At 38.7% G+C, this 60,948-nt stretch overlaps 1 protein-coding gene and 2 long non-coding RNA genes across 4 annotated transcripts; all 3 read right to left on the bottom strand.

Annotated features, from left to right (window-relative positions):
• Positions 1 to 1,907: 1,907 nt before the first annotated feature.
• LOC133242288 (dedicator of cytokinesis protein 11-like) lies at positions 1,908 to 27,172 on the bottom strand. Its single transcript, XM_061408383.1, has 6 exons — positions 27,040 to 27,172; positions 19,108 to 19,318; positions 18,564 to 18,740; positions 18,024 to 18,124; positions 16,357 to 16,495; positions 1,908 to 2,362 (listed from the first exon to the last, which is right to left on the bottom strand). Exons 3-6 carry the CDS (start codon positions 18,606 to 18,608, stop codon positions 2,240 to 2,242), a joined length of 408 nt encoding a protein of 135 aa, XP_061264367.1. The 5' UTR covers positions 18,609 to 18,740; positions 19,108 to 19,318; positions 27,040 to 27,172; the 3' UTR covers positions 1,908 to 2,239.
• A 374-nt stretch (positions 27,173 to 27,546) lies between these two features.
• Positions 27,547 to 33,377, bottom strand: LOC133243063 (uncharacterized). The gene is made up of 3 exons (XR_009734961.1): positions 32,437 to 33,377; positions 30,585 to 30,707; positions 27,547 to 27,838 (listed from the first exon to the last, which is right to left on the bottom strand). It is a non-coding gene; the product is annotated as an uncharacterized LOC133243063 (long non-coding RNA).
• A 5,438-nt stretch (positions 33,378 to 38,815) lies between these two features.
• Positions 38,816 to 56,805, bottom strand: LOC133242269 (uncharacterized). Of its 2 annotated transcripts, none has more exons than XR_009734823.1 (3): positions 56,366 to 56,805; positions 49,138 to 49,193; positions 38,816 to 39,030 (listed from the first exon to the last, which is right to left on the bottom strand). It is a non-coding gene; the product is annotated as an uncharacterized LOC133242269 (long non-coding RNA). The 2 variants fall into 2 exon arrangements; XR_009734824.1 differs by lacking the exon at positions 56,366 to 56,805 and adding an exon at positions 51,819 to 51,927.
• Between the last annotated feature and the right edge of the window lie 4,143 nt (positions 56,806 to 60,948).

Below are 60,948 nucleotides of genomic sequence, written 5' to 3'. Positions count from 1 at the left end.
TTTTTTCTCCTTGGCCATCAATGAATCATGTCCAATTTTTCCACATAGTATCTCTTGCACTTGTCCTTTCTTCTCCATTCTTGTTCACATCTATGGGCTTATGGACTCATAATTAGATTACTACAATAATTATCTAATTGGTTTCCATATTTCCATCTCTCTTGGACTCAAAAGCTTCTGGCAGCAATATAAAAGATTACATTCATAAAAGTAATGTTTAGTCAAGTAATATCTCCATTCAAAAACCTGGACTGGTTTCCTTCTGTTTCTTGAGTAAACTCCAAATGCGGTTATCCTGGTATTAGAGGCCTTCCAAAATTCAGGTGTGAATTTTCTTTCTAGATTCAGAATCCATTACTCCCTTGAACAAAACTGGCCTCTTCACCATCCCCTGAACTTTTACAGATTATTTCTGCACCTTTGCTTGTGACAGTCCTCCTGCCTAGAATAGCTTCTCATCTTTGAAAGCCTGTTCAAGGCTTTCTTTTCTCCATGAAGTCATCCCTGAACATTAAAACGCACAGAAGCCTCTCATCCCTTGAATATGATATGAGTTATGGATAGCATCATTCATTTGGCAGTTCTCATAGACAACTTATCCTGTCTTATATTGTTAATTCTTGTATTATTTATTTTTGTGTCTATCTTGCCTCCTCAACTAGACTGCAACTTCCTTGAGGGCAGGGGTCATTTGTTATACGTTTTAAAATGACCCACAAGGCACAATGCCATGCTGGGGGATAAGATAAAGACTGGTCATTGACAAAAGATTACTCAAGTTTCCCTAAGATGCCTCATTCTCAGGAGGCAGCACTCTCTCTGGGTGATGATTTTTTACACATATGTGCTAAATATAATAGTTTTAAAGGTGAAACTAGCTCTTCACATTACTCCAAGATATTAAGGAATTACAGACTGCTTCTGGAATTTCTGAATTCCTTATTGAAATACAAAATTAACCTTTCATAAGTAATTTAATGTTCCCCTGAAAGCTTAAAAATGACATGTAAAGAAAAATGGCCAAGCCAGGTGCATAATAAGCTCTAAGATTTACTTAATCACAGAGTATTTAAAAAGCCAAAGCTCCATGCAATCCACTTGTATTTCAGTGTCTGTTTTTTCCTTTTTTGTCTATAAAATAGGCTAAACTACATATGAAAAATAAATCTAGGACTTAATGTTTACATGAAAGGCAGCCAAAATTTTATGGATAGTTCAAGGTAAAAATGTTCACATTTGTGAAACCAAGTTCATATCTTGGTTTCTCCTGAATTATTTAGTTAATCTGAGGTTTCTTCATAGTTAGAGATGCAATCCTTAGCCAGCAGCTGCTAAATACGTGGTGGTTATGGATACTGACCCAAGAAATGCTGTGATCATCAAGTTCTATCAAAATCCTTATTAACCTTGTAAACTGAAGAAAGTCATCATTACAAAATCCCTACCCTCAGATTCTGCTGCTAAAACTTGGAAGTAACTGCAAATCTCAGAGATGTGTGTTTAGCTTTATGGACAGCCTCAGCTGATGAAACTTAGGCAACAAAGGCTGCTTGCTAGGCAAACACAGGCCCCAAAGGAATCCCTTGCCTCGTATGTAAAGAGACCACTGACTGGAATACCTAGCATCATTGGATCAAAACTTGAAGGACTGGTAAGCCTGGTATTTCTATATATGTCCTTTCTTTGTGAAAATTTCTTTGTTTATATAATGCTTTTGTTTTCTTTAGCCCAGTCTAGACCACTGGAAGGCAAGGTTTCAAATTATCTCCTCAGTTGGAAGTATCCATGTTTCGTGAAAAATTTATCAGTTTTTTTCTCCAACGTCTAGTATAATAATGAATTTAGCTTCCTGTCAAGAAAAACACTAAATTCAAAGTATTATTTCCTTCACTTCTAATTACAAAGAAGTTTTACCTTTTGAGTGCCATTATACCATTTTACACAGTGCCATTAATATTTTAAGTAACAAGTAAGCAAATCGGATTAAAGTTTTTGAACTCTACTTCTCAGTATATTGATTTATCTTAAAAAGTACAAACTAAGCACAGTGGTGCAATTTTCCAGGCACTTTCAAGTTGCTTAAATATTTACAAATATGTAAGCACCCTGTATGAAAGCATGAAAGTTTTGGTGTCAGGAAGAAACACTCTGTGTATAACAAATCTTTAAATTTTTAACACTTGCACAGCTCCAAATATTCCTGAGAAAGTTCAGTCTTGTTGTCCCTTGACACATGTCCTCATATTTCAGCAGTGTATCTTGGGGAACCATAACTTCGGTCACTCGATGTACCACTAATTGCACAAAATACATGTAATGTGTTGCTCATCCAGGGAGAATGCATTGGGTCTTCTTGTATTATCTAAAACGAAAGAAATGGCATGTTTATCACTAAGCAAAATAGCCATGGCCAAAAAAGGTATGTGTATACGAAATCACAGGCATATTCCAATTTATCACTGACACTTAGCTATTTAAAATGATGTAAAGCAGAAAGAGCAAAGAAAAACATTACTGACTCAAGTCTTCAAAGCTGTATTACAAAGGCAGCGTATCAAAAAAGCAGAAAAGATCTGGTTACTCATTAAGAAAAACAAAAGGTTGTAAAATGCAAAATTCAAAAGAAAGTGAGAGGTAATAAAATGTTTAAAATTTTTTTTTAATAGACGGTCAGAAAAGAGCCTCAACAGTGAACTATTTGATATGAGTTTATAGATCATCTTCTAAGAGTGGTTCTCAAGTTCACTTGGGGGCTATTCAATATGCAGATACCCATGCCCCTTTCCTGGAGACTTGGGAAATAATTTTAAGTGAAGAGAAAATAAGTCAATATTTCCAAATATACACCATAATTATGTAAACTCATTGATGCAAAAAAAAAATTAATGAAGAACTTCATAAATGTATTAATAATTTTATAACCTATAAGCATAAACCATATATATTCATAATAGTATAGACATTTTAAAAATTATCCATTTTGTGTGATCAAAGGCAACAGATATCTCATGCATGGATTAGATGAAAGAATAGCATACCAACCTCTTTACTGAACAATACCAACTTAGCTTTCGAGCTTTCAAGACTAGGTTCTCAAGTTAGCTTTGAAACTTCAGTAGGAAGCCTGAAAATGGCTTCTGGTGGCAGTAATGGGTCATATCATTTGTGTTGCTACAAATCACATCTTTATTATAAAGTCCATAATACAAGATTTTCCTCTTACAAAAGCTTGAAGAAGTTATAAAAGGACTTCATATTTTGATATAGTGTAACAGATAACACTGAAAAGGGCCGAGGAATATCCAGGCCATATCTTTTTGTCAAGTCATCATTTACGGAGCTAAACAGATAACTGACATTTCAATGCACAGCTATATTTTATCTTATTTTATATTATTATATTTACCTTTGGGAAATAACAAATCTCAAATTTTGTGACTAAAAATAGTTACTTTATATGGGACTGTAATTGGAAATATTGATTTATAAAACTTCAGTAAAAACTCAACATTTGCCTAAACTAAGGTACATCTAAATATGATACATCATGACCGGACAGCTTTCATAAATATAAACCAATAGAAAGCAAGATTTTCTTGGTTAGCTATAAATATATTATATATAATATATAAGATAGAAGAATGCATAACATATAATGTATAATATATAATATCAAGGGTCTAAAATGTGGTCTCTAGAACTAAATATAATAGCCATGGTTTATAGAAATTAAATGAGAAAGACAGGTGGGAAATATGACAGCAGATTCATAAAACCCACATTTTGGGGTGTTAAAAAAGAGACAAGGAACTTCCCTGGTGGTCCAGAGGATGGGACTCTATGCTCAGTAGGGTGGTGGGATCAGCCCCTGCTCGGGGAGCTGGATCCCACATGCCACAGCTAAGACGTGGTGCAGCCAAATAAATTTTTAAAAAGAGAGAGAGAGAGAGAAGAGGCCCAAAATGGAGTCACTTGTGCTAAACCCACATCACCTGAGTTATAATATATGGCCTACTTGTAGTTTTAGCCTTTTCCAGGCATCATGAGAAACACTGGGCTGGAAGAAGCACAAGCTGGAATCAAGATTGCCAGGAGAAATATCAACAACCTCAGATATGCAGATGACACCACCCTTATGGCAAAAAGTCAAGAGGAACTCAAAAGCCTCTTGATGAAGGTGAAAGAGGAGAGTGAAAAAGTTGGCTTAAAACTCAACATTCAGAAAACGAAGATCATGGCATCTGGTCCCATCACTTCACGGGAAATAGATGGGGAAACAGTGGAAACAGTGTCAGACTTTATTTTTCTGGGCTCCAAAATCACTGCAGATGGTGACTGCAGCCATGAAATTAAAAGACTCTTACTCCTTGGAAGGAAAGTTATGACCAATCTAGATAGCATATTCAAAAGCAGAGACATTACTTTGCCAACAAAGGTCTGTCTAGTCAAGGCTATGGTTTTTCCTTTGGTCATGTATGGCTGTGAGAGCTGGACTGTGAAGAAAGCTGAGCACCAAAGAATTGATGCTTTTGAACTGTGGTGTTGGAGAAGACTCTTGAGAGTCCCTTGGACTGCAAGGAGATCCAACCAGTCCATTCTGAAGGAGATCAGCCCTGGGATTTCTTTGGAAGGAATGATGCTGAAGCTGAAACTCCAGTACTTTGGCCACCTCATGTGAAGAGTTGACTCATTGGAAAAGACTCTGATGCTGGGAGGGATTGGGGGCAGGAGGAGAAGGGGACGACAGAGGATGAGATGGCTGGATGGCATCACTGACTTGATGGACGTGAGTCTGAGTGAACTCCGGGAGTTGGTGATGGACAGGGAGGCCTGGCGTGCTGCGATTCATGGGGTTGCAAAGAGTCGGACACAACTGAGAGACTGAACTGAACTGAATCTTAACTAGTCAAAAAAGTACATATATTACTTTCAAGTTTGGAATTTCCTGGTCAGCACTAGTGAGGTAATCCAACTGACAGACCCTTGCTGTGCTCCAGAGGAAGGTGAGCTTGCTGGAAACAATCAGGTCTCTTTTAGAATAACTTCCTTGACCTGACTCCTTGTACCTGTAAAAGGCTTCCGTTTTCTATGGCTCTTCAGAGCTTCTTTCAGTCTGCTACATGGGATCCTGCTGGACTTGTGAATCACTGAATAAAGCCAAAATCTTTAAAACTGACTCACCTGACTCTGAATAAAAAGCAGAGACATTACTTTGCTGACAAAGGTCCATATAGTCAAAGCTATGGTTTTTCCAGAGTTGGACCATAAAAAAGGCTAAGTGCCCAAGAATGGACACTTTCAAACTGTGGTGTCGGAGAAGACCCTTGAGAGTCTCTCAGACTGCAAGGAGATCCAACCAGCCCATCCTAAAGGAAATCAGTCCTGAATATTCATTGGAAGGACTGATTCTGAAGCTGAAACTCCAATATTTTGGCCATCTGATGCAAAGAACTGACTCACTGGAAAAAGCCCTGATGCTGGGAAAGATTGAAGGCAAGAGGAGAAGGGGATGACAGAGGATGAAATGGTTGGATAGCATCACTGAATAAATGGGCATGTGTTTGAGCAAACTCCAGGAGGTGGTGAACGACTGGGAAGCCTGGTGTGTTGCAGTCCATGGGGTTGCAAAGAGTTGGACATGACTGAGCAACTGAACAACCACAGTTGAATTTTGTTTTTTCACAAGGAAAAAAGAACCATATAGAATGCTCTAAATAACTTGATCATCGTAATAGCAGTAAATTGAATAATTTGCTTTCAATTTGAATAATTTAGAGTTCAAGGCTAGGTCATACAGTTGCATGCAAATTCTACAACTGTAATATATATTGCCTTAAAATGCTATAATTGTTTTATATTTTTGTAAAGGAGGAGTTTTGCTGTTTTTTCCTATGGACAATGGAGAAGAGAACCCCGTAAACTAGACAGTTTCTAGGAACAAATTGTGTAGTCTATTTGATTAAAGTATTCCCAGATGGCTCAGATGGTAAAGAATTCACCTACAATGCAGGAGACCCGAGTTTGATCCCTGGGTTCAGAAGATCCCCTGGAGAAGGAACTGGCAACCCACTCCAGTATTCTTGCCTGGAGAATTCCACAGACAAAAGAGCCTGGTGAGCTACAGTCCATGGGGTCACAAAGAGTTGGACATGACTGAGTGACTAACACTTCAACATAACCCAGAAGGGTGAGGGTGAAGAGAGGCATATCCCCACCATACTCAGGGGCTGAACCTGAGACACAGACAATAAAGGAAGCGGAATGATTCCCTGCCTGCCTAGTCCTGATCACTGGACTGCTTTAGGAAGGAGACAAAAAAGGACCTCGGAAAACTGAGCAGCAAAGATATGCCTTGGGATGGTTTACACTCACTCTTAAGTGGGTTAACAGAAGTCAAGATGACAAAAAGAGGAAACAGATCACTGAGTCCAGACTCCTCAGGCCGGCGAGATTCCCTGCCATGAGAATAGGAGAGCAGGAGACTGGGATGACTCATCTCATTGAAAGATGGATGATGAAAGTCTGGCTGCCTGGCTTCTCCATACTGAGAAGATGACCATGGTTAGAAAATTGGACTCCTGGTCATGCAGTACAACTTTGGACTAATTATAACAAATTTCCCAAAGTCCTTTCTAACAGGAGTTAGATACCACAAGAAAGGTAGAGCTTGGAGTCAACTAGCTCCTGTTTTCTTTGAAATCTTTCTTCTCCCCCTCCCCATCATTATACTGCAGTGCTTTGGCACTAACCATGGTCAGTCTATTTGTAAGGACACCCTCCATGTGATGGTCTCACGCAGGGGAGTGTCTTCAGGCAAGCAGTGAAATGCTCATATCAGGACAGAGGAGGTTCTCCTTCCTGGAACCAGCAATAAGAATGTGTTCTCTCAAGGGCTGTAGTTATCCTTGTTTCTTTTAAGGGGTCTTAATTTCATAAAAAATTGAGAGTCTGAAGAGTTTCTGAAGCAAATATTGATCTTATTGGCTGTTTTCCTTCTTAAGGAAAGCAAAGAGACATTATGTAAGCTCAATAGGGCTCAGGCACTGAGGACCAGACCATCAGGCCATGACTTTTACATCTGTGGTGAAGACGTTAAAATAGCTGAGTGACAATCCATGTATAGAGTAGTTGTAAACACAGATTTCAGGAGCCTAATATAGGAATGACATTTACCAGGATAATTCAGGAGTACTCTGGTTTTAAGGTAAGTAGATCTATAAAAGTCTTAACTACTTAATTATGACAGAATTTGGCTGTCAGTGGTGAGCAGATCTTTGCTTCTATATGTTTCAGGTTGTGAACTATATAACTAAGCTAGTTATAACTGACATTAACAGTCAGTCAAACATTAGAATGCTAGGTATTATGAAATGAGAGTTTTGCAGGCTGTATGGGTATTAACACAATTCCTGAATTTTGGGATTCACTCAGGATCTCACCTAAATGATCATACAGTTGTCCCTCAGTATCCCCAGATGATTAGTTCCAGGGCCACTGTCCCCCTTCCCCCATGGATATTAAACTCTGAAGATGCTCAAGTTCCTTATATAAAATCACACACTATTTGCATATAACTTATGCATATCCTCTCCTGTACTTTAAAATCATCTCTAGATAATGTATAACAGCTAATACAATGTAAATGTTATGTAAATAGCTGCCTACATGCAGGAAATTCAAGTTTGGCTTTTTTGGAACTTTCTGGAAATTTTTTTCAAATATTTTCGATCTTCAGTAGGTTGAATCCCTGGATGCGGAAGCTGCGAATATGGAGGGCCAACTGTAACTAGTTTCTTACAGCTAAAACAGGGATAGTCATTTAGGGATCTGGCTGCTGAGCCAATCATTTCACTTCTCTAGGACCCTTCTTGAGAGACTCTTAGCCATGCTCACAGTAGATTAACTAGACTTGCACAGCTACTCACTTCTAATGGCACAGTGGTGCACAGAACAAAATAGTTTACTACATGAACAACTGCTGAAGCAACTGCCAGTAATTGCTTCAAATCTGATTTGCGGTATAGAACAAGGTGGCAGAGGAGTGGACATGGAGTGCATCTCTCTCCATGGATACATCAGGACTACACATTCAGACACAGAAGTGCTTGCAGAACAGCAGCTGAGAGCAGACGGGAGTACCCGACCACTGGAAAAGAGTATATAGAAGCATGCAAACACTCGGTAGGACAAAGGAACTAGGGGGAAAAACAGGAGTGTTACTAGGGCTGGACCTGCCCTCAGTGGGTGCTGAAACCGAAGGTGGGGTCCAATCCCCACACTGGGGCAATCATCTGGGTCAGAGGAGAAATATTTAAGGTTGAGAATGAAACAGCTGATCTGTGGTAGCCTAAATGGAATGAGAATAAGACAGTCCTTGCCACAGCCATACATACCCCGGACAGGGAAGCAGGTCCCCTGCAAGGCACAGCAGCTGGAAGCTGGAGCGCTGGGATTGTGGAGCAATTCCAGGGTGAGGGCTGCTGTTGACTGTGGCAAGACTGACCTAGGAGATGTGAGGGAGGAAATTGTGGTGGAAAGTGCCTGTGGTGGAAAGCTAGGCAGCCACGGAAGCAAGACGATACTGCTGGAGCCATCACCATAGCCTCTCTCTCCCCACATGCCAGCACTGGCAGCTGAACAATAGAGAGGCTGACCCATCAAACCCCTGACTGCACTGAACTACAGAGCAGGACCCCATCCAGGGTGTTCCTCGAAGTGACTGATGCGCTGAACTACAGAGTAGGACCCCTACCTACCGGGGCCTCTCTATGTGCCTGACATGCTGAACAACAGTGAAGGACCCCAGGCAAGGGAGATCGCTAAGTGCCTAAATGTGCGGAGCTACAGAGAAACACTAGCCAAAGAGGTCTTCTGATCGCCAGCTACCAGAGGCTCAAAAAAGATTCTGATAGGGCAATAACTCCTACAGCAGAGGCAGTCCGTATCCCTGAACACTTGGTGCTGCCATGATCCCTGAAGGCGGCTGCGCCACCTTCATGCTCAACCCTCACTGGGGCAGAGCTGCCACAGGCAAAAAAAAATCTTGCATCTACGCACATGGGGTTGCTTTGGTTGTGTCCAACTCTGTGACCCTGTGGACTGTGGACTGCCAGGCTTCTCTGTCAGGGGGTTCTCCAGGCAAGAATATTGGAGTGTATTGGCCAATATTGGTTGCCATAACCTTCTAGAGCACTGTGTTTATTGCTGCCCTAGCCTCCAACCATCCTGAGTACTTGGTGCTGCCTGAAACCTGTGACCCAAGCAACTGCACCACCTCCGTAGCTGGCCCTCACTGGGGCAGACCCAAGTCCTCCAGGGCAGCCTCAGGAACAAACCCAAGTGGACGACCCATGTGCAAAGGTGGAAATAAACCACAATTGAAACCCAGGGGCAGTGTGGCTAAGAAAGAAGACCCAAAACCTTCCCACCAGCTGTACAAGCCGCAGATTAAATCCACACGATCAACTAGGCAGACTCTGTGTCTATGGGATATATAAAAGGACACTGAGAGCTCCCACCAAAGAAAACGCAATATTTCTTATAGCTGTGTACATTGGAGAAAATTTTTGAAAAGTTTATACTTGATAATTTCCACAACATGGATAAGGAAATGGTCAATCAAGTCCAGGAGTTGCAAAAAAAACAAAAGGAAGAAAGAGTTTAACCTTGAAGCCTGGGAAAAGGAGACCTCAAACACAGTAAGTTTAAAAAATCATTGAAAAGGCAGAGAAATACTACACAAATGAAGGAACAAACTAGAAACACAGAAGTCCAAATAAATGAAGAAGAAATAGGCAAACTACCTGAAAAAGAATTCAGAATAATGATAGTAAAGATGATCAAAACCTTGAAAACAGAATGGAGAAAATGTAAGAATCAATTAACAATGACCTAGAAGAATTAAAGAATAAATATACAGGGACAAACAATACAATTACTGAAATTAAAAATACTCTAGAAGGAATCAATAGCAGAATACCTGAAGCAGAAGAATGGATGAGTGAGCTGGAAGATAAAATGGTGTCAGATCAGATCAGATCAGATCAGTCACTCAGTTGTGTCCGACTCCTTTCGACCCCATGAATTGCAGCACACCAGGCCTCCCTGCCCATCTCCAACTCCCCAGAGTTCACTGAGACTCACGTCCATCAAGTCAGTGATGCCATCCAGCCATCTCATCCTCTGTTGTCCCCTTCTCCTCTTACCCCCAATCCCGCCCAGCACCAGAGTCTTTTCCAATGAGTCAACTCTTCACATGAGGTGGCCAAAGTACTGGAGTTTCAGCTTCAGCATCATTCCTTCCAAAGAAATCCCAGGGCTGATCTCCTTCAGAATGGACTGGTTGGATCTCCTTGCAGTCCAAGGGACTCTCAAGAGTCTTCTCCAACACCACAGTTCAAAAGCATCAATTCTTCGGTGCTCAGCCTTCTTCATAGTCCAACTCTCACATCCATACATGACCAAAGGAAAAACCATAGCCTTGACTAGACGGACCTTTGTTGGCAAAGTAATGTCTCTGCTTTTGAACATGCTATCTAGTTTGGTCATAACTTTCCTTCCAAGGAGTAAGAGTCTTTTAATTTCATGGCTGCAGTCACCATCTGCAGTGATTTTGGAGCCCAGAAAAATAAAGTCTGACACTGTTTCCACTGTTTCCCCATCTATTTGCCATGAAGTGATGGGACCAGATGCCATGATCTTCGTTTTCTGAATGTTGAGTTTTAAGCCAACTTTTTCACTCTCCTCTTTCACCTTCATCAAGAGGCTTTTGAGTTCCTCTTGACTTTTTGCCATAAGGGTGGTGTCATCTGCATATCTGAGGTTATTGATATTTCTCCCGGCAATCTTGATTCCAGTTTGTGTTTCTTCCAGGCCAGCGTTTCTCATGATGTGCTCTGCATATAAGTTAAATAAACAGGGTGACAATATACAGCCTTGACGAACTCCTTTTCCTATTTGGAACCAGTCTGTTGTTCCACATCCAGTTCTAACTGTTGCTTCCTTACCTGCATACAGATTTCTCAAGAGGCAGATCAGGTGGTCTGGTATTCCCATCTCTTTCAGAATTTTCCACAGTTTATTGTGATCTACACAGTCAAAGGCTTTGGCATAGTCAATAAAGCAGAAAGAGATGTTTTTCTGGAACTCTCTTGCTTTTTCTATGATCCAGAGGATGTTGGCAATTTGATCTCTGGTTCCTCTGCCTTTTCTAAAACCAGCTTGAACATCAGGAAGTTCACGATTCACATATTGCTGAAGCCTGGCTTGGAGAATTTTGAGCATTACTTTACTAGCGTGTGAGATGAGTGCAACTGTGTGGTAGTTTGAGCATTCTTTGGCATTGCCTTTCTTTGGGATTGGAATGAAAACTGACCTTTTCCAGTCCTGTGGGCACTGCTGAGTTTTCCAAATTTGTTGGCATATTGAGTGCAGCACTTTCACAGCATCATCTTTCAGGATTTGGAATAGCTCAACTGGAATTCCATCACCTCCACTAGCTTTGTTCGTAGTGATGCTTTTTAAGGCCCACTTGACTTCACATTCCAGGATGTCTGGCTCTAGGTCAACTGCTAAAAGCAGAATAAAGTAAAAAGAATGAAACGAACTGAGGATAGTCTCAGAGACCTCTGTGACAATATTAAACACACCAATATTAGAATTATAGGGGCCCTAGAAGAAGAAGAGAAAAAGAAGGGGTATAAGAAAATTTTTGAAGATATTATACTTGATAATTTCCGCAACATGGATAAGGAAATGGTCAATCAAGTCCAAGAGTGGTAGAGTCCCATAAAGCATAAACCCAAGGAGAAACACACCAAGACACATACTAATCAAACTAACAAAGACTAAACACAAAGAAAGAATATTAAAAGCATCTAGGGAAAAGCAAGGAGTAACATACAGGGAAACCCCATATGTTTAACAGCTGATCTTTCAGCAGAAACTCTGAAGGCCAGAAGAGACTGGCAGGATATATTTAAAGAACTGAAATGGAAAAATCTACAACCAAGATTACTCTACCTGGCAAGGATCTCATTCAAATTTGATGGAGAAATCAAAAACTTTTCAAACAAGCAAAAGTTAAGAGAATTCAGTACCATCAAACCAGCTTTACAAGAAATGTTACAGGGACTCTATAGTCAGGAAATACAAGAGAAGAAAAAGTTCTACAGAAAAAAACCCCAAACAATTAAGACAATGGCATTAGGAATATATCAATAATTACTTTAAGTGCAAATCGATTAATTGCTCCAACCAAAAGACACAGACTGGCTAAATGGATACAAAAACAAGACCCATGTATATGCTGTCTACAAGAAACCCACTTCACACCTAAAGACACATATAGACTGAAAGTGAGAGGATGGAAAATTGTATTCGATGCACATGGAAAGCAAAAGAAAGCTGGGGTAGCAGTCCTCATACCAGACAAAGTAGACCTTAAAATAAAGAATATTATAAGAGATAAGGAAGGACTCTACATAAAGATCAAGGGATCAATCCAAGAGAAAGACATAACAATTGTAAATATCTATGCACCCAACATAGGAGCACCTCAATACATAAGACAAGCACTAGCAGACATAAAAGGAGAAATTGACAGTAACAAAATAAGTAGGAGACTTTAACACCCCACTCGCACCAATGGAAAGATCATCAAAACAGAAAATTAATAATGAAATACAAGTCTTAAATGATTCATTAGATGAGATGGATCTCATTGACATCTTCAGGACATTCCAGCCACATGCAGAAGGATACACCTTCTTCTCAAGTACCCATGGAACATTCTCCAGGATAGACCACATCTTTGGTCACAAATGAAGCCTCAGTAAATTTAATAAAATTGAAATCATATCAAGCATCTTTTCCAACCACAACGCTATAAGACTAGATATCAAGTATGATGAAAAAAATCTAAAAAGTACAAACACATGGAGATTAAAGAGTACATTTTAAAATAACAAGCAGATTACTGAAGAAATAAAAAGGGATATCAAAAAATTCCTAGAAACAAGTGACAATGAAAACACGGCAACTCAAAACCTATGGGATGCAGCAAATGCAGTTCTAAGAGGTAAGTTCATAGTAATACAATCCTATCTCAAGAAACAAGAAAAACATCAGTATGGGGAGGGAGGAGGGAGGAGGGTTCAGGATGGGGAACACATGAGAAATAAAGGAATAAAAATTAAAAAAAAAAAAAAGAAAAACATCAAATAGACAACCTAACTTTAAACCTAAAATGTAAAAAAAAGAGCAAAAAAACCAAGATTAGTAGAAAGAAACAAATCATCAAGATCTGAAAAAGAAATGAAAAAAATGAAATGAAAAAGAAATGAAAGAAACAATAGTAAAGATTAATAAAATGAAAAGCTGGTTCTTTGAGAAGATAAAATGGACAAACCATTAGGCAGACTCATCAAGAAAAAAAGAGAGAAGAATCAAATCAACAAAGTTAGAAATAAAAAAGGAGAGGTTACAACAGACAATGCAGAAATACAAAGGATTATAAGAGAGTATTATGAACAATTATATAGCAAGAAAATGGATAACCTGGAAGAAATGGACAGATTCTTAGAAAAGTTTAGTCTTCAAAGAGTGAATAAGGAATAAATAGAAATTATGAACAACCCAATTACAAGCACTGAAATTGAAGCTGTGATCAAATTTCTCCCAAAAAACAAGAGCCCAGGACCAGATGGCTTCACAGGAGAATTCTATCAAACATTTAGAGAAGAGCTAATGGCTATCCTTCTAAAACTCTTTCAAAAACTGCAAAGGAAGAAAAACTTCGAAACACATTCTATGAGACCACCATCACCCTGATACCAAAACCAGATACAGACAACACAAAAAAAGAAAACTACAGGTCAATATCACTGATGAACATAGATGCAAATATCCTCACAAAATTTTAGCAAACAGAATTCAACAAAACATTAAAAAGCTCATACACCGTGATCAAGTTGAGTTTATTCCAGGGATGCAAGGATTCATCAATATATACAAATCAATCAATGTGATACACCATATTAACAAATTGAAAGATAAAAAAGCACATGATAATCTCAATAGGTGCAGAAAAATCATTTGACAAAATCCAGCACCCATTTATGATTAAAACTCTTCAAAAAATGTAATCAATACTGTGAAAATGACTATACTACCAAATGCAATCTACAGATTCAATGTGATCCCTGTCACAATTACCAATGGGATTTTTCACAGAACTAAAACAAAAAATTTCACAATTCATATGGAAACACAAAAGACCCCAAAGACCCCAAATAGCCAAAGCAGTCTTGAGAAAGAAGATTGGAGCTGGAGAAATTGACTTTCCTGATTTTAGATTATACTACAAAGCTACAGTCATCAAGATAGTATGGTACTGGCACAAAAACAGAAATATTCACCTATGGAACAAGATAGAAAGCCCAGAGATAAAGTCACGCACCTATGGGTACCTTAGTTTTGACAAAGGAGGCAAAAGTATACAATGGGGCAAAGAGAATCTCTTCAATAAATGGTGCTGGGAAAACTGGACAGCTACATGTAAAAGAATGAAATTAGAACACTGCCTAACACCATACACAGATAAACTCAAAATGGAGTAAAGATCTAAATATAAGACCAGAAACTATAAAACTTTTAGAGGAAAATATAGGCAGAACACTCAATGACATAAATCAAAGCAACATCCTCTATGACCCACCTCCTAGAGCAACAGAAATTAAAACAAAAGTAAACAAGTGGGACCTGATTAAACTTCATAGCTTTATCACACCAAAGGAGACTGTAAGCAAGGTGAAAAGACAATCCTCAGAATGGGAGGAAACAATAGGAAATGAAACAACTGACAAGGGATTAATTTCCAAACTTTACAAGTAGCTCATACAACTCAATACCAGGAAAATCAAACAACCCAATCAAAAGGTGGCAAAAAGACCTAAACAGACATTTCTCCAAAGAAGACATACAGATGGCTAACAAACACATGAAAATGAGCTCAACATCACTCATTATTAGAGAAATGCAAATCAAAGCTACAATGCGGTATCATCTCACTCCAGTCAGAATGGCCACTGTCAAAAAGTCTACAAACAATAAATGCTGGAGAGGGTGTGGAAAAAAGGGAACGCTCTTGCACTGTTGGTGGCAATGTAAATTGATACAGCCACTCTGGAAGATGGTTCCTTAAAAACCTAGGAATAAAACCACCATATTACCCAGCAATCCCACTCTTAGGCATATACCCTGAGGAAACCAAAATTGAAAAAGACACATGTATCCCACTGTTCATTGCAGCACTGTTTACAATAGCTAGAACATGGAAGCAACCTGGATGTCCATCGACAGATGAATGGATAAAGAAGTTGTCATACATATACACAGCCAAAAAGGAACATATTTGAGTCAGTTCTGATGAGGTGGATGAACCTAGAGCCTATTATACAGAGTGAAGTCAGTCAGAAAGAGAAAGTTAAATATTGTATACTGATGCATATATACCGAATCTAAAAGTTGGTACTGAAGAATTTATTTGCAAGGCAGCAATGGAGAAACAGACATAAAGAAAAGACTTATGGACATGGGGAGAGGGGAGGAGAGGGGAGATGTATGGAGAGAGTAACATGGAAACTTACATTACCACATGTAAAATAGATAGCCAACTAAATTTGCTATATCTCTCTCAAGAAACTCAAACAGGGGCTCTGTATCAACCTAGAGGGACAGAATGGGGAGGGAGATCGGAGGGAGGTTCAACAGGGAGGAATATATGTATAGCTATGGTTGATTCCAGAGAAGGCGATGGCACCCCACTCCAGTATTCTTGCCTGGAAAATCCCATGGATGGAGGAGCCTGGTAGGCTGCAGTCCATGGGGTCGCTAAGAGTTGGACACGACTGAGCGACTTCACTTTCACTTTTCACTTTCATGCATTGGAGAAGGAAATGGCAACCCACTCCAGTGTTCTTGCCTGGAGAATCCTGGGGATGGGGGAGCCTGGTGGGCTGCTGTTTGTGGGGTCGCATAAAGTCGGACACGACTGAAGCGACTTAGCAGCAGCAGCAGCAGCAGCAGCAGCAGCAGCAGCAGCAGCATGGCTGACGTATTTTGATGTTTGACAGAAATAAACAAAATTCTGTAAAGCAATTATCTTTAAATTAAAAAATAAATAAATTTTAAAAACTCTAATTTTCATTACATTATTTAATGGTTAAAGAATATACAAACAAATTTTAAAATAACAGACTTGATTTCATTGTAACACCATTTCAAACTAATTGGTTTGCTAAGTAACACTTTAGGGACCCAGATCATGTTTTCCTTTTCAATCACTCTAATACTTGCCTGTTCATGAATAATGTCAGACAATTCTTTCGCCATGTCTCTGAAATTTGACGTGAGCTCTTCATGGTATTCAATCTGATCCTCTTTCATTAACCACTCATTTAGTTCCAGTGCAATGCTGCATGCTTGGATGAACTTCCTGTAGATGAAGATCAAAGGTAAAGTTTTTGTTACTTATTACGCAAAAGTCTCACTGACCATTTAATATTTACTTTAACCATGGTTTGCCTAGAAGGAAGAATAGAATCCCATATTTTCTCACTGTGGTTTTGTTAATGCCATCTCCTAATCTGAAATATCTTTTCTTTTCCATCTTTGCTTCTGGTTTCTTATCTCTTTCAAAACCTAGCTCAAAATATTTAACCCTCTAGGAAGCCAACCTGCTCAGTCATTTACTCGATATGGTATCAGCTATGCTTGTGCTCACAGTAATTTATATCTGTAGATAATGTCATTTATTCAAAAACAGCTAATTTGGGGCTATGTACCCAGTACAGTGCTGGGTGTTATAGGTATGAAGTATCTGCCCTGGGTTGGTAAGAGTGGTGACAGGGAGTTGATGACTTATCATAAAAATATCTTTCCATTATTTCATATGTATATGTTTAATGTGCATAATTAGAATGCAAAACTTAGGGGACAAAGTACCTCACTGACCATTTGTTCTGTATCCCTATGATAGCAACTAGTAGAATCTTTTTTTACATGCCAGGCATTAATACGGAGAAGGCAATGGCACCCCACTCCAGTGCTCTTGCCTGGAAAATCCCCTGGATGGAGGAGCCTGGTGGGCTGAAGTCCACGGGGTCGCTAAGAGTCAAACACGGCTGAGTGACTTCACTTTCACTTTTCACTTTCATGCACTGGAGAAGGAAATGGCAACTCACTTCAGTGTTCCTGCCTAGAGAATCCCAGGGATGGGGGAGCCTGGTGGGCTGCCGTCTATGGGGTTGCACAGAGTCAGACATGACTGAAGCAACTTAGCAGCAGCAGCAGGCATTAATAAATATTGAATGAATGACTACTGGTTACTATGTAACCTGAAATAGCTGATAATACAGAGATAGGAAAAATAAATGAAGTAAGTTGGGAGCAAATGAGTGGAAGTTCTCCTTCTACTCAGTCTGCTTTACTCATCTCTCCCTCTTATTCTGAATGTAAACTCTTTTATACACAAAACAGATTTTTTCTACTGCGTGATCATTCAAACATGCCTTGCCTTAGAGGGACTCTCAGACCAGAGATGATATCATATGCCCTAGCCTGGCAGAATCCAAGTGGAACTAAGGATACAGGATAGAAGTAAGCCTATCCAACCCTTCCTACCCTAAATGATCTGGAAAAGCTGTGACATGAGGTCAATCAGGCAAAGGAGGAAATCACGTAATGAATGTAGGCTTCTGTTTGTGTCACAATATCCAGAGCAATGAAGTGGTTGCCATATTTAATGCCTTGGGTCACTAGGAGATTGTTACAGTTCGGCAGCAAGAAAGAGATCACACATTTCCTCACTACCTAAAATACCATTAGAAGGTAACTTAAACTTTATAAAAGGGAATCGATAATTTTTTAGAGGGACATAATTTGGTGAATATTTTGGTTTCACTTAAGAAGACAATGGAGTAAAAAAAAATAGTGGTCTGATCTGAAAACTACAAAGCACTTACCTAAACATGTCTTTCAACTCATTTACTTTTTTGGGTGGATACTTGCTATCTTGACTGTCATTTAAGACAGCCCTTGCATATGCCAATGGACCTGCATTTACCTAAATTACAAAAGGAGAAAAATGAGAGTTGTCAGAATGTAATTAAAAAGTCATTTTTGCATTTCTCTTTTTAAAAAGAATACTATATTAAAGATCCATACCTGAGAAACATATTTACTATCTTATTATAAATTTACTTAAAAAAGATTAACTAAAGCAAATCATCTGCCAAAATTATACTCTAACAAGTTACTTAACAATTTCTCCTATCTAAATATAGGGCTTGGCTATAGTCAGAGGGATTTATGTTAAAGCTATCTGACATAACAAAAAATTTACAGAAACTGAACATAATGTCTTTATTAAATTAATAAATAATGTAGAGATTTTTGCACCCAGTCAGAGTATAAGACAATTACAATTAGTGTTTGTTCTGTGCCCTTATGAAAGTGAGAGGAACAACAAGAAACGTTTAATACATGGTTAGCAACCAACATACCTGCACTGAAACACAGCCCTGCAATTTAAGTAAGAGCTGAATCATGTCCACGTCAGCAGAAGAGCAAAGCTCTGCAGCTTTATTTTATTTTATCCGTGGCAACATCAATTGTCTTTAAATGAATCTGCTGTTCATAGTTTATAGAAATCCTCTTCACATATGGAAACGAGTTTGAAGCTATTAAAGATTAAGATTGACAGATGAGTTTTTAAGATAGTAAATCAGCCAAATTTAAAAAAAATCTATTGTGCTTAATTCTCCCCATATTTTCTCTGGAAAATCCCTTAGAGACCAAATAGGTGCCTTATTACTTCAGGACTGAAGGAGAAATTCTCTCTGAGACGACTCAGACTAAGCATGAATTACATACTTACATATGGGAAAGGAATGGTTTATAACATAGCATGTTTGTGTAAGTGAGTGACTGAACAGCAGAACAATAAATGATTAAAATTTCAATTACATTTTCCTGCTGACCAGCTGCTACTTGTATGTATCAAAAAAGATCATGTCAAACAAAGAAGTTATGCCAAGTCCTACTTACTAGTCAAGATTGTACGGCGTTTGCACTGTTCCTCTATACAGCCTTGCTTTTTGCCTGACAATGTATAAGGAGCCTCAAAAACAAACCTGTTGATATTATGGTTTCTTTCAAACTCAGTTTTTCTTTCTGTGAGTTCTTTATCATCAAAGTAGGGCTTCACATAAGTGACTTGGATATGAGCATATTTGGGATCAAGCTCTTTGACATTTACCTGGAAAGTAAGAAAGTTTTGTGTTTTATTAAACAGGAGGGAAAATGGGGTACAGGTAAGCTACTAACCCCTCTGAGATCAACTGTGGAACAGTGTCATTGAATACACTGCGAGATGAATACACAGTTGGAAGAGATCTTTGCTCTTTCTTCAAGGATTGTCTCCTTCTGATTATTAAGAAGTTACAGAAGCTATTTGGAGATTACAGAAATGTAGACAGAAAAAACTGCAATGCTACCACTCAGCAATGACCATCATTTACATTCTCATATATTTCCTTGTAATCTTTTTTTCTATGCATATATATTTATTTACAAACTGGAGATCATGCTGAGCATTGCTTTATCATTTGCTTTTTTTAAAAATTTACTTTTATTTGCTTTTATGTTACATTCAATTTCTTTTTTAAAATTTTTACTTATTTTTATTTTTTAATTTTTATAATATAAATTTGTTTATTTTAATTGGAGGCTAAGTACTTTACAATACTGTACTGGTTTTGCCATACATTGACTTGAATCCACCACTGTTGTACATGTGTTCCCCATATATTAAAATGGCTAACTGCACATTTGAAAGTGACAGTGAAATCGCTCAGTCGTGTCCGACTCTTTGCGACCCCATGGACTGTAGCCTATCAGGCTCCTCCGTCCATGGGATTTTCCAGGCAAGGGTGCTGGAGTGGATTGCCATTTCCTTCTCCAGGGGATCTTCCCAACCCAGGAACCGAATCCGGGTCTCCCACATTGTGAGCAGACGCTTTACCATCTGAATTCCACCTCAAAAAATACTTATTACAGAGAGGATTCTCAGAAGATGGCAGAGCACCAGACGTCTATCTTCTTATAGAGACAATAGTTACACCGTCATTACCTATCTGATGAAACAATTTTGGATCTCTGGAATCTGTTGAAGACTTGCAACTTCCACGGGAAGACTTGGACAGAAAATTGCCTTAAATTTGATTTTGTTCAATTTTAACTCTGGGCACAATGGCAGCCACCCATACCTCATCCCTCAAGTACTATGGCAGATAGCTGTGTGCATATTCCTAGAGCAGCTTGTAGGAGCCAGGATGAACAAAGACCCTGTCTTCCAAATATTGTGAATCTGTGCTATGACTGCTGATTGCTGCTTCTGGTCACAGGGGGACAGTCAAAGAGGCTGTGGCCATTTTTATACCACCTCTTCCCTTTGTTGCAATGCCCTCCCCCTCTGCCTAAAGTGACTTTCAGGGGATTTAACAGACCAGTACCTTTCCTCTCTCTTTCATTTTCCTCTCCATCCCCTCTTAGGAGCTGGACATCCAATACTAGACTGTTCTAAGGTAACTGCATAAATGAGGGTGACTAGAAAGTCACTGCGCATGCTCAGGGGAAGGCACAGGCTCAGAAAAGACTTGAGAAGATCCCAAATTTACACCTCAGGCGGATTCTTGGGACAGACATAGCTTACAGCAATTAAAAACAACAACAAAACACAGGAAACTCTGCGACAGGGAGAGAATCTGATTTCCAGAGAGATCACAATATTACATTCAAATATCCAGTTTTGAACAACAAAAAAATTGCAAGGCATACAAAGAAATAGGATAGTATGGCCCATTCAAAACAGAAAAATAAACCAATAGACATTATCACTGAAAAAAAAGTGATAGCAGATCTGCTAGAGAAAGACATTAAAACAACAGTATTCATGATCAAAGAACTAAAGGAAGTTGTGGAAAATGTCAAGGAAATTATGTATCAACAAAATACCGATATCAATAAAGAGCTAGAAAATCTAAAAGGAAACCAAAACCTTTTTTGTCAGAGCTGAAAAATACAACAACTGAAATGAAACATCACCAGAGGGATTCAAAGACACATTTCAGCAGGTATAGCCAATTTGAGGATAAGACGATGTCAATGATGGATCAGAGGAACACAAAGGAAAAAAACTGAAGAGAGACAGAGGCTATGGAACATGAGGAATATCATCCAGCAGGTGAACATGCACACTATGGGAGTCTTTGAAGGATAAAAGAGAGAGAAAGGGACAGGGAGACTATCTGAAGAAATAATGGGTGAACACTCAAATCTTACGAGAGACACAAAACTCAACAAACTCCAAGCAGGGTAACTCAAACAGATCCATGCTGAGACATACTAAAATCAAATGTCAAAAGTCAAAGCCAAAGAGAGAATTTTTTTCTTTTTTAAAAATTATTTTTTTTAATGAATGCTAATTATTTTACTATGGCAAAGAGAGAATTTTGCAAGAAGCAAGAGACAAAGACTTGTCACATATAAGGGATCCTGAGTAAGATGGTCAGATTTCTCATCAGAAATGTTGATGGTCAGAAGGCAGTGGACTTTAAACAAAAAACATATCTATTAATCAAGAATTCTATATCTTGCAAAGCTGTGCTTAATAGTGAGGGAGAAACTAAGACATTCCCAGGTAAAGAATAGCTGAAGGAGTTCATTACCACTCAGTTCACTTCAATTACTCAGTCGTGTCCTACTCCTTGCGACCCCATGGGCTGCACCATGCCAGGCTTTCCTGTTCCTCACCAACTCCTGGAGCTTGCTCAAACTCATGTCCATTGAGTCGGTGATGCCATCCAACCATCTCATCCTTTGTCATCCCCTTCTCCCCCTGCCTTCAATCTTTCCCAGCATCAGGGCCTTTTCCAATGAGTCTGTTCTTCGCATCAGGTGGCCAAAGTACTGGAGTTTCAGCTTTAGCATCAGTCCTTCCAGTGAACACCCAGGGTTGATTTCCTTTAGGATGGACTGGTTGGATCTCCTTGCAGTCCAAGGGACTCTCAAGAGTCTTCTCCAGCACCACAGTTCAAAAGCATCAACTGTTCCATGCTCAGCTTTCTTTATAGTCCAACTCTCACATCCATACATGACTAAAGGAAAAACCTTAGCTTTGACTAGATAGACCTTTGTCAGCAAAGTAATGTCCGCTTTTTAATATGCTGTCTAGGTTGGTCATAGCTTTTCTTCCAGTAAACAAGCATCTTTTAATTTCATGGCTGCAGTCACCATCTGCAGTGATTTTGGAGCCCAAGAAAATAAAGCCTGTCACTGTTTCCATTGTTTCCCCATCAATTTGCCATGAAGATCCAACCACTCCATGCTGAAGATCAGCCCTGGGATTTCTTTGGAAGGAATGATGCTAAAGCTGAAACTCCAGTACTTTGGCCACCTCATATGAAGAGTTGACTCATTGGAAAAGACTCTGATGCTGGGAGGGATTGGGGGCAGGAGGAGAAGGGGATGACAGAGGATGAGATGGCTGGATGGCATCACTGACCCGATGGACGTGAGTCTGAGTGAACTCCTGGAGTTGGTGATGGACAGGGAGGCCTGGCGTGCTGTGATTCATGGGGTCGCAAAGAGTCGGACATGACTGAGCGACTGAACTGAACTGAACTGAACTGAGTGGGATGGGATGCCATGATCTTCATTTTTTGAATGTTGAGTTTTAAGCCAGCTTTTACACCACTAGGCTTGCCCCATATGAAACACCAAAGGGAGTCCTGCTGGTCACAATGAAAGAACATCAGACAGTAATTCAAACCTGTATAAAGGTCTTGGTAATTATAAAATCTAGTATTATCATAACAATAGCAACATATTTCTGTTTTTTGATTGCTGCATGATTTAAGAGACTTTACATTAAGATATCATTAGTCTACAGGAAAGTCCACTTGTTAAGAATCCTCCATCCATTGCAGGGGATGTGGGTTCAATCCCCAGTAGGGGAACTAAGATCTCGCTGCAAGATGACTAAGCCAGGGCACCACAACTAAAAAAGCCCCTGTACCACAGCTACTGAACCCATGTACTCTAGAGCCCATGCTCTGCAACAAAAGAAGCAATATACTGCATTAACATAATGAAGAAAAAAAAAAAGAACATGATCATCTCAATCAATGCAGAAAATGCATTTGACAAAATTAACACCTGTTCATAATGAAAACACTCAACAAACTAGGAATGGAAGGAAATGACTACAATCTGACCAAGGGCCACTGTGGAAAACCCATAGCAAACACTGTATTCAATTCTGTGACAAGGGATAGAAATTTTCTTAGTAGTTCTTAAAACTTCTCCAAAAAGCCTACATTCAAAAATTCTTTATTTTCTTTCCAATTAAATATCTAGATTTCTCCAGTGAAACCTAAGGAAATAGTTGAAGTTAATTATCTGGCCTAGACAAAACATAGAAAAGAAATAAAAAAGAGGTCAAGACTGATTTTAACCTCATAAAAATAAAGTATATGGTAAAACATTCAAGAAGTACATGAGGGTACACTTGAAAATAAATGTTTTTCTTCTCCATAAGACTCTAGTCTATCTCTTTAGGGATAACTATTACTACTTTTGTATCATTCCATCTATGGCTGATTCATACTGATGTATAGCAAAAAACCCCACAATATTGTAAAGTAATTATCCTCCAATTAAAGTAAGTAAATTAAAAACCAACTTTGTATCATTCCAGAAATTTCCTAAGCATACACAAGTGAGTGTCTGAAAGTATCAGTTTTCACAAATGTAATCATCCTGCCCATAATGTCTGCATCTCACATTTTTCTCTCAAGAATATATCTTGGTTGGTTCATTTAAATACTTATAAATTTTTAAAGTAGTTTAGCTATATCCATTACGAGGGTAGTACCATTTCCTTAACTGTATGGACACAGATTGTTTCCAGGTTTTTGTTACATAAACTTTATAGCAATAAACATCTTAAACGTATATCTTTGTGTACATATACAAGATAAAATCTTAAACGTGAAATTATTGGGTCCAGGAAACGTACATTTAAAATACTGGAAAATATTGCCCACTGTTCTTTAAATTGTTTGTGCCCTTAAGCAGATTTTATTCTTTGGCAAGTAAAAGAGTGTTTCAAATTTTCAACTTCACACATTAAGAAAGAAGAAGGATTTTAAAAGTAGCAACTGCTTCTTTTATCTGTTGCCTATGAAGAGTGACTAAAATATTGTGTTTACAAAGAGGGTCAGGAGTCCAGCTGCCTGATGGTGGTTTGTCATTAGTGCCTGTTGGCCAGGTTTTCAGAGGCAGCATAAAGCAGAAAACTGCATGTTTTTCTGCAAGCCTGGCTTTCTAATAACTTTCCATTTATAGTATCAGTAGTGTGGTAGCAAGCCTAAAACTTGCTGGCTACAAAAGAGAAAATTTTCTGTTGTCTTAATTCAATAAAACAACACAGAAGACTGAGACTGATAAGAAGCAGAGAGGTTTTGCCAAATATTAATGAATTCTGGACCTGTCAGTATACATTTTAAATATCTAAGATATTCAAGATAAAATCATCTCCATAAGATACAGCTAAATTTACAAAGTGAAGAGATCATTTTCATGGGGGAAAATGAAGTGTCTTTACCATCGCCAAGGGCCTTTCACTCTGGCAATGCTGCCTGTTAGCTATCAAGTGTTTTGCAGAGCACCATGCACATCACAGTCACTCGGTACGTATTTCTGGGGCCTGCAGATCTTGCACTGTATTAAAGGGCTTTCCTACCTTAAAAATCAGCTCTCATCCTAAACATGCCCATGGTGACTAAGGACAATCAGTCATTCCCATTGTGCTCTTCTGCAATTCTGTCTATAAGGAACTATGCGTTTCTAAGAAACAGCCTCTCTTGCTGGAACCTTTCTCATCCTTGCCTTGGCAGGGTCTAGTGGGATGGATCATCTTTAGATCAAGGCATCTCTCCTAAACCTACATCACTGCAAATATAGCTACTGAACTAAGGCTATCTTAAGAGTGAAATGTGTGTCGTAAGATGATTTTTCCTTTAAAAATCTCATTTATTTATGTTCATGTTTGGCTGCATTTGATCCTCCTTGCTGCGGTGTGTGGGCTTTCTCTAGTTGTGGTGAGCTGTGAGTACTCTCTAGTTGTGGTGCCGGGATCAGAGTGCAGGCACAGTAGCTGTGGCGCACAGGTTTAGTTTCCCCACAACATGTGGAATCCTCCTGGACTAGGGATCAAACCTGTGTCTCCTTCACTGGCAGGCAAACTCCTGCCCACTGGACCACCAGAGAAGTCCCACCTAAGATGATTTTAATCATAAAGTATGCAATTGACAATCATGAGGCACAACAACATTAACAATAATGGCTAACTTCTATTGAGCATGCTAGTTTCTATGTTATTATCAAATGCCTTCTTATATATCAGGAACTCTAATCACTTTCCATACATTGAATAATTTAATCCCTACAACTATCAAGGATGTATATTGTCACCCTGCTTATTTGACTTATATGCAGAGTACATCGTGCAAAATGTCAGACTGGATGAAGCACAAGCTAGAATGAAGATTGCCAGGAGAAATATCAAAAACCTCAGATATGCAGATGACACCACCCTTATGACAGACAGTGAAGAGGAACTAAAGAGCTCTTGATGAACGTGAAAGAGTAGAGTGAAAAATTTGGCTTAAAACTCAATATTCAAAAAATGAAGATCATGGCATCCCATCCCAGTACTTCATGGCAAATTGATGGGAAAACAATGGGGACAGTGACAAGCTTTATTTTCTTGGGCTCCAAAATCACTGCAGATGGTGACTGCAGCCATGAAATTAAAAGATGCTTGCTCACTGGAAGACAAGCTATGATCAACCTGCTGCTGCTGCTGCTAAGTCGCTTCAGTCCTGTCCAACTCTGTGCGAACCCATAGATGGCAGCCCACCAGGCTCCGCTGTCCCTGGGATTCTCCAGGCAAGAACACTGGAGTGGGTTGCCATTTCCTTCTCCAATGCATGAAAGTGTAAAGTGAAAGTGAAGTCACTCAGTCATGTCTAACTCTTCGCGCCCTGATGGACTGTAGCCTACCAGGCTCCTACGTCTATAGGATTTCCCAGGCAAGAGTACTGGAGTGAGGTGCCATTGATCAACCTAGACAGCATATTAAAAAGCAGAGACATTACTTTGCTGACAAAGGTCCATGGAGTCAAAGCTATGGTTTTTCCAGTAGTCATGTATGGATGTGAGAGTTGGACTATAAAGAAAGCTGAGCACGGAACAGTTGATGCTTTTGAACTGTGGTGCTGGAGAAGACTCTTGAGAGTCCCTTGGACTGCAAGGAGATCCAACTAGTCCATTCTAAAGGAAATCAGTCCTGAATATTCATTGGAAGGACTGATGCTGAAGCTGAAACTCCAATACTTTGGCCACCTGATGCGAAGAACTGACTCATTGGAAAAGGCCCTGATGCTCGGAAAGACTGAGGCAAGAGGAGAAGGGGATGACAAAGGATGAGATGGTTGGATGGCATCACCGACTCAATGGACATGAGTTTGAGCAAGCTCCGGGAGTTGGTGAGGAACAGGGAAGCCTGGCATGGTGCAGTCCATGCGGTCGCTAAGAGTAGGTCACAACTGAGCTGAACTGAATTCATGCAACAACTCTATGAGGAAGGCACTATTATTAAGTTCATTTACTAACAAGAAAAATGAGGCCCAGAGAGGTTAAGTATATTCCCCATGGTCACACAGCTAGTAAGTGGCAGAGAATGGAGATCTTATTCCTTCTCTCTGATTCCAAAGCCCCTGTCCTTTCTTTCGGGATCTGGAAAGACTCTATTTCCCATGTCTCTCCTCCACCAGCTAAAAAAGGAAAAAATCAGAAGCAATGTGCTACATCTGGTACTAATAAATAATGATTTCAAAATGCAGGGCATGTTACCTTGTCTGAATCCTGAATTATTTTGACATTCTCTGTACCAAATTTTTCACCATAAAGTTTAACAAGTCTCAGGGAAATCTCTGAGAGGCCAGTGAGCTTTGGCTCTTTATAGATGTACTCCTTTTCATCCTCTTCTTCAAGAAAAAAGACTATTATAAAGTTAAACACACAATACTTTATAAGCATTATGAGCAAATGCAGCATTTAGAGAACATCTACTAAGTAATCAGAAATAATGTAGTTGAGATAGATTTTAAATAATAGTTCTAAAAGCCACATGTATATATTGTAGCTGAATAAATGAGAACGTTCAAACTCACAGTCATATGAGCATATCATTGGCCTGAAGGTTTTTACACTCAATTTTTCATCACTTGTATACTTCCCTGATTTTTATTTGAGAACTTTCAGTACTCAATTCAGTACTTAAATTAACATTTAAGAAGCCTGACTGAAAATGAAACTGAAGGAAACGGTCAAATCTTATATGCTGTCCTCTGACCTAGTGGATTTAGATCTGGAGACCAAAGTGAACATTACACTGAGAAAGTGTCACACCTGCTCTTGTGACAGGTGCTTTATCTAGACAGAATCCTAGGGCCAGTAACTGCTGCTATGGTAATCTAATAACTCAAAGGTGAATGTTTAAAAAGGAAAACAACTTGATGAACTAAAGAATACTTACTTGGCCATAAAAGGCAACTCTGAAGAAAGTGCCTAAAAGTCTTTTCTTTGTGTGCATAACCTCCAAAATTTTTGTGTAAGCTCCATGAAGAGTTCTGTAAACTTGAGTAAGCTTCTGAAAATATGAGAATAAACAAATTAGCTTTATCTTTTGGTTAGTTATGAAATGTCTACAATAAATGCATAAGGGGAAAAAATCAATACTATTTCCTTTCCAAAATGGTTTTGGTGGGGTCATTCGCACTCCCTTCTCCCATGGTCACAGAAAAAATGCCTTAACAACTTTAGGTGAGAGGGTAGAGCTTAAAATGGTCAAATAACACTGTAATTCTAAATATCATGCTTCATGTCATTCATATCTCAATAGTAGTATATACATTAAAAGTACTGTGTTATTGACTACTTTTTTCCTTATGTCTGAATTATTGTAACTGAAAAAGAAGCAAAATGCTTTGCTTGAGCCCTAAGGTGGAAAGATGGGAATAAACGATCATGCAAACACTTTAGGAGAGGAAAGTAAAATGCAGACATAAAAATAACAGTAAAAGCCTGAGTGGGGAATGCTTTTATAACAAGTTCACAGACACTTCCAAAAAATATATTCTTCTACACACTCAGAAAAAGCGAACGTACTATGCAAAGAACATTATCTAGAATGTGAAAAGACACCATACAGAACAGGAGAAAATATTTGCAAGTCACATATCTGATGTTTTCTTATCCAAAAAATATAAGGAACTCTCATGGTTAAACAACAAAATGAAAAACAACCCAATTTAAAAGTGAGCAAAGCACTTGAATAGACATCTCTCCAGAGACTATATAAAAACGGCCAACAAAGACATGAAAAGCTGTTCAAAACTGTAGTCATTAAGGAAACAGAAAGCCAAAATCAATGTGACACCACTTCACATTCACTAGGTTCTAATGAGAACCCCAGAACACAAGTGCCAATCAGAAGTGCTGGTGGGAAGGTAAAAGGGACAACAATTTGGTGGTTCCTCAGAAGTTATAAATGGAATTACTATGTAACCCAGCAATTCCCCTCTTAGGTATCTATCCAACATAAACAAAAACATGCCCACACAGAGACTTACTCATAACTGTTTACAACAGCACTCTTTATAATAGCCAAAATGTGGAAACAACCCAAACATACAAACAAATTTTGGCGTAGCCATACCATGGAATATCATTCAGCCATGAAAAAGGAATGAAGTTCTGATATAGGTTACAACTTGAATGAACCTCTAAATATTATGCTAAGTAAAAGAAGCCACACACAACAGGTCACATCTTGTATTCATCTTTTTCATGACACATCCAGAACAGGCAAATCCATAGACGGAAAGCAGATTAGTGGTCACCAGTGGGGTGCGGGAGGGGGTGAAGAGTGATTCCTTGAAGGAGATGGAGTTTTTCCTGGGATGAGAAAAACGTTTTGAACATAGAGAGAGGTGGTGGGAGCAAAATACGAAGAATGCGCTAAATGCCACTGAACTGCAAACTAGAAAACGGTTCACTGTATGCTGGTGAATTTCATTTCAAAGCTAAAAGGGGAGCCTGGAAGCAGACGTTCTTTCTTTCACATTCTTTCCATACTATTTTCTGCAGTTGAAGTCAATTTGAAGGAAATTTTCCTCCCTTAATGGCTGCTCTGGCTGACACTTTTCAGCCCATCCCATAAAGAACATTGAAAAATTACTTCATCCCATGCAGGATGCTTCAGAATCTATTCAGACCCTTGCCTCTCTACAAGGAAATAGGAGTAGTTCCCCAGTAGAACCTATTGTTTCCTTTAATGTGTAGGGAATATATATTTTTCTTTTTTCCCTATTAGTCAATTCAGTAGCAAAATGTTCTCTGGGTTTCTAATAACCTGGTCTTCAACTCAAGAGTAAGAGAGTAGGTACTTTGGAACTTTTACAAAGGTTCTTAGGATGCAATGCTTTGACAGAAAGAGCAACGCCAATTCTTGTCTCATAAGTTATTCTTTGTCATCAGTATGACATAGATTTAATTACTTAACTCTCACTTTTTAATATAATCACTTGAGCTGCACTATGATTTTTAAGGCATGTCCCCATTTACACGAAAAGAAGGGCAAAGAGTAGGAAGACCCAGAACCCAGGAAGAAAAAGTAAGTTTGATAAGAGACAATTTGGAGAAGAGATTAGAACACTACACAGATGACATTAAATGTATTTTTTCAGTCTTGGACACTTCAACAACGAAAGACTACTTGCTACATATATTTAAGGATAAATTCCTATGCTTTTAAAAATGGCTTGGGTCTTAAATCACCCCTTGCCAGCATAGCAGGGGTAGAAAATTATGATATGGACTCAGATTCTTGAACATAAAAAGTCCTGTTGAGTGCTGGTGGCAACAGCTCTACTACTATTCTTTAGTAGTTCCCCTTGATCAAAGATCTATGTGGCAGACAAAACTGGAAAAGCTCCTCAGAAAAGGGTAATTACTAGTAACTTATTATCCCCCCACTATCATCTGTTAGCAACTTCAGCCTCACCATCAGATTGCAAAGCCTAGAATTACACCTATGTCTTTTCCCAGACAACATGGAAATCCAGTGACTTTTTGTTTGTAGCGAGGACAACATGGATTATTCTCTGCCATGAGTGGAGAAGGGGAGATTGCTAGTAAAAATGCTGTAGGAACAACTGGCATAATGTTCATTCCAATACAGATTTTAAACACTGCATCCTTAATTCCATTTGGAAAATTTAAATGAATATAAGGTAGGACTGTAATTTTAGGACTTTTCAGCATTTTTTAAGGATAGCAACTTCATACCAAAATAAAATATATAGGTGAATGATGCAAACATATCAGTTTCTTACCTCAAACTCTCGACGATTCTCATAAATTGGAATGATCAACTTGGAAATTTCAGAAATTACTTCATAATGCTCTGCTTTCCTTAAGCCATCCACACAATGTTCCAGCAACTCCAGCAAAACTTCCTGCATTGAGGAAAAAATGTAATGAGGAATTAGAGATACTTTTAGAGCTCTGGGCAAATGCAGTTTGAACTATTTCAAATGAATAAAAAACAGAATGTACTACATTTAAGGAAATGTACAGAAGGAGTATAGTTGTGTGACTATATTTTCTAAATGACATACTTGAAATATTTGGTATTGAAACCACATTCTTGAAAGTATGAAATGAATATTGACAATAGTAAACTACTATTTACTTTGTTTTGCGTATCATCAAGATGTTAACCGTAGTTACAAATGGTAACATGTTGAGAAGTATTTTCCAAACTGAGGATATTAAATGCCACTAAGTAAATTCCACTAAGCCTATAAATGTCTAAGATTTTTGCTTTCTACTAAAATTATATTTACACACAGTTAATAGACTCTTAAGGTAATTTCACAGTTTTCAAGCTGCTGCATCAGTGACATCAGTGTTCATTAAAATGATGTGATTTTGGTCAACAATGCTTCCTTCCTAACTATTGGTTCTAAAACTAGTGAGAATGATAATATAATACCTCAAAATAGAGATCTCTTTGCCATAATAACAGCTTCTATAAAACAACCATCATCTCATGTTCTCAACAATGAAAAGATGATGCCAATTACTCATACTATCCATAAGTCTTAACAGTTTGTTTCTTTTTTTTTTTAGGTTTTTTTTTTTTAATTTTATTTTATTTTTAAACTTTACAATATTGTATTAGTTTTGCCAAATATCGAAATGAATCCGCCACAGGTATACCTGTGTTCCCCAACCTGAACCCTCCTCCCTCCCCCCTCCCCATACCCTCCCTCTGGGTCGTCCCAGTGCACCAGCCCCAAGCATCCAGTATCGTGCATCGAACCTGGACTGGCGACTCGTTTCATACATGATATTATACATGTTTCAGTGCTATTCTCCCAAATCTCCCCACCCTCTCCCTGTCCCACAGAGTCCATAAGACTTAATTTAAGTTTATTTTTTAACTTTACAATATTGTATTGGTTTTGTCATATATCAACATGAATCCGCCACAGGTATACCCGTGTTCCCCATCCTGAACCCTCCTCCCTCTTCCCTCCCCGTACCCTCCCTCTGGGTCGTCCCAGTGCACCAGCCCCAAGCATCCAGTATCGTGCATCGAACCTGGACTGCTGACTCGTTTCATATATGATATTATACATGTTTCAATGCCATTCTCCCAAATCATCCCACCCTCTCCCTCTCCCACAGAGTCCAAAAGACAGTTCTATACATCAGTGTCTCTTTTGCTGTCTCGTACACAGGGTTATTGTTACCATCTTTGTAAATTCCATATATATGCGTTAGTATACTGCATTGGTGTTTTTCCTTCTGGCTTACTTCACTCTGTGTAATAGGCTCCAGTTTCATCCACCTCATTAGAAGAGATGACTTTCAGACCTATAGAAGTGACTGCTACAATGGCTCTTAAAGTACATCCTATAGTCAATTCTGAATTCATCTTTTTTCTAAACTAGCTCTTTCCCTTTCATTTCCTACCTTGCCAGGAGTCATATCCTATAGACTCTGAACTAGAAAACTAAAAGCAATTTTGACTTTACTCTTTGTTGTAAGTTGAACTGTGTCCCTCACCAAGATACGCTGAAGCCCTAACTCCCACTGCCTCAGAATGTAACCGTATTTGGAAATAGGGTCACTGGAGATAATGATGAGTGAAGTTGATGTCATACTTGAGTGACTTACTTACAGGAGTGATTTACTGGGTGAGCCTTACTCCAAACAGGGAGAACACCATGTGACTACAGAGGCAGTGACTGGAGTAATGTAGCTACGAGCCAAGGAAATCCAAGACCAACAGCCACCATCAGAGCTAGGAGGAGGCAAGGAAGGCTGCTACCCAGAGTCTCAGAGGGAACAGGGCCCTGGTGACACCTTGATTTCCAACCTCTGGACTCTAGAACTGTGAGACAATAAAGTTCTATTATTTTAAATCACCCAGTTTGTGTACGTTGTTATGGCAACTCTAGGAAACTAATACCCTCTCAGTCTTGACTCATCCTCTAATTAGTTCATGGTCAAGTTCTGCCACTTTTACTTCCTAAATATTTCTCAACTCTGACCCTTCCTCTCCATTTCTACTCTCATTGCTAAGATTCAGGACATCATTATTGTTTTCTAACAGATCGTCCTGCCTCCAGCCTTGGCACTTTCAAATCTATCCTCCACAAATCTGCCAGAGGGTTTCGATTAAAATACAAACCAGACTACATCCCTCTTCCCTTGTAATCTCATGGCTCCCCATCATTTACAGAACTAAGGACAAATTCCTTCATTTGGCACACAAGGTTTGCAGTGATCTGGCTGATATTTCATAAAATCATCGCTCCTCAAGCGAGCCTGGTACCTAATACCCCAGCAGTGATGAACTACTATTAGTTTCTCTGAAGCCCCACGGTGTTCGCTTAACTTTGTGCCTTTGTCCATTCTGTGCCCTCGTGTCCTTTAATCCCTTTCACGTAGTTAACCCTGTAAGAAAAGTTAGATTTCACCTCTTCCAGGATCCTTCTCCTGATTAACACAGAGTAGCGACACGAGGCCTATTTTTCTTACTGTGATACCACATTGGGTGGATATTTATCACTATACTTGCCCGTTATATATGTATCTGACTTTACAAGTAGGCTGTGACTCTTTAAGTGTAGGGACAGCACATTTATTATATTGTTTTTTTCAGTCACTAGCAGGGTGGTAGTAAATAGATGTTCATTAAATGTTGCTATTTGAACATTCATTGTTCATTAACTGTTGCTACTTGAATAATCTATATATTAACATTTAATAGTTAAATTTTCTATCAACAGTAGAAAGGAGGAACTTTGGGGAAATTTAAAAAAATCTATTAAAGACTAGTAATGTTTGTCCCAGGAATGTAAAGTTGGTTTACAATTAGGAAAAAATCCAATGTAAACAGAAAGAGCCATGTATACAGAATAAGAGAAAAAACGTGATGTCTAGCAATAGTTGCAGAAAAAGACTTTGAAAAAATTCAATATCCTTTCACAATGTTAAAAAACAATCCACCCAGAACAGGGAATCGAAGAGATTGTTCTCAATCTGATAAAGAGCATTTATTAAAAACCTGCAGGCTGAACACTCTTCTCCTCAATTTGGGAACAAGTCAAACTGTCTGCTCTTATCATTTCCATTCAACATTATGCTAAAGGTGCTAGCCAGTGTAATAAGGCAGGAGAGAAAGAAAGAGAGAAGGGAAAGAGATGAGGAAATGTGACACTATCTTTCTGTGCAGATGACATGATGGTGTATGTAGAAAATCCTAAGGAATATACAAACTACTAAAACAAGTAAGAAGATTTAGGAAGGTTGCAGATCATAAGAGCAACATATAGAATCACTGTATTTATGTAGAGTAGCAACAACAAATTGAAAAATAAGATTAAAAAACCAAACAATACTATTTCCAGTAGCATCAGAACATCCATTATCTAACAAAATTTCCAGGAAAGGGCTTCTACTCTGAAAAAGCACAAAATATTGCTGGGTGAAATTAAAAACCTAAACAAGACTTGATTGAAAGAGTCAGTATTGTTCAAGCTATCCATTCTCCACGTAGAGATACATAAATGTAACAAAATCTCAACAAAGCTTCCAGCAGGCTATTTTGAGGAAAGAGAAAAGATGATCTGAAATTCTATATGGAAATCAAAGGATACAGAATAGCCAAAATTACTTTGAAAAAGAACAAAGTTGAAGGACTAAGACTATATTATTCCATAATTTACAAACTTACAGCAATCAAGACAGTGTGATATTGGTATCAACATGGTCAAATAGATCAGTGGCACAAAACAGAGTCGAGAAATAGATCACAAACATATAAAGAACTGAAATTTAGCTAAGGTGCCAAAGCAATTCAGCAGGGGTGAAAGAAGTTTTATTTCTCCCCAAATGGTGTGGACTATGCAAAATACCTGTCTACAAAAAATGAATCTTGACTTCTATCTCATTATATGCTCAAAAATGAATTCTAAAGAGACTATAGACCCAAACGTAAAACTCAGGAACAAAGTTCATAGCAGAACATATCAGGCAATATCTTCACAGTCTCGAGGTAAGGAAGGATTTCTTAGACCAAACATACACATACAGACACACACACACACACACACACACACACACATAAACCATTAAAAAAGAGTAAATTGGACTTTATCAAAACCAAAACTTTCTGCTCAGTAAAAGACTTAGTGAAGAAAATACATAAACGAATCAAACACTGGTAAATAATCTGCAGCACATATATCTGATGATGGACTTATATCCAGAATATGGAAATAACTCCCATAAATCAACAACAAAAAGAAAAATGCACTTTCTAAAATGGGCAAAAGAATTGAACAAACATTCCACAAAAGATAAATGAGAGACAAAGACCGCATGAAAAATGCTCAACACCATTAGTCATTAGAGAAATACAAATGAAAAACACAGTGAGATACCACTTCATGTCTAATAGGACGGCAAAAATACAAAAAGATTAGCAACAGCTAATGTTGGTGACGAAGTGAAGCAGCTGGAACTCTCATCCATTGTTGGTGGGATATAAAATGGTCCAAACACTTTTAAAAACTCTTGACAATTTCATATAAAGTTACATATAAAACTTCCCGAGGAACCAGTAGGGTATTTACTCAAGAAAAATTAAAGCATATGTTCATAAAAGGTCATAGATAAGAATGTTTAAAGCAGCCTTATTCATAACAGTCCCAAACTGGAAGCAATCCAAAATCCATCCACAGGAGAATGGGTTTTAAAATGTTATATTGAGAGAATAGAATATTTAGCCATGAAGAACTTATGATTTACTCCACAATATGGATGTATCTCAAAAAATTCCTGCCAACCAAAAGATGCAGATACAAAAGGTAGATACTGAATCATTTCATTTTTATGACACCAAATACTGTTAAAACTAATCTACATGACATATTGGGGCTGGGCAGACTGACTGGAAATGGGCACGATGGAACTTTCTGGGGTAATGAACATGTTCTACTTTTTTGTCTCGTGGTAATGTGCTACCACGGTGTTATATGGGTGTAGACAACTGTCAAAATTCATCAAGTTGTCCACCTAATATGTGTGCATTTTATTGTATGTTAATTTTTCTTTAAAACTATTTCAAATCAAAAGTCAGAAATGCAGTCTTAAAAACAAATTAATTTATTAATGGGTTAATTCACCTACTTAAAGAAGCCACTAAATGAACACTAGTTTGTATTTTTCATTTCAATACAACTTGTAAGTCAGTGGCAGTTATTTTCCATTGGCTAGGGCATGAGGAAGAAGCCGTATTATATAAACTGAAACATAAAATGGCACTATGGAGAATATGATTCTATCTGTATACCTTAAATGAAAGGCACATATAAATTATTACTGTAGAACACAAAAGAGTTCCAACAAATGTGTTTACATAGGAAACTGATTATAGTTCTTGACTAATAAGAAATATTACTACTTTCCCTTGGAGTACAAAAAAGGGTCAGGCTTAAGGCCACTTCTATGACTAAGCTGAAGCTGCTGTTTGGAAAAAAGGACGTAACTGCAGTTGTGCTAATCCACTTATCTCCCATGAACTCCCTGGAATCTTTCTGCTGTGAGCCCACACAAACTGGAGATCTTACATGAAAATCACCTAAGTCTAACTAAAACCCAAAAAATGAATTAATTTACCCCAGGCTTCACAGTCAAGCAATGAACTAGGATTAAAATTCAAGTATCTGATTCTCTGTTGTGATTAATTAATCCAGCAAACACGTTTTAAACATCAACTCTTCTAAGTTCTGGGAGTAAAAGCCAAGTTTACTATCCAGTTGGTCAGTGATAAAGCTGGACATTTATGTAGCACCTAACGACTTAACAAAGAACCTTCATGTTTACTGTGAAGTGACCAGGATAGTATTATTATCTTTTTTTATTATTTTTCACTTAAGAAATATTTACTGATTTCATACTATGTGCTAATCATTTGGGGCTTCCCTGGTGGTGCAGACGCTGAAGAATCTGCCTGCAATGCAGGAGACCCAGGTTTGATCCCTGGGTTGGGAAGAGGCCCTGGAGAAGGAAATGGCAACCCCCTCCAGCATTTTTGATGCTAGATGGGCTCCTACTGTTTTGAATCTTTTTTTTTTTTTAATTGGAGGATAGTTGCTTTACAATGTAGTGTTCATCTCTGCCACACAACATGAGTCAGTCATTAACTGTGTGTGTGTGTGTGTGTGTGTGTGTGTGTGTATAAGAGGCTCTCTCTTGAGCCTCCCTCCTACCCCCAGATCCTAGCCCTCTAGGTCATCACGGAGCACCGGGTTCAGCTCCCTGTGTATACAGCAACTTCCCACTAGCTATGTGTTTTATATATGGTCATGTACACGTTTTAATGCTACTCTTTCAGTTCATCCCACCCTCTTTCCGCTGACTGTGTCCACAAGTCCAGTCTCTACATCCATGCCTCTAGTTATACTGCTGAGGAGAGACTCACAGAGAAGTAGTGGGCAAAAAAAAGAGGTAGGAGGTAAAGCTTCTAGGCATAGATCATTTTAGCTAAATGAACAAGAGCTAGCTTGAAATTGCTTATATGTAAAAAATACAGTTCATAGAGTACAAAGTGTGTCTCTGTCACTTTAAATTGCTGCATTTTATGTTTCTTAATACAACCTTAAAAAATTCATTTCTGTGGGCCTGCAAGCACTTCAGTCTCCCCCCTTTTGTTGTTTCTTTTTTTGGTCTTCACATTCCTTAAATGTGAACGTCACTGTGATTCAGTTCTTGGTTCTCTGGTCTTCACTTGCTATGTTATCTCCCATTATCAGTGTGCTTTGCTTCTCACACAGCTATGACTTCCAGATGTAGCTCCACAACCCTGATCTCTCTCCTTAGATTCAGTTCTTAATGTCCAATGACCTGATGTTGTTTCCATTTCAATAACCTTCCACTGATACTTCAAATTCAATACTCATCAAAAAATGGAATTCATCACCTTCCCTATAAAATCGTCCATCCATCATTTTTCTATAAATATCCAAACCTGAAATCTCAGTGTTACATTTGACTCTTCTCCTACGTAGCCAGCAAGTCTCCTCTTTTCCTCAGTGGTCCCTGAACCTGTCACAAGCTGGGTTTAGGCCTGGCTGCTTCACATTTGGACACTTAGGGCAGCCCACATTCCAGCCTCTGCCCCCAGCCGCCATCCATCGACCTCCAATACATTTCCCACATTACCACCAACTTAAACTTTCCTCCTCCTTGCTTACATCTCGTTATTATTCTGCTCAAAAATCTTTGACAGCAACTCAACATTCTAATCAATAAAGTCCAGACATTCAGTTTCTCAAAATCGGACCTCCACACTACTCTTCCCTATGCGAACCCAATGGCTTAGCCACAATGATCCATTCACTCTGCCCCCTAAAATACGCCTTACACTTTCCCACTGCTTAACTTTTAATCCTGCTATCCTCTGCTACTGAAATGCCTTCAGGGCATCCTCATTCTTTAAACCTCTCTCTAATCCTAACTCTCCGCAGGCCAAAGTTATCTCTTACCTTTGATTCTTCACAGAACATACTGTCTGTATCATTCAGATGGCACTGCCTGTCTTCTCTCTATTTTGTGTAGGTTGGTAGTCTCTTTAGGTATACACTGGAGGTCCGGGAATCAGCATATCTAATTATTTTATAGTTCTTCTATCACCAAGTCCAAAGTGTTGCTTGTAAGTCAGTGCTCAACAAATATTTATTGAGTGGGTGACAACTGCAGCTGTTTACTATCCATATGAATCTCAGAGCAGAAATTTTTCATCATTAAAACATCTTTAAAAGAGGAGAAGATGCCTCCTTTTCTTAGCTGTTACATTGTTAACTCTATTTTTTATGGAGATATCTCCAGAGTATTGTGACTATGATCTGGTTTCTGGGAAGGTGATGGGACGATGATATATGGTATATTTCTAAAACTAGACAGTAAGAACTGTTGCAGACATAGGGCTCCACATTCCAAAAAGGAACATTTGATCCCTGGGTAGTTTTAATCCTTATAGTTCATCAACCCTTAGTTACTTTTCAAATTAAGTTAGCTGTAATAATTTCTTAATGTAAATATATTTAAAGAAGTTACATTTATCTAACTGGCAATGTAGGCCCTGGAGTCTTACTTCACTATAATGGACATCCAACATTCCAGCATCCTCCTTCATTGCTCCTTCTTCATCAGTGTTGGAAGTAATATTCTTGAAGGCTGAACATCCATTAGGGAATAATTCTGTGTGAATAAAAAGCAGTGAAATAAATTTACTTTTTTAAAAGTGTTTTGTAAATGAAAGACTTGCATTCATTAGTTATCCTTAAAATATATACATATTTTTGGTAAGGAACATAGCCATAAGTGTAATTTTCAGTTACAAACACCCCCCGCCACATGCAATTTTAACAATTCTCTCTCTCTACTCTACCTCCTACCAGTCTTTTCCCCAAACATTGAGCTCAAGGTACTTACAAATAAATTTCATGCCCTGACTATGCCTCATCTGCAATGCCTATTATATGTTTTCCTAATGTGATCTAAAATTTGTTATTAACTCTTTGATCCTGTGTATGTTTATCATCTGTCACCTAAACAAAAAGGGCATGTACTTTTCAGGTAAACATTGATGAGCTTTTGTAATCATCTCCAGTTCCTTGTTTTACTGAATAATTGGAAAGTGGCCTAGGACTTGTAAAGAGAGGCAGGAAATAAAATTGATGCCAAGAATGAAGCATCCTTACACTGGAAGAGCTAGAGTTTTTGGTGTTAGATAGACTCAGTTCTATCATTAACTGTATGATTTTAGACATGTTTATCTCTCTAGGACTGTATCTGTAAAACAGATGGCAACTACTTATAAGAATTCAATGAAATGTAAAGTGTTAGGACAGTACCTAACATACAACAAGTATTCAATGAATTAGTTTTACCAAAGCTACCAAGAAGTAAACTAGGTTTCTTGAGATAAAATTAAATAATTGCTAGCAGTTGGTATAGTAAGTGACTGCAGTTGGATCGCTGAGAGGTAAGAAGTGAGCCCAAGCTGAGAACAGCTGCTGTAGGATTGTGGACCAAATTGTTACCATCAAACAAGAGTCTGGGGATAGAAGGCCACATGGTTGCCCTAGAGATTTTGCACTTAGGAACATGTCCCAACACTCTTGCTGTGGTTGTATTTACCCCTATATAAGTGGGTTGTCACTTTAAAGGAAAATTCAGTCTCCTTATAATAGAATCTGCTAGTCAGTGGTCGCAAAGGGGACAAACAGCTTTTGCCATCTACTGTTCTACACTCTAATAGTGATGCTTAGAAATGATGACGTTCTCACAACTAAATATTTGGTAAGCTTCCTGGTGTTAGAGGCTGGAGAAGGAAGAAGGAAGGTTTAAGAAAGCCAAACTTCATACTGAGATTTCTCAGCATTCTGATCATGTACCATGTCTTGGTCTACGGGACACTCATTGAGTAGTAGTGCGCTGAGAGAACGTTTTGAAATTTAGAAGGAAATATCCCACTTGATTACCTTTATAAAGTGAAGAGTTAGGCAGTTAAGGATAAGGGCCCAAAACGTGAGTGAACAGATAAAGAATATAGTCCTTAATAAAGAAAAGAGTCAACCTCTTGAGGGCCTCAGGCAGCTACATCCATGACTGGGGGAACAATTCTGTCTACTCTGAGGATAGTTTATTCTAAAAGATTCCCACATTCAAGGTTTCTCGAGAAGCCCGGGATTTAGGAGAGGACAAAATGGGGCCAAAGCATCTTGGGAAAGAGTCTTTTGGTGTGTATCTCAAGGAGAGGGAGGGTAAATTATGGTTCCTCTCAGCAACAAACAGGTTAAGAGTTACTGCAATCCATTATTCTTGCTAAGTGCATTATCTTGATTCCTATGCCTGATGACGTATCTCCAAAGAAAGATCATCTCCTGTGTGTGTATATGTATGTATGTGTGTGTGTGTATATATATATACATATATATATATACACATACTTCCCTTGTGGCTCAGCTGGTAAAGAATCCACCTGCTATGCAGGAGACCTGGGTTCGATACCATCACATACACACACATATTCATATATATATAAGTTATCAACACCCTCCAAACTATCCAATGATAAGAGGACTCTTTTTTGTGGGTCTTCAAAATGCTTGGGGAAAACTTTGATTCCCTTTAGTCTTGTTTCGTTTAGTCTTGTTTCAGATGAAACAAGTGACTAAATCTAGGCCAGTGTATATCTGTGTGAGGGCTCTTCTGTAGCCCTATGTAGCATTATGTCACATGGTCTTGAAGGGTCTGCTTTAAATCTTTCTGGTATGTAACCTGGATTCCTGATTCTGCCCTTCAGAGCTGTGGCTTCTGTTTTCCTGATGTTATCCTAGGGCAAGCAAAATGCAAACTGTCCAACTAGACCACTACCTTGAGCAGAAAGGTCCCATGGACAAAGTGGAGGAGAGTTTGGAGGGTGGGAATGCTACCCTTGCTAAAATAAGACTGCTAGTTAGAAGAGAATTAGGAGATAAGCCTCAAGTGGAGGGCTAAAGGGGAAAGGCTGTAGCTGGGAAGGAATTGAGGAAAGGAAAAGCTACGCAGAACGGAAGGTGTCAGATCCGGGTATAGAGACTTGGGAAAGCGACCAACATTACCCGATAAGGCATGACAAGAACAGACTCTATGGGAAAGGAAATTCCTTTTCCTGGGGTGATGGAGGAGCTCTATAGGCCTGAAGCTTTGCTGAATCTTGGATGCTCTGTGGTGGTGGAAGAATGCACACTTGATTCTTGTCTACCCTGGGAGAAAACAGCTGTTCACTGTCTCAGGAAGAGAAGAGGAAGAGGTGCAGAAGTCTAGTCTCCAGAGAATGACACCTAGAACATGTTGAGGTTTGCAGACAAAGTGAAGTAAGGAAATTTAGATCTGTTTTTTGATTATGTATTTTTGGGACTGGGAGTAACTAACACCTCGTATCACCGCTTAGAGGTAACTTAGAAAAAGGGAAGAAAGTGAGATCCTTGAGATCTCTGGTACAAAGAACAAGAGCTCTGGCTGAAAGAAGTTTGCAGGTGGGGGTGAGGCAGGGAGCACTGTACCTCTCTCGCCACTTTCCCTTTCCATTCAGTCCCTGAAGCATAAAAAGCAGGATCTAGAAATGGCCCCTCTCTGGTCTTCTGTGGTCACTTCGGGATGCCTGGGGACCAAGTCTTTGCTCACTCAGGCGACCACCCCATAGGACAAACTATTTTTTTTTTCTTAAAAACTCTAAACAGGAGAACATCTGTCTCCAATGTGTCACCTGTAGCGTTTCATTCCATCTTGATGAAAAAGAAAGCTTTATGATGACTTCAAGAGAAATGGCATACAACTTTGAGAAAACTGAAAAATTTTGGCAATTGATATGTCAGATTTTGTCTTAATCATAAAAGGATATTTGATAGAAATCAAAGGGTTCTACAACTGCTCTATTGTTTTTGATAAATAAGTTTGTCTTAAGTGTAAATGGAAATTTTTCTTTCAGTCCTGTACTCAAATGTACTTTTATTTACTCTGTGAATATCCAGGTCTTACTTAGGTTATGGATTTCTCAGACTGGAAGACAGGGTAACAGATTGAGTCTAACTTGTGTTTTAACATTAGTGGGTTCATTTCAGTTCCGTTCAGTCGCTCAGTCCTGTCTTACTCTTTGCAACGCCATGGACTACAGCACACCTGGCCTCCCTGTCCATCACCACCTCCCAGAGCTTACTTAGACTCATGTCCATCGAGTCGGTGATGCCATCCAACCATCTCATTCTCTGTCGTCCCCTTCTCCTCCCACCCTCAATCTTTCCCAGCATCAGGGTCTTTTCCAATGAGTCACTTCTTCACATCAGGTGGCCAAAATATTAGAGTTTCAGCTTCAGCATCAGTCCTTCCAATGAATATTCAGGACCCATTTCCTTCAGGATGGACCGGTTGGATCTCCTTGCAGTCCAAGGGACTCTCAAGAGTCTTCTCCATCACCACAGTTCAAAAGCATCAATTCTTTGGCACTCAGCTTTCTTTATAGTGCAACTCTCACATCCATACATGACTATTGGAAAAATCAAAGGTTTGACTAGATGGACCTTTGTTGACAAAGTTATGTCTCTGCTTTTTAATGTGCTGTCTAGGTTGGTTATAGCGTTTCTTCCAAGGAGCCAGTGAGTGTCTTTTAATTTCATGGCTGCAGTCACAATCTGCAGTGATTTTGGAGCCCCCAAAATTAAAGTCTGTCACTATTTCCATGGTTTTCCCATCTATTTACCATTAAATGGTGGGACCAGATGCCATGATCTTAGTTTTCTGAATGTTGAGTTTTAAGCCAACTTCTTCACTCTCCTCTTTCACTTTCATCAAGAGGCTCTTTAGTTCTTCTTTGCTTTCTGCCATAAGGGTGGTGTCATTTGCCTATCTGAGGTTATTGATAATTCTCCCGGCAATCTTGATTCCAGCTTGTGCTTCATCCAGTCCAGTGTTTCTCATTATGTACTCTGCATATAAGTTAAATAAGCAGGGTGACAATATACAGCCTTGATGTACTCCTTTTCCTATTTGGGACCTATCTGTTGCTCCATGTCCAATTCTAACTGTTGCTTCTTGATCTGCATACATATTTCTCAGGAGGCAGGTCAGGTGGTCTGGTATTCCCATCTCTTTCAGAATTTTCCACAGTTTATTGTGATCCACACAGTCAAAGGCTTTGGCATAGTCAATAAAGCAGAAATAGATGTTTTTCTGGAACTCTCTTACTTTTTCAATGATCCAACATATGTTGGCAATTTGATCTCTGGTTCCTCTGCCTTTTCTAAATCCAGCTTGAACATCTGGAAGTTCACGGTTCACATACTGTTGAAGCCTGGCTTGGAGAATTTTGAGCATTACTTTACTAGCATGTGAGATGAGTGCAATTGTGTGGTAGTTTGAGCATTCTTGGCATTGCCCTTCTTTGGGATTGAAATGAAAACTGACCTTTTCCAGTCCTGTGGCCACTGCTGAGTTTTCCAAATTTGCTGGCATATTGAGTGCAGCACTTTCACAGCATCATCTTTAAGGATTTGAAATAGCTCAACTGGAATTCCATCACTTCCACTAGCTTTGTTCTTAGTGATGCTTCCTAAGGCCCACTTGACTTTGCATTCCACAATGTCTGGCTCTAGGTGTGTGATCACACCATCGTGGGTATCTGGGTCATGAAGATCTTTTTTGTATAGATCTTCTGTATATTCTTGCCATGTCTTCTTAATATTTTTTGCTTCTGTTTCTTTTTTCTTTTTTTTTTCTTGGCGCGGGCCTTGCCGCCTTGCTTGCCACGACCAGACATGACAGTGACACCCACTAACAATTGCTCCCGCCAAACGCCCAACAAACTCCGCTTCTGTTTCATCCATACCATTTCTGCCCTTTTGAGCCCATCTTTGCATGAAATGTTCCCTTGGTGTCTCTGATTTTCTTCAAGACATCTCTAGTCTTTCCCAGTCTATTGTTTTCCTCTATTTCTTTGCACTGATCACTGAGGAAGGCTTTCTTATCTCTCCTCGCTGTTATTTGGAACTCTGCATTCAAATGGGTATATTAATCCTTTTTTCCTTTGCTTTTCACTTCTCTTCTCTTCACAACTATTTGTAAGGCCTCCTCAGACAACCATTAGTGGTTTACCTTGTCACAACTATCACACTTTAATCATGAAATTAGCAAAATCAGGTGTTTTGGATCACTGGAATGATTGAGGCTAAGGGAAGGAAACTAAGGATTTTACTAATGCCACCATTTCAGAATAAGATTTTCTAGTTTAAGTCAGTAGAGTTTTCCAGGCTTAAAAATAGATTGCACCTATAAATAAATATGTAAACTTATCCTAAATTTAACATTATGTTTTGTTAAAATGCAAAATATCATTTTTTCCTACTCAGAGAAGGGCTCTTTGATTTCTACGAAGGAGAAATTCTAAAATAAACAAACAAATTAAAAAAAAAAACCTTGAAAGTACTGTGAAATAAATATTGAAATGATTAGTTTAAAAGCACTGTTTCACTTACTGAAATATGTCACATTGTTTGGTGTTCAGGCTGTCTGCCTCAAGCCAATGTCCAAAAACTCTCACAAAAATACTTATATATTTTAGTTGCTCTTTTGTCCAATCCTATAGTTATAATTCTTAAAGCCTAAGTACTGAAAATGGAGATAAATAATTCTTGACTTTTGCTTAGTTGTAAGATCAAACTTGTGAAAAAATTCTGAGGAAATATTTTATTATATTTATTTTCCATATCTAACAGGTATAGGTTTATAAGTAGTAGACATAAAACTCATTTCAAACTTCTAATAACTGAAAAGATGACATAATATTAACCTGATATATCTGAAAGACACACCTAAAACTTTATTAGGTACTGTGTTTAGGGGTCTCATATTTGTTAGTTTATTTGTAACTGCAGGTGTGCAATTTCAATATTTGTTTTTATGGCAATTTCACAGGCATACCAGTGATGTAGAAAAAAAAAAAAACCAAACAAGGCCTGCTTTTGATAATTAATCTACTTCTCCATTTTAAAACCACATATGAACTAAAAAGAAAATACTAGAGGATACCAATTTCCAACATATGATTGTTGAAAAGAAATTTAGTCCCAAACAGAAAGTGTTAAATTTAAATACAAGTAAAAAAATAAATAAATAAATTCAAGTAAAAGGAATCATTTTAGTCACGCCCTTTTCTTTGGGAAAAAATATAGCTAACTGTAGAAATTTTGGAATTAAAAAATAAAACAAGGTAGTTTTCTCGTAGTCAAAACCACAGTAATGTGACTCCCACAAGATGGTTTCATTTTGCAGTAATGTTACTCATTTGACTGCCTTCAAGATAATACTGGGTTGACCAAAAAGCTCTTTCAGGCTTTTCCATATGACATTACAAAAAACCCAAGTGAAGCTTTTGGCCAACCTAATAATTTGGCAATTATGATAGACAGTGGGAGGTTTCTTTGAAGTGCCCAGTGTCAATCAATTTTTTAAAAAACTTTTTATTTTGTATTGGAGTAGAGCTGAATAACAATGCTGTGACAGTTTCAGGTGGACAGCAAAGGGCTCGACCGTACATGTATGTGTATCTATTCTCCTAACTCAACTGTTTTACTATTTAAGTAGTGGTTACAGTAGTCACCAATACTAATTTTGGAAAGAGAAGCTTTCAGGCAGATTCCTGAATTACACTGGCTGAATCCCGAGCCCTTTAAGACCATGATTCCATTTGTGGCCCCCTCCCACCCCTGCAACCAGCCCCAGCTCTACTGAGACATAATTGATACTGAACACTGTGTAAGTTTAAGGTGTATGTGTTGATTGGATACATGTATATATTGCAAAATGATTATCACATTAGAGTTCATCACCACACATAATTACCATTTCAGACAGAGTGAAAATATTTAAGATCTACTTTCTTAGCAACTTTCACGTATATGACACAATTTTCTTCACTATAATCACTATATACACTAAATATCCAGAACATGTTCATCTTGTAAGTAGGAATTTGTACCCTTTGACCAAAATCACCCTATTTTTTGTCATCCCTCTGGCTACCGCCATTCTACTTTCTGCAGCTACAAGTTTGGCTTTTGAAGAGTCCACATATCAGTGAGATCATACAGTATTTGTCTTTCTCAAACTTCTTTCACTCAGCATGATATCGTCAAGGTCCAGCCGTGTTGTCACAAATGGTAGGATTCCCTTCTTTCCATTGACTACATGTGCCTTGTCTTCTTCATCCATTCATGTGGATCCATTTCATGTTTCCATAATACTAATTAGCATCCTTTCATTTCAGGTTGAAGAACTTTTCTCAGCATTTCTTGGAAGACAGGTCTAGTGGTGATGGACTCCCTCAACTTTTGTTTGCCTGGGAAAGTGCTCATCTGTCCATTTCCAGGACAACTTTGCTGGACGAAGTATTCTTGGTTCGCAGTTATTTGTTTCTTTCAGAACTTGAAAAATATCATTCTACCCTCTATTAGCCTTTAAGGTTTCTGCTGATAGCATCCCATAGATCATATAGGCTTTCTTCACTCTTTTTCATTTTTCTTCTTTCTCCTCTGACTCGATAACTTCAAAATATTTAAGATCTACTTTCTTCGTAACTTTCAAATATATAACACAATCTTGTTCACTATAATCACTATATACATTAGATATCCAGAACATATTCATCTTGTAAGCAGAAATGTGTACCCTTTGACCAAAATTTAATTCAGACTATTTCTTCTGCTTGATCCATTCTGTGTTTAATACGCTCTATTTCAGTTTTCACTTCATTCATTGTATTCATAAGCACCAGAAAATGTTTGGTTCTTTTTTTGAGATTTCCAGATCTGTTTACTCCTCATTTTGTCTGCATATTATTTTCCTGATTTTCCTAAAATTTCTGTTTTATTGTAGCTCATTGACCTTCCTTAGAAAAGCTATTTTGAATTATTTATTGGATAAATTGCAGATCTCCATGTCTTTCTTACCACAAGATTATTGTGATCCTTTGGTAGTTTCATAGTTCCTTCATTTTTCATGTTCCTTGAAATTTTACATTGTTATCTTCACATTTGAAATAGCAGCCACCTTCAACCAATTTTGCTGACTGATTTTGGGTGAGAAATACTTTCCATCTGTCCTGCTAGGGATTCTGAGGCTTTCACCGACCTTGTATGGATACACCTGCTCTGTGATTCTGGCTCCCACATATGACAGAATTCATGAGCACATATGTCTTTTCTCCATCATGTAACATACCAGGGCAGGTGCTAACAGACTCCCATTTGATTTCCCAAGGGTGGTGCTACTTGTGGTCTCTCCCTGGACCACAAACTCTGGCTGGCTTTCTGCACATGCTCAGTATCCATCTGCCAGAGCTGGCTCTCACTGCCTTCAGCAGCAAGCACATACATCCAGCTACAGGATGGAGGACAGTGTGGTTGAGGCACATGGAGCACAGGGGGTGCCTGTGGGCCAGTGGGGGATCCACAGACTAAATATCTCTAGGGATGTGTTGGCAGGCTTTTTCATGGAGTCCGTGATGTGGTTAGTAGGGTCTGTTTGCGTGTAGTGCCCTCTCAGAATCCTATCTGCTGCTCCCTCAGCCTCTTCCTGCCTCCATCATTCAGTTCACAACTAAGTACTCTGGATAGAGCAAGAGAGAAATGGGCCTCTTTGGGAGCATCCTGTGCTGCTGGGAAACACAGTACATCGTCATATGCTCTCACTTTTCCCTGCATTAGAAATCAAGGGTGAGAAAGTCTCTCTTGGCACTGAGCTGTGCCACCTTGTGGAAGGTGACATGAATAAATCAAACTATTCCTCTTACCCTCTTCAATGCATTCAAACTTGTATAATTTTTGCTCCAATAGTATCCTAGAACTTCTCCACTGGACTTCTGGACTTCCCCCAAGGCTTTCTTGTCTGTGGGTGATTATCCAAAATAAGTGTTCTCCGGGGGATCCTAGACTGCAGCTGACAGAGGCTGGAGCCAGCTCATAGGCCACTGCAAGGTCCACAGACAGAACACAGGTCTGTCTGCCCATTACCTGACACATGGGTGGGTAAAATTCCTCCCAGGTCCCTTGGTATGTGGGGCTGGATCCCACAGCTCCCACAAAGGCACTTCATCCATGTATGGATGCCAAATTGTTCTTGAGATGGGTATACAAACAAACGACATATTATAGGGCCATCTAGCTGATGTGTGAACTCCCTTTCTTGTCTTTTTAGCATTTTCAAAAATATATTTCTTTCTTTCTTTGCCTGCACTGGGTCTTAGTTGTAGCAGGTGAGAACTTTAGTTGCGGCATACACGATCTGATTCCCTGACCAGGGACAGAACATGAGAAGTGGGAGTGCAGGGAAGTCCTGTCAACTCCCTGTTAATACCAAGATACTGTTATACTAAAATGGCTGTAGAGATTGAATTCGTGGACAGTTGTTGGTAAAGTTGGGGCAGACAGGGGAAAATAAGTGATGTATGTTATCCAGAGCTTCCCATAAGCCCTGAGAAGAATTTAATCTGTGGCAGTCTTGCAGGGACACAGTCTTGGAAAACAAACATTGAGCATCAGGCCTGGCCCTGTACTATTTAACTTATTCTTGTACTCTTAATGAAAGCAGAAGGTAAATGAACAATCCAGTTTTCTTTTAGAACAACTTCTGTTCAACAGTGAGTCAGATGAAAGGTGAGCATATTTTTCAGAGCTCAATCATATCCCATTCATAGCTGCAAGCTACAGGCTGCAAGCTTCCTTGGGCTAACTTAAGTTCTCCCCATCCCTAAGAATAGAAATATCTCACTTTTTCGATGAAGAAACTGCAACCAAAGCTGCTATGTGGACATAACACATTGCTGCCTGAAAAAGGAGACAAAGAAGGAACCGTGAGATTGTGCTCCAGGGGTTTGGGAGGGCTTGTGTTTCAAACAAAGTCATAAGTAGTCACCTCTGAAAAATCTCCATTTTTTATATGAATCTTGGCCATGCTATCAAGTCAGGTTTTTCTGAGCTCTGAGATACTTGTGTAAGACTTGGCTAAGCTATACTGGAGATCAATTAGCATTTTGGGGTCCTTCACCTTCTCCTTCATTTGAGCTGTTGCCATAAGAACAGTATGAATTCTCTTGGTCAAGTCTTTGACTTCTGAGGGAAAAGCAGTTGCCCAATATCAAAACAAACAAAAAAGACGTATTTATCAATATTATTGGTGTGCTCTAAGCCTAAGCAGCCCATCTTGGGAATAACATAGAACTTTTACCCCGTGTCAGAGATCACGGTATTCATTCTTGGTTCTTGGCATGTGGGCATGCCTAAAGAGTTTTACACTAATTCTTTAAAAAAAATAGTCTATTATCTCAGGCTTCAAAAGCAGTGAGTTTGGTGGCAGTATATTCCTAACACATAAAAGCACAAACTCTGGAGCCAGACTACCTGATTTTGGACCCCACCTCCTCTGCTGTCAATTCGATTGCCATGAAGGTAATCCATATTCGCCATTATTGTTTAATTTTAGTTACAATAGTAACTAAAAATTGATATCATACTATGCGTCAAGCAGTGGCCTGGGCACTTTACATGTTCTAAACTTTATAACAGCAGTCTGAATTAAGTACAATTATAATTCATTTTACCAATGGGAAAACCAATGTACACAGCAGTTATGTAGTCTGGCCAAAGTTGTGACGTTGGTAGGTGGTAGAGTCAGGACTGATACTCAGGCAGTGGGGCTACAGAGCTCATGACCTTAGTCACTCTTCCATCTCCCAACTGCCATATGCTTTAATGTGAAAACCATACTCTAGACATTTCCAATTATGCAAATCAGAGTTTATGAATCACAGAACACTCTGAAGAGGTTAAAGATTTCATTACTTTCTCTTAAAGCATTGCTTTGGTCCTCAAAAGCACAAAGTTAGAGTTTCCTCCTTATCAGTCCTATGGCTTCCTATTCACTCCACCAGAGTAATCACAATTATATGTAGGGTTCTGAGAAGAGGAGTAGGGACAGCTACAGGCCTTAGGGAGCTTTTCAATGTGAATACCACCAAACGTGGAGAAAATTATATTCAAAAGTGTCTTCTTTAAAGATGACTTTTAAAAATGATTATCCATATGTGTGTGTACGTGTATATATATATACACACATTAGTAGAGATTCTTCATCTCTTCTTATACATTAGTAGAGATTTCATTTACTGGGAGAAAGCTATACCTTCGTTGTAATAGACTTTATTGGTAATGATTGCCCTACCAGAATAAAACTGTCATCTCACCAATGAGTCATGAAAAAGATTTCCTATGAAAGAGGTCTAAAACAGACCCCATTTACTTTGAAAAAGTTGGTAGTCTAACTTTTATATAACATGGAATTAAGGATGGTAAAAAACTAGGAAAATAAACTCTTAGGGTATGAGTAAAAGATGCTAAATGACATAAGCTATTTCTGTGCTCTTGGGATTAGTTGGAGCATATACTGATTTCTTAGGGAACCAGTAGAGCTGGCTGAAAAGCTAACTATCCCAGCCTGAGAATGGCTGGTACTATTCAGTGTTGTTTTTGTTGTTGGTGGTGGTGGTTTTTCAGTCTAAGCAACATTCCTATGGGGATATGTTTTGGTACAAAGATGCAACACGTCCCAAACGTCAAGTATGCTTTGACTGTGAACTTTTTTTTTTTTCCAGATTTTACACAAATTTTCAAATTATGCTGGAAGATGACCTTTCCCAAGAATGGGGATGATTCCTCTGGGAGGAAACATTCTCTATTGGCAAGGGAATCTTCTTCCCTTGTACACATACATCACTGAAGAACAGAACCTACTCTCCATGCAACAAAACAACATGAACTTTTACAACGTTTTAGGTTTTAAGTATATAGGTAGGAAAGACTGACGGTGTTCAGGGTCGTGGGTTTGGCCTCAGCCATGTTGCCCAAGAATGACAGCCTTGGACGTGGGTTTGCCAATAAGTATCTCTGGCAGGCCCCAGTTAACAGATGATTGTTTAAGCTCAGAAAATCATCAAGTAATGAATCCCTTCTGTGCCATTCCTCTTCTGCTGGCAAAGGATCAGTCAGCTGTTAGCTACTCTAGTAAGTGAAGTTTTGTGAAATTTCCAACTCAGTGCTTAATTAGCCAATCTTATAAATGGGAACAACAGTTGGGGAAAAAAAAAAACTTTCTTTTCTAAGTAAGTTTAAATATCAAGCCCAGAGAAAATTCAAATTATATCATAATTATGTATACATAGTATAGTCTTTCATTCACCCATTCAACTAATACTGAATATCTACTGTGTACCCGGCAGTCTTCTAGGTGCTAGTGGTACAGGGATGGACTAGACAAAGCCTTGACCTCTGAAGCTCACATTCTGTACACTTGATACTATATAAAAGTTGTGAATCCAATGCACAGTTTACCTTGAGAAGTGAATCTCCCCTAACAGTGAACATGGTTCTAATTCTTCACTTACAGTGAGAACATACCTTCCTAGGTCTGTCACTGTTTGCAAAGTGATTGATAATGAATAAACTCCTGAAATCTTGATCCTCCACTTAGTGCTACATCCACTATCAATTGGCTTACAGCAATTATTATCTGTGAAAAGAAGAAATGTCCTTTCTTCAATGTCATTTTTCAAATGTCATTATTTCAAATGTCTTTTGAATACATGCTGCTTGTTTTCTTCAATGTACAAACCCATAAGCACTCATACAAAATGCTTCTTTTAAAGATTTTACAGAGTTCTATCAAAATCTAGTTTCTTCCTACATGAGTGGTTTAAATTCTTCTATTGAAACAGCAACTTTAGGGGCTTGCCTGGGGGCTCAGTGGTAAAGAATCTGCCTGCCAATGAAGGAGATATTGGTTGAATCCCTGGTCTGGGAAGATCCCACATGCCACAGATCAAGTAAATCTGTGCCACAACTATTGAGCCTGCACTCTAAAGCCTGTGAGCTACAACCACTGAGCCCACATGCCACGGCTACTTAAGCCTGAGCATCCTAGAGCCTACGCTCTGCAACAAGAAAAGCCAATGCAATGAGAAGCTGGCACAACAACGAAGAATAGCCCCTGCTTGCCACAACTAGAGAAAGCCTGCACAGCAATGAAGAACCCAGCATGGGCAAAAATAAAGAAAAAAAATTGTCAAAAGCTAACAACATCGCAAACGAAGCAACTGACAAAGAATTAATCTCAAAAATATACAAGCTGCTCATGCAGCTCAATTGCAGAAAATTAAACGACCCAATCAAAAAATGGGCTGAAGAACTAAACAAACATTTCTCCAAAGAACACATACAGATGGCTAACAAATACACGAAAAGATGTTCAACATCACTCATTATCAGAGAAATGCAAATCAAAACCACAATGAGGTACCATCTCATGCCAGTCAGAATGGCTGCTGTCAAAAGTCTACAAACAATAAATGCTGGAGAGGGTGCAGAGAAAAGGGAACCTTCTTACAGTGTTGGTGGGAATGCAAACGAATACAGCCACAAGGAGAACAGTGTGGAGATTCCTTAAAAGACTGGAAATAGAACTTCCATATGACCCAGCAATCCCACTGCTGGGCATACACACCAAGGAAACCAGAATTGAAAGAGACACGTGTACCCCAATGTTCATCGCAGCACTGTTTCTCATAGCCAGAACATGGAAGCAACCTAGATGTCCATCAGCAGACAAATGGATAAGAAAGCCGTGGTATGTATACACAATGGAATATTACTCAGGCATTAAAAATAATGCATTTGAATCAGTTCTAATGAGGTAGATGAACCTGGAGCCTATTACACAGAGTGAAATAAGTCAGAAAGAGAAACACCAATACATTATACTAATGCATATATATGGAATTTAGAAAGATGGTAACGATAACCCTATATGCAGGACAACAAAAGAGACACAGATGTAAAGAAGTCTTTTGGACTCTGTGGGAGAAGGCGAGTGTGGGATGCTTTGAGAGAACAGCATTGAAACATGTATATTGTCATATGTGAAACAGATCGCCAGTCCAGGTGTGATACATGAGACAGGGTGTTCAGGGCTGGTGCCCTGAGATGACCTAGAGGGATGGTATGGGGAGGGAGGTGGGAAGGGGGTTCAAGATGGGGAACACTTGTACACCCATGGCTAATTCATGTCAGGTATGGCAAAAACCACTACAATATTGTAAAGTAATTAGCCTCCAATCAAAATAAAGCAATTAATTTTTAAAAAGCTAATGAAAAAGTTCTATCATAAAAAAAAGAAATAACAACTTTAGTAAAGTTGCAGGATACAAAATTAATACACAGAAATCCCTTGCATTCCTATACACTAACAATGAAAAATCAGAAAGAGAAATTAAGGAACAACTCCATTCACTACTTCAACTAAGAGAATAAAATACCTAGGAATCAACCTATCTAATGAGACAAAAGACTGAAATGAAGAAAACTCTAAGACATGGATGAAAAAATCAAAACACAAATAGATGGAGAGATATACCATGTTCTTGGATCACAAGAATCAATATTATGAAAATGACAATACTACCAGAGGCAATCTACAGATTCAATGCAATCCCTATCAAATTCCCAATGGCAGTTTCACAGAACTAGAAGAAAAAAATTTACAATATGTATGGAAACACAACAGACCCCAAATAGCCAAAGCAATCTTGAAAAAGAAAAATGGAGCTAGAGAAATCAACCTTGCTGACCTCAGATTATACTACAAAGCTACAGTAATCAAGACAGTATGGTATTGGCACAAAACCAGAATTACAGATCAATGGAGGTTCCTAATTTCAAATTTTATTGGGACTTTTCTTGGTTTGATGTGAAAAACTTTTGAAACACACAGCACATCTAGATCTGAAACCATTTTCATAATTAGTGAACTGATACAATGGTGGTCAGATATTTACCTTCAGTATGTTTGCTAGCAAGTAGTTTTAGCAAAGTTGGGAATAAAGGACATTTCTTTGATGCTTTCTCATTTCTTTTCACTAGTCTATCTCAGTGTGTGGACTTCCAAGTCCAGTACCTCAGCCCCTTTCTTTGTTTCTGACTAGGGCCTATCTAAAAAGTTTAGACAGTAGTATATGTTACAGCATATACACTACATAATAACAGTATAATGCCATGTAATGGTGCTTTTAGGCTTCACTGTTGGCTCACCAGTAAAGAATCTGCCTGCAATGCAGCAGATGGAGGAGATGTGAGTTTGATCCCTGGGTTGGGAAAAAACCCTGGAGGAAGGCATGGCAACTCCTTTGGCTAGAGAATCCCATGGAGACAGGAGCCTGGCGTTCTACAGTCCATAGGGTCGCAAAGAGCCCAGACATGACTGAAGCACCTGAGCATGTATGCATGGTGCTTTTTAATCTCTCAGGCTCCTTTTAATGAATGCTTACATGATTCAGGCTTAAGTGTTCATGGCCAGAAGCTTTACCCCTGATCTGAGAAGCAAGATATTATAGGAGTTGTGTGCAAGCTCTTGAGTCCAAGTGCCCTAGATGCAAACTTTGACTTTATCAATTATTCACTGAATGGCTTTGAGAAAGTGAATTAACCCTCCTGTGTCTCACTTTCCTTAAAGGCAATATAGGGATAATAACAATACCTACATTATAGAGCTGTTATGAGGATTAAAAAGATCATACTCACAATATTACTACTTAACCAGTTTTTTGAGCACTTAGACATGGTTCTAAGCCTGCAAGTTATTAATTCATCTTATTTGAATATAGAGCTTGAGAGAAATTGATGTTTTAACCCAGAAGGATGGATCCTAATGAAGTTCAAAAAAATCAGCGCACTAATTGCAGAAATGCTTTGGAGGAAGGCGGTATTCAAATGACATCTCTATGAGAGCAAATATTCGATACTCTAACAAATAATTTTAGACCTAGTATCCAAAAATAATTAGATCAAAGATTTTTACAGAAAGCATATACTTCTATCAGATTTTCACATCACTGATGATGTTTCTAAAAAGCTACTTATGGCTGTTTCCTCATTTATAACCCAGTCGCAAATAAACAACTGCAATGGGACTGACCATGGCACTAAAGATAGAAATATGACCAAGCATTTCCCATAGTACAGCTGAGGGCAACTGAGCCAAGAACTCCCAACTGTGTTTTAGTTCAGACCTGTTTCATCACACAAGCAAAAAATTATGGAGATGTTGAATAACAACTGCCACATACTAAGTGTCTATTATGAGCTAGGCATTTTGTGCCTGGCACTACATACACTTTATTTTTAACCCTCATGACAAACCCTGAAAGCTGAAACATAGTTGGCCTCAGTTTACAGATGAGGCAAATAGTTAAGATGAACTGAGTAAAATCCCCAGGGTCACATATTAAGTAAGTAGCTAAGCTATGATTTAAATCCAGGTAGGTCTGATTCCAAAGTCCATGTTTTCCACTAAACCTTGAGACTTCACTCATTATTTTTAACTAACTGGGCATGCTGGAGATGAAAAACACAAGTACTTCATCTGTTACTTAATCATCTTGTTTAATCCTCTCCAAAACCATATGAAGTGGGTAGGAATATTTACCAGTATTTTACTTACGAAGCATCTGAGGTATTAAGAGACTAAAGAAGTTCTCGCTAAGGTCACACAGTGTGTGATACTCGTGCAATCTGGAATCGATGCCCTTAACACCTATGTTCTCAAGCAGTGTTGTCCAGTAGAAATAGGATATGAGTCCCATGTGTAATATTGAATTGTCTAGCAGCCACATTAAAAAGTAAAATGACACAAGTGAATTTTGATTTATTTTACTTAAACCAATATATCCAAACTATCATTTCAACATGTAGTCAATATAAAGCAATCGAGATGTTTTACTTCTTTGTATGTAGTCTTCAAAACTCACTATTTCCTGAATTCAGACTAGCTAAATTTCACGTGCCAGATGGCCACCTGTGGGTAATAGCTTTGTATTAGACTGGGGAGCTCTAGATATTAATGTAGAGAGGCTAAAGATTGAACAGAAGAAAGAGAAGCTTCAGTTCTCACTGACCTGCAGATGTGTCCTTAAAACGTTTTCCTTTTGGTGTACTCAAAATTGTTTCTCATCAGAAGATACAAAAGTGCAGAGGCTTTATTCCTGGTTGAGCCAATCTGTGATGTGCAGCACTTTAAAACCTCATAGCAAAATGCAGCACACGTTTACTCTTCCTTTGAAAAAGGCCGAGGGAAACTAAACAATAGGAAAAACATAAAGAATTATCTGAAAAACCATAAAACAGAAATCAGTCAACTATCAAGTGCCTACAGTATTCTCCCTAAAACTAAGCTGGGTGCTTTGAGGATACACAATCAACATAAGATTAGGGCACCGCTCTGGAGAACCCAAGCTAGATAAAAACATACAGACCAGCATGTATTAATGAACGACTGAAATGATGACTCATTTCATGATGATGGTCTCAATTTGGGCCATAAAAATGGGAAGGCCAATCTGCATTACTTACTCTTTTGCTTTATATTTAAACAGTTCCTTATGTTATAAACTTCCAAATGCTGGGGAAATTATATCAAGAATCTATTCAGCAAATAAAATTGATCTTTTAACAAAATGGAGTATAGATGAAGTGTAGACACACAAACAAACACGTGCATCCTCTGCTCATAAACAGTGCTGAGTAAAATACAGGTTGGCATAGAAAAAGTACACAAGTGACTATCTAATCCTCCAAACAGGCAAAGGACTGCTACTTTTGGAATGTATTCAGTCTGCTTTGTGGAATATAAGCTGTACATAGAACATAGGCTTATTGCAAACTTCCATGCTGACATGTCTCGGCAAGTGAGTACTAAGCTGCTCCAGGGTACACAGTGGATTTTTTTAGGGAGTGTGAAGCTAGATTCTTTCAAAATCATTCTCAGGAATACTGGATTTAAACCCATATTATAGGAATCAACATAAGGCTAGGGCCTTATTTCAAAATTATTTCTCAGAAATATTGAATTTAAGCCCATATTATAGGAATCTATCTTCTTTTTATCACCTTAACACTAAGTACAATGCTTCTTACTGTTTATGCGTCTTTATTTTTTTGGGCTCCAAAATCACTGCAGATGGTGACTGCAGCCATGAAATTAAAAGACACTTACTCCTTGGAAGAAAAGTTATGACCAACCTAGATAGCATGTTGAAAAGCAGAGACATTACTTTGCCAACAAAGGTCCGTCTACTCAACGCTATGGTTTTTCCAGTGGTCATGTATGGATGTGAGAGTTGGACTGTGAAGAAAGCTGAGAGCCGAAGAATTGATGCTTTTGAGCTGTGGTGTTAGAGAAGACTCTTGAGAGCCCTTGGGCTGCAAGGAGATCCAACCAGTCCATTCTAAAGGAGATCAGCCCTGGGTATTCTTTGGAAGGAATGACGCTAAAGCTGAAACTCCAGTACTTTGGCCACCTCATACAAAAAGTTGAGTCATTGAAAAAGACTCTGATGCTGGGAGAGATTGGGGGCAGGAGGAAGAGGGGAACAGAGGATGAGATAGCTGGATGGCATCACTGACTCGAAGGACGTGAGTCTGAGTAATCTCCTACAGATGGTGATGGACAGGGAGGCTTGGTGTGCTGCAATTCATGGGGTTGCAAAGAGTCCAACATGACTGAGCGACTGAACTGAACTGAACTGAATAAATGTTTTCTAGCTGGCTAGAAAAAAAGCTCATCAATGGTTTCATCAGATTAAATAAATCTTGTTGGGCAAGATACTCCTGTATGAAAATACAGGAAGGGAAGGCACAGCAGTAGAGTAGTTAATCTGCTATAGGAAGCCTTCTATCTAACACTTCTCTGAGTGGGCAATGACCAAAATTACCTTGTAATGCGAATTCCAATGGACTCCCTTTCCACCTTATCTTGTTAGGCCACTCTGCATTGCATAATAATGCTGATACTCTCTTCTCCTTTGGCTTCTGTGATAGCCTTCTTTCTTGCCTTTCTTCGTATATCTGTGACTGCTCCCTTTCATCTCCTCCATAGACTCCTCTTCCAATCCCTTCTATGTTGCTTTTCTCCAACATACTGCTCTAAACTTTTTGTTGTTGTTCTTGCTCTTCCAGCGGAACTTAAACCACTCCCATGGCTCCAACTGCCACTGGTATGCTGATGAGCTCCCTAATTCACTCCATTCCAGCTAAACTGAACTTTCAGTTCCCAGAATTTCAAGCTCTATCCCTTCTCCCTAGAATGTTTTTCCTTGAGCTTTTCAAACGGCTGGCCCCTTTTCATATTTCAGGTCTCATTTTAGAAGTGACAAATCCAGATACCAACTATATGACATTCTGGAAAAGGCAAGACTGGGGAGGCAGTAAAAAGACTGTAGATTTCCAGGGGGTGGTGGGGAGGGGCGTGGTGAATTGATGGAGATTTTTAGGGCACTTAAAATACTTTGTTTGATACTAAGATGGGTACATGCCACTTGTCCAAACCCATGGGATATGCACCAAGAACGAGCCTTAATGTGCACTGTGCACCTTGTTGTTTAGCTGCTAAGTCGTGTCTGACTCTTCTGCGACCACATGGGCTTTAGCCTGCCAGGCTCCTTTGTCCATGGGCTTTCCCAGGCAAGAATATGGGAGTTGGTAGCCATTTCCTTCTCCAGGGGATCTTCCAAGCCCAGGGATCGAACCTGCATCTCCTGCATTGAGAGGCGAGTTCTTTTTACCACGGAGCCACCAGGGAAGCCCACGTGCAAGATTATTATGTGTCAATGTAAGTTCATCAGTTGTAATGAACACAGCACTCTGCTGGCAGATGTTGATAATGGGGGAGACTGTATGTATCTATGTGGGGGTGGGAATATATAGGAAATTTCTGTATTTCCCATTGGATTTTGCTGTGAATTTAAAACTGGTTTAAAAACATAAAGTCTTATTTTAAAAAGTGAAAATATAAAAATAATTGACAAACCCATCAAAAGTAGCTCCCACAAATCATTATCTTCTATCTCACCACCATGTTTCCTTCCATGAACTTGTTCCAATTTCTATTTTATTAACTTATTTACTTTCTATCCTGCTCTCACCCACTGAAAACTTCATGAGAGCAGAGATTATGCTTCTGTACTACATTTAAGGGGATTTTCTCCTCCCTGCAACAATTTTCTTAATAAAAATCTTATTATGTTGCTTTCGTGCTCCCTGACACCTAAAACATGAAATCCAACTCCTAGACATGAGGACACAATCATCTGGTCCCCACTGACCTCTTCAAGTCTATCTCAGTTGCTGAGTCCAAACTAAATCCTAACTTGAGTGCTGCAGAGAAATGTTGCTCAATTAGTGTTTCCTGTCCTTCCATTTCCCCTCAGTTCTCTGTAGGCTTCTTTTATCCTAATGGTATTTCTGATGCGCATCAATGTGTGCTTTCCTCTACTGGACAATAAGTCTTCACACTGTATCCTTGACACAAAGTCTGACACCAGGAATTGCCCATCCAGTCACTGTTCGTTAAATGAGTTATTTCTGAATCACTTTCTCTTAGTTTCTTGTCATATGTTTCCACTGAACTCAGTTTTTCATTTATTTCTTTATTCACAAAATTGCATTAAAGAATGGCAATTTAAAAATAAACCTTCAAAATCAACTACTTTCTCTGTCAATTTACGACAATAAGTTGCCATACAAATAATGACAAAAAATTTGCTCAGCTAGCCTATTCCACAAATCAGTTAACTGCATTTCTCTTGCTGGAGTTATACATACCAGGGTGGAGGCCTAGACTGTGCCTTTCCATAATTTTAACTTCATCTTGGTTTCTGATGCTTTTAATTCTTTTTAAAAATCTATCAAAAATAGACCAGAAATAAATCTTTCCTATCTGTTTGAGTCATATTTATTCCTAAAAGCCTAGTCTGAAGTTTTAGTTTGCATGAGGTAAATGGCCTGAAAATTTGGAGTCCCCAGATACAATTAGCCCTGAACGGAAGGATTCATTCATCTGAACATGTATTGAGTACCTACCACTTACAAGAGATCACACAAGGCCCTGGGACTTTATAAGTGGTCTCTGCTTTCAAAGTGCTTATATATGAGCTCACTCACAGCTTACATATCTTCATCATGATAATACTTTAAGTACTTTAAAAAGAAGCCAAAGAGAAGAAATATTGGCAATTGGTAATCTTAAAATGATACTCCTCAAAGTAGCCTACTGGAAACAAACAGACAAACAAACAAAACAGTATAACAAGATGAAATTAAAAGCACATGCTGATTTTAGGGAATTAGTGGTCAGGCCCTCTTTCTGTATTTTGCTGTTCTGTATTAATGTTTACGAAGGCAGAATTTACTGGCTTCATCATCTGAGGTTTGGAGATCCTATTCCCCTGATCTTTCTTACCATGAAGCAAGGCCACTTGGAGCCACAAAGATTTGTTCCATACCTTAATAATGAATGCTCACAGTGAGGAAAAGACATGTTTCAGTGACACTTCAGACTGCCCATTTTTAAGAAAAGCAAGCAGAGACATAACTTTGCCAACAAAGGTGCGTCTAGTCAAGGCTATGGTTTTTCCAGTGGTCATGAATGGATGTGAGAGTTGGACTGTGAAGAAAGCTGAGCACCAAAGAACTGATGCTTTTG

This window comes from Bos javanicus, chromosome X (genome assembly GCF_032452875.1).
Source record: "Bos javanicus breed banteng chromosome X, ARS-OSU_banteng_1.0, whole genome shotgun sequence".
NCBI lineage: Eukaryota > Metazoa > Chordata > Mammalia > Artiodactyla > Bovidae > Bos > Bos javanicus.
The sequence above is the reverse complement of the archived record's forward strand: the minus strand, read 5'-3'. Positions and strand labels throughout refer to the sequence as shown.

Excerpts from the sequence above, each read along its gene's own strand:
- LOC133242288 (XM_061408383.1), bottom strand. The coding sequence starts at position 18,608 with ATGATTCAGCTCTTACTTAAATTGCAGGGCTGTGTTTCAGTGCAG. Across the intron at positions 18,125-18,563 it reads AGGGCTGTGTTTCAGTGCAG|GTAAATGCAGGTCCATTGGC; the intron begins GTATGTTGGTTG and ends TTTGTAATTTAG. Across the intron at positions 16,496-18,023 it reads GAGTTGAAAGACATGTTTAG|GAAGTTCATCCAAGCATGCA; the intron begins GTAAGTGCTTTG and ends CTTCATCTACAG.